General features: G+C 43.9%; 2 protein-coding genes across 4 annotated transcripts in view; one reads left to right on the top strand and one right to left on the bottom strand.

Annotated features, from left to right (window-relative positions):
• The window catches only part of LOC123377479, a 20,967-nt gene extending 9,226 nt beyond the window's left edge, over positions 1-11,741 (bottom strand). Inside the window, exons 1-4 of one of the 2 annotated variants that reach the window (XM_045030451.1) lie at positions 11,678-11,741; positions 10,420-10,497; positions 6,171-6,303; positions 4,343-4,750 (exon numbers count right to left, since the gene is read on the bottom strand). In XM_045030451.1, coding sequence (XP_044886386.1) covers positions 4,343-4,750; positions 6,171-6,213 — 451 coding nt within the window. In that variant the 5' untranslated portion in view covers positions 6,214-6,303; positions 10,420-10,497; positions 11,678-11,741. Of the gene's footprint in view, positions 1-4,342; positions 4,751-6,170; positions 6,304-10,419; positions 10,849-11,677 lie in introns of those variants that run through there. The other variant, XM_045030449.1, reaches the window with a different exon arrangement.
• Positions 11,742-26,714: 14,973 nt separating this feature from the next.
• On the top strand, positions 26,715-58,209 carry LOC123377478. Of its 2 annotated transcripts, XR_006582226.1 has the most exons (12): positions 26,715-27,214; positions 28,580-28,642; positions 36,895-36,981; positions 39,792-40,142; positions 42,154-42,486; positions 45,433-45,561; positions 46,831-46,932; positions 48,295-48,417; positions 49,525-49,620; positions 50,153-50,245; positions 51,457-52,243; positions 54,288-58,209. XR_006582226.1 is itself a non-coding variant. In XM_045030448.1 (11 exons), the coding sequence occupies exons 1-11, from the start codon at positions 33,376-33,378 to the stop codon at positions 54,455-54,457; spliced, it is 1,425 nt and encodes a 474-aa protein (XP_044886383.1). In that variant the 5' UTR covers positions 33,128-33,375; the 3' UTR covers positions 54,458-58,209. The 2 variants fall into 2 exon arrangements, 1 of the variants encoding a protein (XP_044886383.1); XM_045030448.1 differs by lacking the exons at positions 26,715-27,214; positions 28,580-28,642 and adding an exon at positions 33,128-33,388 and having other exon boundaries at positions 51,457-51,512; positions 54,416-58,209.
• Positions 58,210-72,089: the final 13,880 nt, after the last annotated feature.

Below are 72,089 nucleotides of genomic sequence, written 5' to 3'. Positions count from 1 at the left end.
TGCAAAATTCCATATGGCTCTGATGCGAAACCAAATGAAATGTGATGATTTTGAATTGATGTTTCATCTGAACACAAAATTCAAGGAAAAAAAATCAAGGGACGAGAGGCTGTCTTGGATATGTGCAATTTTCCCTGCAAAATATGAGGAGATCTCCTCACAGCAGAAGGTGCTCAGGGCTGTGGTAGGCACAAGGTAGTCTGGATTGACCATAGTAATTGTCTAGAACTGTTCTTTCAGCCAAAATTTGCCAGGTGCTATTGCTTTAGAGAAGAAAGGTCCCTGTTTCCTTCCCAATCACGGTCTAGGATCACATATTCCTTAAACCACAGTTGGTCAAATTCCATACGGATCTTCCATCACTGGTGATCAAGCCTCCTGTTCTCACATTTCATTGGTCACTGTTTATCAGTAAACCATGACACTCTGTGTAGGTAACAGAGAGGAAAGGGACATTTAGGGCTAATGTGTCAATGGATGTGGATAGAAAATAGTTTAGTGTTTGACCAGACCATTGACAGACTGGGCTCATAGGGTATGTCTACACAGCAAGAGAAGGTGTGACTGTAGCACAGGTAGGCGTACCCATGCTAGCTTTAATCTAGTAGCATGTGTAACAATAATGGCGAGGACGTGGTGGCACAAACCCACCCAAGAACCTAGGTACACACTAAAGTTGCTAGCCTGTGCCACCACATAATCACTGTTGTTATCCCTGCTGACTAGATTAAAGCCATCACAGGTATACCTGCCCATGCTACAATCACAACTTCACTTGCAGTGTAGACAGATCCACAGACAAACAGCTCTCCAACTGGAAGCAGTGGAAATCTTCCTGATCCATGACTTCTAAGAGTGGGGGTTTGTATGGTTGCTTCTTTCCCCTGATGGGACTGTGGTAAGATTTTGATCTCAGCCTGGAGGCAGTGATACTTGGAACATGATAAGAGTATGATTAGTCCCTTCCTGATGTTCACCTCTATGGTGATAAGACCTTGGGTGCGATTAACTTTGTGAGTAGATTCAGAAGCTACCTTGGTTAATCCTATGTTTAATGTATGAAATTCCATGCTACTTTGTTGGAGGAGAACATTCTAAAACAATAGGAAAAGACCTAGTAGTGTTTCTAGAAACACAGTGGGATGACCACGACCAAAAGGATACTGTAATAGATAGGTATATGCTATATAGGAAGATAGATTTGGTTGTAAAGGCAGGAGCAGTAGCCCTGTACCTAAAAGATTCCAGTTGAATCTAAAGAAATAGCATTTCTGAGTGGATAGAAGCATTCGGTAACACGTGCATGGCTACAAATCCCAAATGATTGGAATATAACAGGAATAATGGATTATACTACTGGCCTAAATAGCAATTGGAAGATCAACAAAGTAGATCAAGGAGGCCACAAAATCTATTGAAACAGTGACAATGGATAACTTCGGCAAACTGGGTATCATCTAGGCAAATGACACATTGAGACACAGTTTGCAGAAGCAATTTCTCAATGCCACAAAACATTACTTCTTGGAGCAACTAGTTCTACAGCACACAAGAGGAGAGGCTACTCTTGCTTGAGTCTCAATTGACACATCGGAGCTAGTTTCAAAAGTAGCGATAGTTGAGCAACTGTGTAATATAATAATACTCAAAATACAACTGAGTTCAACATCCATGTGGGAAGGAAAATATCGAAAACTAGCCCTGTCACACTAAGCTTTAGAAAGGTGGATTTAAAAAAAAAGAAGAAAAAAAAAGGATGCCAACTAGAAAGTTAAAGATAAATGTGAAGAGTTAAAAAATATCTAGAATCAGCCCAGAGGCTAATGAAACAGCATATCAAATAAGAGAGGCATTCATCCCAATAAATAAAACAAGGAAAATGGAAGTCAAGAAAAAATGGGCAAGTGTCAAGGAATCAGTGAATATTCAAGCAGGAATGGTGTACTTCAAAAGTCCAATCCATGCGAAACTAGTTGAAAGGACCAGGAGGTAAAGCTGATAAATTGTAAAGTAGAAATGAGGGGGAATTAAAAAGGAATACGATGAACAATTAGCCAAAGTCATAAAAAGAAACTGCACCAAATTATGTAAGTGTGTTTGGTGTATGAAGACTGAGAGAATCAGATGCTAGCCTAAGGATATTGTAGAAAAGCTCAGACCTGGATTTTCAAAGTATCCTCTGATTTTGGGCATTTCAGTTTTTGGGCTTCCTATTTGTGAGACTTAAACACTATTACCTCCCCAAGTATTCAAAAGTCATGACTCAGGTCAGAAAAAAATAACAAAATTGGCTTAACAATGATGAGATTAAAAAAAAACAGATTTGAAATCTTTATTTCCCTTCTGACTTTTGAGCCTTTAGGATTCATGTCTTCAAGTATTCTCCACAACAATGGGTGCTAGAAATTTCTTTTTTTTTAAGTAAAGCTGAGATTCTCACATGACTCCAGGACCTGAACCTTTCAGATAAGCACCAGATGTCATGATATTTGCAATAAAATCACAAGGGTTGGCAACACTGCTTAAGACCTAATTCTCAGAGGCACCTGAAATTGCAAATTGTGGGTACTCAGTACCCCTGATAATCAGTCCCTAAGAATCCTGAGTTTGGGTACCCAAAATGAAGGTATCCAAAATTAGTCAAAACACTCTTGAAACTTTTGGCCTAAATGACTACTTTCCATCAGTCTTCCGCACAGTGTACGTTGGGGAGATACCTATCCTGGCCCCACTGAAGTCAAGGGGACAGGATTTCACCTATACTTTTTTCAGGTTGTAGCATTCATCCAAGAGTTCTAAAAGATCTTAAGAATGAAGGGGCTGAGCTGCTAAGAATCATATGATTAAACCAGCTACTTGTATCATTAAATGAGCTATTGAGTTATGGAAAGCTAAATATTTATTAATGTACTTATTAATAAATGCTAAATATTATTACTACTACAGAGGTACCTATTTTAAAAGATACAATACAGATGATCCTGTAAATTACAGTTAAACGAGCCTTACTTCAGTTTCAGGTAAACTGATGGAACTAATAACTATAGAATGTTATAAGACACTTAGATGAATGTCATTGAGTGAGCTTGTCCTATAAAAGGGTTTCAAGGTCCAACTTTAGCCCTGTTCCATTTCTGGTTTTCAACTCCTGGTCCCTTGGTCCCTGTTCCTGATCCCAAGACGGAGGCATTCTGGGACTTCCAATCCAAAGGGACCATGAGAATAGTAGACTGCAGAGCAATGTATGCTGGGTAAAGGGGCAGGAATATAAAAGAACTTCTTTTTCTCCAATAAGAGAGAGACCAGAGAAGAGTCAGGCTCTGTTGTGATTGTCTCAACCTGAAGGAAATAAGACCTGTTATTGGTTTCTCCAAGCAAAAGGCCCAATTAGGGTTTAGGGAAAAACTTGGTGGGGAGGGGACTAGAGGGACTTGGTAAAGCAACATGAGAAAGTTTTGTTTTGGGCTAGAAAACTAGAGACTGGGGGAAACCAGAAGAGATCAATAGCTGTTTATGAATCTCCATCACAGGGTTCTGGAAGTAACTCAGTTTTGTTTGTTTGGACTCTTGCTTTTATCCCAGTTGGGAAGGATCTTTGGGGTTTGGCCAAAGGACTACACTACCCTAATGAGTAAGGGGGAACTGAGGCAACAGCTGCTCTATGATGAAATTACCTTTGATACAATTAACATGATCTGATAGAGACCAACCAGTTTGGAACATCTGGGTAGGAACATTTGCCTCTAGACTCTGCTAGAATTCTCTCAGGGTATCTGTAAAATAATATTTGGTATTATTTACTTGTACTTTCCAAAATCCTTTTTAAAGTCCTTCACAAGGCTATTATGGCAATTAAATAGTGAAGGGGTGAGAGGTAAAGTTCTGCCATATATTGGAAACTGGTTAAAAAATAAAGCAAACAAAGTGAAAGCACAACTCTTCAATATGTAGTATAGATGGGTTAATATTATTAATGGAAGTGTCCAATATATACTAGGCATGCTTCAAACATTCAAGACAGATGGCATCTGCTTTGGTAGTGCCTGAAGGATCCACACCAGGACCGATGTTTATGTATTAATGATCTGGAGAAGGCAGTCAACTGTGAAGTGAGTGGCCAAATTAGCAGACGATACAACATATTTACTTTAGTCATGATTAGAGAAGACTGAAGAACTGCAGAAAGATTTAGCTAAATCATATGATTGGGTAATGGTATAGTAGATGCAGTTTAATGTACATAAGCACAAAATTATGCACATTGTAGGGATCTGCTTTTCATTGTTACCAATGGAGGGACAGACTTCCTCAGTGCTGTGTGTAGTACAAGTTACATACATACCACCCTCCGCATTTCCATGGTTGAAATGAGGTTCAGATACAGTTAATGTGATGTGTCTGGTTTGCTGTGGTACTTTGAAGGTGACACTGTAGACTCCGCTATCGCTGAGCTGCAGGTTCTGAAGGAGCAGAGAAGCATTTTCAGGGAAAAATACAGTCCGGCCTTGGTATGCAGGATTTATAAAATTATGTCCAGAGCTGCAGGTGGGAATCCCCTCTGCACTGACAGAGCAGTTAGTCACTGTGTACGTGGTGAGTGGATTAGGGTAGTTACTGAAATTCCACTGAATGGACAGAGGAGAGGAAAATGGCCCCTGGAGTCTATAGGAGATGGACAGGAGGACAGAATGACCGACAGTTCCTTTGACTGACTCCTGAGGAATGTCAATGAGAAGAGCATGGGAGAAACCTGCAGAAAACACACAGAGATCAGCAAATCATCTGCACCTGGCACCAGAGAAAACTTACTCCTTAGAATAATTCACACTGTCTGTAGGAAAATAATAACCTAATGCTACTAGTGAAGACAGCTTCCCACAAAATATGCAGTGTTTCAAACTGCACCAAAACTGAGCATACTGAGGTAAACTCTAGTGGCATGTGTCACGTTTTATTATATTCCAATATAATCATGGTTGCATCATCAATATTGTAGTTCCAAGAACAGTGCTTTCTAGGGGTACACTGGGCTGCAAATTTGAACACAATGAAATCCACATGCGAGGAGAAGGCTGTAACCTTCGTTCATGCTGAACAACAAATGTCCAGTAATATGCTCATCCCCGGAGACATCCAGGGCTGCTCCAATTGAAGTTGGTGGAAATTGTCTATATGCATCTGAGGAGATGTATGGGCCCCACAAAAATCTCTCAGAAAAAAGCTGTTTGCAGGGTTTCAATAAATGCACCAACAATGGGCAGGTCATGACAGTAATAGCAAGAAATGTGGCTCCAACATTTTGTGAAATAGGATCTCTTAAAATAAGCCAAAGAGCTCTCAAGAATGTTTAGTTTTTACTCATTTAATAAAAAGAATAAGGGCTTATGGGGTCAGCACCTGCACTATGAGAAAGAGGGAGGGTGAAGTCCAGCTGAATCCTGCCTCTCAGAAGACCCTTGAAGGACTTGGACATATAATATCTTGTACCAAGCTGGCCCCAAAGACCTTGCTTGGTGGAGAGACCCCTTGGTACACCCTGGGGACCCCACATGGGAGATGGAGGAGGTTGCTTAGGATTAGGTTAGTGAGGGATGGGTTACTCCCTTTCAAAGACATCAAAAGGAAGAAAGGAGGGCTTGGGCCAGGAGGTGCCGGGGAGATTGAGAGGGGTCTTCCCCTTGCAAGTTAAAGTTAATCAAACTTCATCCTCTCAGTGAAGGTGCATGTGACAGACCTCTGCCTACTGCCATGAACCCAGTCCAGTGTGCGTGAGCTCCGAACCAACAGAAATCAGTGGGGTTCAAACAGCGTTCGTACTAATCTACAGGGAAATAAGGTAAGGTATGTTGTAATAGTTAACAGCAAATGAACCCATTCCAGAAAAGATGCCTGTACAATAAAACCTTATCATATGCTGCACCTTGCATACTCACTGTGCCCCCAAAGCTTAACTGATTAATGCCATCAAACCATTACAGGTTATTAAATTAAATCAAATACAAACAGAAAACCTTTTTTGGACAGTACCAGCCAGTTCCCTTTTCTTCACATGATGTGAAACTATGTAAGTGCTGATTATAATTTAGAAACAATGCAGAGCCTATTCATTAAGTTCAAGTTAGGACATTTCCAATGAGGCATTTTCAGCTCTCTCCTCTTCCCGTACTTACTGAGGAACAGTAGGATAGAACAGCAGCTCCTGCGTGACTTCATGTCTCTTCAGAATCAGTATATGTGGCTGCAGCAGAGATAGTGCAGGAGGAGAGCCCCTCGTTACTGACCTCATAGTCCAAGTGAACGTCTCTGAAAGCCAGGAAGGAAGTTACTGACGCTCTCAGGGTCTCCTCTACAATAGGCAGAGGGCTTTATTTATAAATGGAAAAGATTCAGCTTATTGCCCCCAACACTTGAAACAGATATGCAAAATTGTAGAAGTTTTAAAATAGAATCTAGCTGACCTCTTCCTAAAGTTAGTACTTACTAAAGTAAGGGCTGAACCTTCATTCTGGGCCAAATTCTGTTCTCAGATACACTGGTGTAAATCCACAGTAACTCCACTGAAATCAGTGGATTTATATTGGGGTAAGAGAGCAGAATATGCCCCTTTGCTCATAATTCCACACCCACTGGGCTCAAGTTCTGTATTGCATAGCTATCTCTGAGAGGAGATCAACCATAACACTTTTCAAACCTTCTCTGAAGAGGCAGTGTTCTCTAACAAAAAGACTCTTTCTTAAGCTGTGGCAGGGCATTTGCATTTAATAGATGCGACAGTAAAACAAAATTTTAAACAGTCTTGAATAAAAATCACTTTCCCTCTCAACCTGGTTACACTTCTTTGATACCCATGATGTCATAATTCTATTTTCAGTTTTCATAGATTCTTGGAGGAAAAACAAAGCAGGTAAGACCAGGCCGTCTAATATACAAAAACAACAGTAAGCATAAATAAATAAATAATTCAGACCTTCTATAAAAAGAAGCACAAAACCCCATAAACACCATTTTCTCTTAGCTCAGATATTTAAAAATTCCTCACACAGCAGCAACTACGATTAAAAATTTCTACCTTGCCTCACAATGCAAATTATTAAAAAATACCAGTAAGTTACATTTGAAGGCTCTGATTTAGGAAAACATCTTTAGTATCAGGAAAGTATTTAAGCACATGATTAACTGTACGCATGTGCCTAGTTTCAAAAGAAGTTAATGGGACTTAAGTACATGATTAAAGCTCCAATCCTGCAAAAGTTTGCTCATGTGATTAACTTTACCCACTGTAAATCATCCCAACACTTCAACAGACTTACTTACAGTGCTCAAAGTTAAGCAGCATGCGAACAAGTTTTTGCAAGACTGGGACATAAGTGCTTTCTGGAATCATGCCCTAAAATAGGTTTTAGCTAGGGTTCCATTATAGAATGTATCACTTCCTAGATTTCAAAATAATTAGAGAAAGTATTTTAAAGAAAAGCATAACTGGATCCTCCAACTACATAACTACAAAAGACTACATACGACCACTAATTAATCAGAAAACTTGGGGGAAAGTGGTGGGGGGGAGGGAGGAAGGAAGCGGAGAGAAAATACCTAACTAAGTCTTTAATTGAAGTATGCTTATACAGATTGGAAAATACTTTCATTTAGCTCTTAATTTTCTGGGCCTGGTACATAATTACAGATCTCTCATGGTTTAGCAGAGACAACTCCATGCTACTTTGAGCACAAGGATTGCCTAACCTAAAATTAATCCATGTTATACTAAACTAATCTAACATGTTGCGGTCCATGTCTCCAGCAGTTACTCAGCTTTACAAGCAGAATTAGCAGCCACCAAAAATTAAATACCCTGATCTCCATGTGTGTAGAAGGATAGAGCACAACAGTATTTAGACCTACATCTCAGGACACATCCTTAACAGTACCTATGTGTCCTTCTACATATCCATTATGAAAAAATCCCTTCAATTTTACTCTTAATTCCACACAAAAAGATTCTGATTATTGTTCAATTTTTTATTCTGATGGAAAATTCCCAACCAGCTCTACTGAAAATAAAAATATTTTCCATTTTAATTTTTCTAACCACCATTTTTTTCTGAGCAAAGCAGACATTTTTGGTGAAAAATTGAATTGTTCCAAAACCATCCAAAAAAATTTTAATAGAAAATTTTCAACTAACCTTATCATGACATTTTTGGTGAGGTGTTAACTTCAATGTCTCTCTGGGCCCAAATAAATATTCAGAAGTCACTATAAGAAACAATCAAACCCCAGGTTTCTAAGAATTTCTATCAGTCCTGCTTCCTATAAATATAGTAAGAATGTTTAAATATGAGAGTACATTTGGGAGAGGATAATGAATATTCTGTCCATCCATCCACTCATCTAACTACCAGTCAAGGCATAGCCTCATGCATATGGAGCTGAAACCCTATTTGTAATTTTCCTTGGCCATTGGTGTCTATAACTGGTAATGTCAGATGACATGAAACTGATAGGAAGGAGAAGGAGAAATTATTTATAAATAGAACTGACCAGGTTCAATTAGAGGAGCAAATTCTCCTATCAGTTAACGAGTGCTGCCCTATAGGCTTCAACAAGCTTGCAAGTTCTAATTGACAGTGGAATTTGGCCCAGTTACTTCAAGACTAAAGCAAAAACTCTTAGTTGCCTATGGTGAATGAAATGGTGCAACATCAACCCATGCACAGAGCCTTCTAATTGTCCCAAGAGGAACCTCCATATCACCAGAAAAGTCATAGGGAACACAACAATTTAAATATAATTCAGTGTACTGAATATTAAAGACAGTAAATATTTCCTGTGGAATTCTGTATATATGAGACAACCCTCTGTAGAGAACGTTTGCCCCCTCACTCAGACACGCAGCCCTTCAAGAGCTCATGCTAACCACAGTGATAACTCTGCTTTAGCTAAAGCGACTCCAGCTTCCTGCTTCACTGGTTTTGAGACCGAGAAAAGATGGGGCTTTCTCTCCTTGTGTTTTCACTGAGCTGTGACCACCAGGTGTTTGAAATAGAGAGAAAGCCCTCTTATCAGCTACCTCAATCTTTGTCACTACCATGACCAGTGGACATAGCTATGTGACAAGCCTGTTCTTTTACACAATGAATTTGTATTGCATCATGCTGGCGACCACAAGAGACCTATTCTATTATTTAACACACAAACCTACACTATTATTGCAGTAACAGATTGACTTCCATGGCATTCCTCCAGAGTACTGAGAGCAGAATATAACCTTAAACCTCCAAATATCCCACCAGGAACAGCGAAGTCAAAGTTTAGCCTTTGTTTAGTATTGGTGGAAGAATGGGGTTTATCCCCCCACTAGTTCACATCTAGCTTGTGTCTGCATTTGAGTTTTTGTCTTACCCATAATTATTCCCAACAGACGCAGACTGACTGGTGGCAATAGCAGAGGTGGGCAGTTTGGAGATGGCACATGCATTTTTTCCAATTATATTATCTAAACCTGCTCAGGGAAGGTAGTAAAAAATGTCTGCATATAGTGAATGCTGTAGAGTCCACTGTTGGTACCACTGATGGGATGCACTCACTGGACATTACAAGTAATGTACTGTAGACAAGGCTCTGATGAAGAGCCGTATGAAGGGAGGATAATGGATATTCTTTCCCTCTGAACATATTACATTTGTAATATTGCAATAAATAGCACTGAGGATAACAAAGGAATTAACTCCAAGCTATCATTGTTAAGAGTTTCAGAACTCATGTTCTGTCACATTTTCCTGTCTCATCCCATGCTGAAGCCAGCTAGTTGGATGTCAGCTAGGGCTGCGTGGAAAATGCACCCAACAATCTGTGAAACTTCATGAAAATAATCACAATTTCATTCTGGGCCATATTGCCTCATACTGCAGATTGCTACTTGGTTGAGCCTTCTTTCCCAGCAAGGGGCGAGGCCAGTGAAATAGGGCTGCTTTCAGTGAGCAAAGGGGACTTCCATTTCTCCCTCAATTCCTCTCATTCTGATCTAATCATTTTGAATAGAGTTAACATCCACCATCCGTCCCTGAAATTTGTACCTTGTGTCTTTAAAACCCACGTATATTTCTGTAGGTAATTACAGTTGTACAAAGCAGTAAATTCAGCTACACAGATACAAGTTCTGGGGCAGCAGCCTGAAGGTGACTAACACGCAGAGAGCAGTTCAAAGCAGCAGCAAATATGTTGTGGTAGTAAAAGATGCAACAAATTCAGCCCACACACAAGTAGCAGCTAGTAGACAGAGCAAATGTGGTAATGGGTCGGCTCTTCAGCATAGAATACAGGTATATGTGCATGTAATGAGGTCAAGTAGAGCATTAACTTTTTTGCTCTTACATTTTTATTCTCTCTTTTTAAAGTACAGAAACATATTTGTTGACTAACCTTAATATTTTCTGAAGCAAACATTCTCTCCAGTCTGAAGTGTCTGCTGAGTGCACTAGGTGCAAAGCTGGTCAAATCCTTAAATAGAAAGACATAAAAACCAAACACACTGATTAGCGAATTGCTTTGCCTAATTCAGTTCAGTGTGATTTGAGAGGTCCTGTTATCCACCACTTGCAAATATTTATTCGACTGCTGGGAATTTCTGACAATGCTTGCAAGTGCCAGGAGTTTCCCAAAATTTAGTCTCCATGATTATTCATCCAAAAACCTGTTACAGAAGTTAATTTTAAAACCTTTCAATCATCAAGTCAGAACTGCAACTGTCATAAACATACAGCTAAGGGTAGCATAAAATCCCTCCTTACCCTGTAAAGAGTTAATCGCTCCTTTACCTGTAAAGAGTTAAGAAGCTCAGATAACCTGGTTGGCACCTGACCAAAAGGACCAATAAGGGGAGAAGATACTTTCAAATCTGTGGGGAAAGGTTTTTGTTTTCGTATTCCTTTGTTCTCTCCAGGTCAATGAGGAGACAGGGCAGGGGAAATACATCTCCCTAAGCCATATGTGAACGAAGCATCTAATATTACAGAAATAGTAAGTAATAGCAAGGAAATACATTAGATTATCTTTTGTTTTAGCTTGTGAATTTTCCCTGTGCTAAGAGGGAGGTTTATCCCTATTTTGTAATTTTAAAGTTTTGCTTAGAGGGGGAATCCTCTGTGTTTGGAATCTTTTTGTTACTCTGTAAAGTTATCTTCCATCCTGATTTTACAGAGGTGATTCTTTTATTTTTTTTAAATAAACTTCTTTTAAGAACCTGATTGTTTTTCAGTGTCTTAAAGACCCAGGGGGTTTGATCTGTGCTCACTTTGTAACCAATTGGTTAGGATATTATTCTCAAGCCTCCCCAGGAAAGGGGGTGTAGGGGTTTGGGGGGATATTTTGTGGGAGGTAGGGCTCCACTTGGCCCTCCCTGAACGTTTGTTTAAATCACTTTGTGGTGGCAGGAATACCAAGGGCAAGGAAGGAATTTGTGCCTTGGGGAAGTTTTAACCTAAGCTGGTAGAAATAAGTTTAGGGGGTCTTTCATGCAGGTCCCCACATCTGTACTTTAGAGTGGGGACAGCAACAATACCATGCAACTTAGGCAACCACTCATACCACACCCATGCTGAATGCCAGATATACTAATTGAACAATTTGCAAGTAATCAATAGGATGAAAATTTCACAGAAACTATTTGGTGAATACTTACAAATAATGAATATGGAGAAATCAGGAACAGTTCACAAATGATTCGCTAACCAAAATGGAGATCATATTCTTAACTAATGTTCTTTGTAGCAAATAGATCAACCAGCTCTGCTCAGCACACTGGGATTTAATAGTTTAAGGTCTCTTGAAATGACCAGTACCCTTGCAGCATATTCAGCTATAATTATTAGACAGCTGAGGGTGGATAGCCATGGCAACTGAGCTAAATAGGAAGAAATAAAGCACTTTTGCTGCTTTTTTTTGGAGGGGGGGAAACTATTTTAGAAAGTAAATATAGTTCTCTCTGTTACCACACTGTTAGAAGCTTAGTTACTGTTTGAGAATTTAATGTAGATGTTCAGTGATTGTGACAGAAGTGTATTAGACTCATAGACTTTAAGATCAGAAGGGACCGTTATGATCACCTAGTCTGACCTCCTGTACAATGCAGGCCACACAATCTCACCCATCCATTTCTATAACAAACCCCTAACCTATGTCTAAGTTATTGAAGTCCTCAAATTGTGGTTTGAAGACCTCAAGCTGCAGAGAATCCTCCAGCAAGTGACCCGTGCCCCATGCTGCAGAGGAAGGTGAAAAACCTCCAGGGCCTCTGCCAATCTGCCCTGGAGGAAAATTCCTTCCCAACCCCAAATATGGCAATCAGTTAAACCCTGAGCATGTAGGCAAGACTCACCAGCCAGCACCCAGGAAAGAATTCTCTGTAGTAACTCAGATCCCACCCCATCTAACATCCCATCACAGACCACTGGGCATACTTACCTGCTGATAATCAAAGATCAATTGCCAAATTAATTGCCAAAATTAGGCTATCCATCATACCATCCCCTCCATAAACTTATCAAGCTTAGTCTTAAAGCCAGATATGTCTTTTGCCCCCACTACTCTTCTTGGAAGGCTGTTCCAGAACTTCACTCCTCTAATAGTTAGAAACCTTCCTCTAATTTCAAGTCTAAACTTCCTAGTGTCCAGTTTATATCCACTTGTTCTTGTGTCCACATTGGTACTAAGCTTAAATAATTCCTCTCCCTCCCTAATATTAATCCCTCTGATATATTTATAAAGAGCAATCATATCCCCCCTCAACCTTCTTCTGGTTAGGCTAAATAAGCCAAGCTCTTTGAGTCTCCTTTCATAAGACAGGTTTTCCATTCCTCGGATCATCCTAGTAGCCCTTCTCTGTACCTGTTCCAGTTTGAATTCATCCTTCTTAAACATGGGAGACCAGAACTGCACACAGTATTCCAGATGAGGTCTCACCAGTGCCTTGTATAACGGTACTAAGACCTCCTTATCTTTGCTGGAAATATCTCGCTTGATGCATCCTAAAACTGCATTAGCTTTTTTAACGGCCATATCATATTGGCGGCTCAAAGTCATCCTGTGATCAACCAATACTCCGAGGTCTTTCTCCTCCTCTGTTACTTCCAACTGATGTATCCCCAATTTATAACTAAAATTTTTGTTATTAATCCCTAAATGCATGACCTTGCACTTTTCACTATTAAATTTCATCCTATTACTATTACTCCAGTTTACAAGGTCATCCAGATTTTCCTGAATGATATCCAAGTCCTTCTCTGTGTTGCAATACCTCCCAGCTTTGTGTCATCCGCAAACTTTATTAGCACATTCCCACTTTTTGTGCCAAGGTCAGTAATAAAAAGGTTAAATAAGATTGGCCCCAAAACTGATCCCTGAGGAACTCTTTCCAGCCTGACAGTTCACCTTTCAGTACGACCCGTTGTAGTCTCCCCTTTAAGCAGTTCCTTATCCACCTTTCAATTTTCATATTGATCCCCATCTTTTCCAATTTAACTAAGAATTCCCCATGTGGAACCGTGTCAAATGCCTTACTGAAATCGATGTAAATTAGATCCACTGCATCTCCTTTGTCTAAAAAATCTGTTACCTTCTCAAAGAAGGAGATCAGGTTGGTTTGGCACGATCTACCTTTTGTAAAACCATTTTGTATTTTGTCCCAATTACCATTGACCTCAATGTCTTTAAATACTTTCTCCTTCAAAATTTTTTCCAAGACCTTACATACTACAGATGTCAAACTAACAGGCCTATAGTTACTTGGATCACCTTTTTTCCCTTTCTTAAAAATAGGAACTATGTTAGCAATTCTCCAGTCGTACAGTACAACCCCTGAGTTTACTGATTCATTAAAAATTCTTGCTAACGGGCTTGCAATTTCATGTGCCAGTTCCTTTAATATTCTTGGATGAAGATTATCTAGGCCCTCCGATTTAGTCCCATTAAGCTGTTCAAATTTGGCTTCTACCTCGGATGTGGTAATATCTACCTCCATATCCTCATTCTCATTTGTCATCCTACCATTATCCCTAAGCTCCTCATTAGCCTTATTAAAGACTGCGGCAAAGTATTTATTTAGATATTGGGCCAGGCCTAGATTATCCTTAACCTCCATCCCATCCTCAGTGTTTAGCAGTCCCACTTCTTCTTTCTTTGTTTTCTTTTTATTTATATGGCTATAGAACCTTTTGCTATTGGTTTTAATTCCCTTTGCAAGGTCCAACTCTACATGGCTCTTAGCCTTTCTCACTTCATCCCTACATGTTCTGACCTCAATAAGGTAGCTTTCCTTGCTAATCCCGCCCATCTTCCACTCCTAGTAGGCTTTCTGCCTTTTCTTAATCACCTCTCTGAGATGCTTGCTCATCCAGCTTGGTCTACAACTCCTGCCTATGATTTTTTCCCCCTTTCTTGGGATGCAGGCTTCTGCAGCTTTGACTTGAAGTAATTCCAGGCCTCCTCCGCCTTTAGATACACAAGTTCTTCAGTCCAATCCACTTCCCTAACTAATTTCCTTAATTCTTTAAAGTTAGCCCTTTTGAAATCAAAAACCCTTGTCCCAGATCTATTTTTGTTTATTCTTCCATCTAGTTTGAACTGAATTAGCTCATGATCACTCGAACCAAGGTTGTCCCCTACAACCATTTCTTCTATGAGGTCCTCACTACTCACCAAAACCAAATCTGAAATGGCATCCCCTCTTGCTGGTCTTCAACTATTTGGTGAAGAAATCCATCAGCTATCACAGCCAGAAAAATCTGAGCCCTATTATTGTTACTAGCACTTGTCCTCCAGTCTATATCTGGGAAGTTAAAGTCTTCCATGATGACACAATTCCCATTAGTGTTTACTTAATTAAAAACATTAAAGAGGTCTCTATCCATATCCAAATCAGATCCTGGTGGTCTGTAGCACACCCCAAGCACTATCTCAGGGGAGGCTCTAGTAGCTTTCTTTCCCAATGTGATTTTTGCCCAGACAGACTCTGTCTTATCCATTCCATCACTTCTTATTTCTTTACAGATAACCTCATCATTGATATAAAATGCTACTCCACCACCTTTGCCTTTATTTCTGTCTTTCCTAAACAGCACATAGCATTCAATACCTGTACTCCAGTCATGACTACTATTCCACCATGTTTCTGTCATCCCTATAATATCTGTAAAAGCAGCAAAGAATCCTGTGGCACCTTATAGACTAACAGACATTTTGGAGCATGAGCTTTCGTGAGTGAATACCCACTTCGTCGGATGCAAGTAGTGGAAATTTCCAGGGGCATGTATATATATGCAAGCAAGAAGCAAGCTAGAGATAACGAGGTTAGTTCAATCAGGGAGGATGAGGCCCTGTTCTAGCAGTTGAGGTGTGAAAACCAAGGGAGGAGAAACTGGTTTTGTAGTTGGCAAGCCATTCACAGTCTTTGTTTAAGATCCACAAACCCGGAAATCCTGGATGCCCCATCATCTCGGGCATTGGCACTCTCACTGAAGGACTGTCTGGATATGTGGACTCTGTACTCAGACCCTATGCCACCAGCACTCCCAGCTATCTCCGTGACACCACTGATTTCCTGAGGCTCAAGATCCACAAACCTGGAAATCCTGGACGCCCCATCATCTTGGGCATTGGCACTCTCACTGAAGGACTGTCTGGATATGTGGACTCTCTACTCAGACCCTATGCCACCAGCATTCCCAGCTATCTCCGTGACACCGCTGATTTCCTGAGGAAACTACAATGCATTGGTCACCTTCCAGAAAACACCATCCTAGCCACCATGGATGTAGAGGCTCTCTACACAAACATCCCACACGCAGATGGAATACAAGCTGTCAAGAACAGTATCCCTGATGATGCCACAGCACAACTGGTTGCTGAGCTCTGTGTCTTTATCCTCACACACAACTATTTCAAATTTGATGACAATATATATCTCCAGATCAGTGGCACCACTATGGGCACCCGCATGGCCCCACAATATGCCAATATTTTTATGGCCGACCTGGAACAATGCTTCCTCAGCTCTCGTCCACTCACGCCCCTTCTCTACCTACGCTACATTGATGACATCTTCATCATCTGGACCCATGGGAAGGAGACTGGAAAAATTCCACCACGATTTCAACAGCTTCCACCCCACCATCAACCTCAGCCTGGACCAATCTACACGGGAGGTCCACTTCCTAGACACCACGGTGCAAATACGTGATGGTCACATTACCACCACCCTATACCGAAAACCTACTGACCGCTATGCCTACCTTCATGCCTCCAGCTTCCATCCTGGGCACACCACATGATCCATTGTCTACAGCCAAGCACTGAGGTACAACCGCATCTGCTCCAACCCTTCAGACAGAGACCAACACCTACAAAATCTCCACCAAGCATTCTCAAAACTACAATACCCGCACGAGGAAATAAGGAAACAGATCAACAGAGCCAGACATGTACCCAGAAGCCTCCTACTGCAAGACAAACCCAAGAAAGAAACCAACAGGACTCCACTGGCCATCACATACAGTCCCCAGCTAAAACCCCTCCAACGCATCATCAGGGATCTTCAACCCATCCTGGACAATGATCCCACACTTTCACAGGCCTTGGGTGGCAGGCCAGTCCTCGCCCACAGACAACCTGAAGCATATTCTCACCAGTAACTGCACACCACACCATAGTAACTCTAGCTCAGGAACCAATCCATGCAACAAACCTGGATGCCAACTCTGCCCACATATCTACACCAGCGACACCATCACAGGACCTAACCAGATCAACCACACCATCACCGGTTCATTCACCTGCACGTCCACCAATGTAATATATGCCATCATATGCCAGCAATGCCCCTCTGCTATGTACATTGGCCAAACTGGACAGTCTCTACGGAAAAGGATAAATGGACACAAATCAGATATTAGGAATGGCAATATACAAAAACCTGTAGGAGAACACTTCAACCTCCCTGGCCACACAATAGCAGATCTTAAGGTGGCCATCCTGCAGCAAAAAAACTTCAGGACCAGACTTCAGAGAGAAACTGCTGAGCTTCAGTTCATCTGCAAATTTGACACCATCAGCTCAGGATTAAACAAAGACTGTGAATGGCTTGCCAACTACAAAACCAGTTTCTCCTCCCTTGGTTTTCACACCTCAACTGCTAGAACAGGGCCTCATCCTCCCTGATTGAACTAACCTTGTTATCTCTAGCTTGCTTCTTGCTTGCATATATATACGTGCCCCTGGAAATTTCCACTACTTGCATCCGACGAAGTGGGTATTCACCCATGAAAACTCATGCTCCAAAATGTCTGTTAGTCTATAAGGTGCCACAGGATTCTTTGCTGCTTTTACAGATCCAGACTAACACGGCTACCCCTCTGATACTTGACACCTATAATATCTGGTTTCACTTCCTGCACCAGTAGCTCTAGTTCCTCCATTTTGTTACCTAGGCTCCTCGCATTAGTGTACAGACATCTTAATTTTTGCCGTTTGGCTTCACTGACATTCTTTACCTGGTTAGGCACAGACATTCTACCACCAGTATCACCTATTAGACTGGTATCTACACTACCCTTCCTCCTTATGTCCATTCTTCTGCCCACAGCTGTATCCTCTCTTACTTTGTTTTCTTCCCTCTCAATGTTAAATTCCGGTGTGGAGATTACCCAACCATCTCCCCCAAATTCCTAGTTTAAAGCTCTCTTAATCAGTTGTGCCAGCCTCCATCCTAGAAGTCTATTTCCCTCCTTAGTCAGGTGAAGTCCATCCTGAGAGAACAGTCCTCTGTCCATGAATGCTTCTCAGTGGCCGTACATCCTAAAGCCCTCCTTATAGCACCACTGCCTGAGCCATCTGTTGATCGCCATTATCTTGTCACACCTTTGTCACTCTTCTCTAGGAACAGGCAAAATCCCACTGAAGATCACCTGAGCCTCAATTTCCTTAAGCATCTTCCCCAGTCTGGCATAGTCTCCCTTGATACGTTCCAGCGAGAATCTAGCCGTATCATTCGTTCCCACATGAAGGACAATCAACGGATTCTTTCCCGCTCCTGTTAGGATCCTTTTCAGCCTCAGGTCCACATCCGGTATCTTAGCACCCGGCAAACAGCACACCCTTCTCCGGATCAGCTCTAGTTACAGGCCTCTCTATTCTCAGTAAGGAGTCCCCAATCACGTAGACATGCCTTTTCCTGGTGACAGTGTGATTCTCCGGTCTATCCCCTGCTCCCACTGGCTGCAAGTCCTCTCGATTCCTATTCACCCTTGCAATCCTCTGCAACCCATCCTGTATCCTCCTGGGGCTCATATTTGGTGTTGTCTCCATTGACTCTTCCCCTCTTCCTGTAGGACTAGCTGCTCTTCTCTTCTTTCTTGCCCTCTCACCTTCAGCGAACACCTGCTGTGTCCCTTCTTCATTTTCCAACTCTGCAAACCTGTTCCTGAGCTCTATTTTTCCTTCACTGGCCCGTCTTTTCCTTTGCCTGGTTCTCTTAATCACATGTTTCCACCGTTCACTTTCCTCACCCAGCAGTCTCTCCTCAGAATTCGTTGGTCCTGCTTCCATCTGCAAGTCTGAGCTTATCCCTTCAGCCTCCTCATGTCTTTGCTCCATCATCTGCTCGAACCCCCTTCTAAACTCAACCAGAGTTTCCACCTGCATCTCCAGTCCTTGGATCTTTTCTTCCATCAGCTCTATCAGGCGGCACTTTATGCAGACAAAACTCTTTTCAGTTACCCCTTCCAGGATCATGTACATGCCGCAGCTTCCACATCCAGTCATCCTCATTGTGTCTTTCACTGCTGCCTCTCTATCGGTCATAGCCTTCCCACCTAAAACCTGTTAGTCCAGGAAACACAAACCAAAACAAACCCCCAACAGGCACCAGAACACCGGCAGACCACCACTGACTCCCTTCGCTAGCCTGTCAGTTCCTCTGCCTAGGTCTCTAAGTCTCCCCTACAAACTCCCCCTGTAAACTCCCACTGAAATTCCCCTGTTTACAGCTCTGTTTGCTGGCTGCTGTGCCACTGCAGCTGTCTATGCCGCTGCCTGACTGGCTGGCTGGCTACCTTTATAGGACCCCTAAGCAGAGAAGCCCTGCCCCCTAATCAGGGCTCAGCTTCTCTCCCAGCACACTGCCCCTACCAGCCTCCACACATACAAACTACAAAATACAATACACAAAATACAAAAACCTGCTCCTCCAACAGAACTCCCACTGAAACTCCCCTGTTTACAGCTGTCTATGAACTATGTATTGAACTAGATCACTGAAAAGTTGTGTTGTGCAATGGTAATAGAGTTGCCAGGTGTCCGGATTTCGATCGGAATGCCCAGTAAAAAAGGGACCCTGGCGGCTCCGGTCAGCACCACTGACCAGGCAATTAGGAGTCCGGTCAGCAGCACAGCAGAGCTAAGGCAGGCTCCCTGCCTGCCATGGCTCTGCGCAGCTCCCAGAAGCAGTGACATGTCCCCGCTCTGGCTCCTACACATTGGAGCAGCCAGGAGGCTCCACGCACTGCTCCTGTCCTAAGCACTGGCTCTGCGGTTCCTAGCCAATGGCAGCTGCAGGGGCAGCACCTGCAGACAGGGCAGTGCACAGAGGCCCCTGGCTGCACCTCCTCATAAGAGCCAGAGGGAGGACATGTCACTGCTTCCAGGAGTTGCTTGAGGTAAGCGCCACCCGGAGCCTGCACCCCTGAACCCCCTCCCGTGCCCCAACCCCCTGCCCCAGCTCTGATCCCCCTCCTGCCCTCTGAACCCCTCGATCCCAGTCCAGAGCAGCCTCCTACACCCCAAACCCCTCATCCTCAGCCCCATACCAGAGCCCGCACCTCCAGCCAGCACTCTCACCCCCCTTCCTGCACCCTAACCCTGTACCCCAGCTCGGAGCCCCCTTCTGCACCCAGAACCCCTCATATATAGCCCCACCCCAGAACCCGTACCCCCATCCCAGAGCCTGTACCCCCTCACACATCTCAACCCCTTGCCTCAGCCCAGAGCCCCCTCCCATACTCTGAACCCTGGTGCCACCTCCCAGCCTGGAGTCCCCTCCTGCAGCCCAAACCCCTCATCCCTAACCCCACCCCAGAGTCTGCATCCCCAGCTGGAGCCCTCACCCCCTCTTGCATTCCAACCCACTGCCTCAGGCTGGAGCCTTCTCCTACAGCCTGAACTCCTCATTTCTGGCCCCATCCCAGACTCTGCAACCCTCACCCCTTCCCACAACCCAACTTCCTCAGCCAGTCCCGTAAAAATGAGCAAGTGAATGAGGGTGGGAAGAGCAATTGACAGAGGGAGGGGAGATGGAGTGAGCAGAGGCGGAGCCTCAGAAAAGGGGCAGGGCAGGGGAGAGGCCTTGGTGGAGGAACAGAGCAGGGCAGGGCAGCGGTGTTTGGTTCTGTGCAAGTAGAAAGTTGGCAACCCTAAATGGTAGTAATTCATGTTGTTGCAGCACATGAGATGGGAATTGTATGTATGTGTTAAGGCTCTGTTCTAAGCAGTTGCATTGTATTTGATTAGTGTGCAACTGAAATGTAAGTTGACCAATGGTCACTTTAGACTTCTGTTTGCTAAGAATGGTGTAAGCAGAGTCAGGATGAGCCCTACCCTGACATCTGGTGGTGAATTGTGGCTAGTGTGGAAAGGAACTTGAGGGGCTGATCTTGTTTGCATAGGCACACCCACCCTGCCTAGCATGAGCCCACAGCAGCCCAAAATGGTCACTTTGGCACAGGGGCGGCTCTAGGTATTTTGCTGCCCCAAGCACGGCAGGCAGGCTGCCTTCAGCGGCTTGCCTGCAGGAGGTCCCCTGTCCCACGGATTCGGCGGCATGCCTGCGGGAGGTCTGCCGAAGCCGCGGGACCAGCGGACCCGCCGCAGGCAAGCCACCGAAGGCAACCTGCCGCACTCGCGGCAACTGGCAGAACGCCCCCCCGTGGCTTGCCGCCCCAGGCACGCACTTGGCGTGCTGGTACCTGGAGCCGCCCCTGACCACACTAAAGTTATCTGTAGCTGTGAAATAAAATACCTGGGGCAAGATTCAATTTGTAACTTGGTTAAGAGCTCCCTCTGTGGGACAATGAATGCTGTTGCAAGGCATGAGAGAATCTTTTTCATCAGTTTCTTTTCCTATAGCCATCTTGTTTTATTCAGGGAGGTAGGATAAAAGTTGACAAGTCCCATAGCACATATATTTTTGCAAAGAAAAATTGCTTTTTGTGTACAGCAGAAATGGGGTCAAGCCACAAAATAGAAATCTGGATTTTGAAACCCACAAGGTTCAGTGGTTTGAGGTTGCCTCTCTCTCTCTCTTGTCCCACACCCCCTGACCCATCTCAACTTCAAACTTGGCTAACGACCAAGTTTATTTTTTCTCAGAATTTTTTAGATTCACATAATATGAATGCAGACCAGCCACTCTCCTATGGTCCAAAAATACTGTTATGGTAGCCCTTTCAGAGTTTCATAGAATCATAGAATCTCAGGGTTGGAAGAGACCTCAGGAGGTCATCTAGTCCAACCCCCTGCTCAAAGCAGGACCAAACCCAACTAAATCATCCCAGCCAGGGCTTTGTCAAGCCTGACCTTAAAAACCTCTAAGGAAGGAGATTCCACTACCTCCCTAGGTAACCCATTCCAGTTCTTCACCACCCTACTAGTGAAAAAGTTTTTCCTAATATCCAGACTAAACCTCCCCCTCTGCAACTTGAGACCATTACTTCTTGTTCTGTCATCGTCTACCACTGAGAAGAGTCTAGATCCTTCCTCTTTGGAACCCCCTTTCAGGTAGTTGAAAGCAGCTATCAAATCCCCCCTCATTCTTCTCTTCTGCAGACTAAACAATCCCAGTTCCCTCAGCCTCTCCTCATAAGTCATGTGCTCCAGCCCCCTAATCATTTTTGTTGCCCTCCGCTGGACTCTCTCCAATTTATCCACATCCTTCTTGTAGTGTGGGGCCCAAAACTGGACACAGTACTCCATATGAGGCCTCACCAGTGCTGAGTAGAGGGGAATGATCACATCCCTTGATCTGCTGGAAATGCCCCTACTTATACAACCCAAAATGCCATTAGCCTTCTTGGCAACAAGGGCACACTGTTGACTCATATTCAGCTTTTCGTCCACCGTAACCCCTAGGTCCTTTTCTGCAGAACTGCTGCCCAGCCATTCGGTCCCTAGTCTGTAGCAGTGCATGGGATTCTTCCGTCCTAAGTGCAGGACTCTGCACTTGTCCTTGTTGAACCTCATCATATTTCTTTTGGCCCAATCCTCTAATTTGTCTAGGTCCCTCTGTATCCTAGCCCTACCCTCCAGCGTAACAACCACTCCTCCCAGTTTAGTGTCATCTGCAAACTTGCTAAGGGTGCAGTCCACACCATCCTCCAGATCGTTAATGAAGATATTGAATAAAACCAGCCCCAGCACCAACCCTTGGGGCACTCCACTTGATACCGGCTGCCAACTAGACATGGAACCATTGATCACTACCCGTTGAGCCCGACCATCTAGCCAGTTTTCTATCCACCTTACCGTCCATTCATCCAGCCCAGACTTCTTTAACTTGCTGGCAAGAATACTGTGGGAGACTGTATCAAAAGCTTTGCTAAAGTCCAGAAATAGTACATCCACTGCTTTCCCCTCATCCACAGAGCCGGTTATCTCGTCATAGAAGGCAATTAGGTTAGTCAGGCATGACTTGCCCTTGGTGAATCCATGCTGACTGTTCCTGATCACTTTCCCCTCCTTTAAGTGGTTCAGGATTGATTCCTTGAGGACCTGTTCCATGATTTTTCCAGGGACTGAGGTGAGACTGACTGGCCTGTAGTTCCCTGGATCTTCCTTCTTCCCTTTTTTAAAGATGGGCACTACATTAGCTTTTTTCCAGCCATCCGGGACCTCCCCCGATCGCCATGATTTTTCAAAGATAATGGCCAATGGCTCTGCAATTTCATCGGCCAACTCCTTTAGCACCCTCGGATGCAGCGCATCCGGCCCCATGGACTTGTGCTCGTCCAGCTTTCCTAAATAGCCCCGAACTACTTCCTTCTCCACAGAGAGCTGGTCACCTCCTCCCCATACCGTGCTGCAGAGTGCAGCTGTCTGGGAGCTGACCTTGTCTGTGAAGACAGAGGCAAAAAAAGCATTGAGTACACTAGCTTTCTCCACATCCTCTGTCACTAGGTTCCCTCCCTCATTCAGCAAGGGGCCCACACTTTCCTTGACTTTCTTCCTGTTGCTAACATACCTAAAGAAACCCTTCATGTTACTCCTAACATCTCCGGCTAGCAGAATTTAATGCAGCAATGTTAAATTCACTAGAAAGAGGGCTGGATTCCATGTTTAATTTTGGTTCATGGGCCAGGATATAAATTCAGGACTTTATATTACACCCTGACATAAGAGGGAGGCTTGCAATGCGATCAAGGGGTAAACTCCTCTGAGTCATTGTTTCAGACTGTCTGCAGACCCCGGCAGACATGCCATCACTATATGCTCAGGTCACATTTGGAAGGTTCTGTGTGCAGCCAGGAGGGCTAGACACTTACTTTTATTTTTAAATGAAAACTTAGGTTCTTCATGATCTAAATATGTCATATAAGTCACCTAAATACAGCACAATGCCCTGATCTGGCCTGGGGGTCATATGTTTGGCACCCCAGGTCTAGTGGAATGGCTTTTGTCATGGAAGATCAAATATGAATCTTTTGCTGATTTATTTAACTATTGAACCTTTACAAAATCCAGTGTTACCTAACAGCTCTGTGTTCTTGGGGAATCAGGGCGCAGTACCCACCTTGTATGACTCACAAAATACCTCCCCCACCCCAGCCCTCTGCAGCCTCTGCTTGAACCAAAACCGATCAGAAGAAAGACTTACAAAAAGCAATGAAAAGACAATGGGAGACACACCTAAACCCCTGGGATAAGGATGACAGGATTAAGGAAACTCCCCTAGCCTTATTTGCATCGAAGATGGGACAAGGAGGCATCATCATTAGAATACAGAATGGAGAACAAAGATTCCAAGGCAAGAACCGCATGGAACTCTGGGACCAGAAAAGCAGGGAAGCACTGCATCATGGGGGATCGCTGCTCCAGATGTTAATGAACCCGCGCCTGCACGCACCCAGCTCAGTAGTTATCAGGCCAATTATAGTAATCAATCCTTTATTGGTATCCAAAATAATGAAGCTCCCTAATTGCATTGTGACCTCCCTGGAAGGAACACCACCCATAGCCAGGAATGACCAGCTCCCATTGTCTAGCCTGAACAAAACAACTTTGGTATACTCCCTTGAGCCATCAGTTTACACATTAACAAATCTAGTGTTCTCCCTTGAACCAGTGTTGTTTCTCTACAAAAACCACTACCCACACTCAAGTAAGTGTTCTGATCATCAGTTCCATTGGGACTTCATCTTCTCCTGATTGATCGTGCTGGGGGCTCTGCCTGTCTCCAGCACTGTGGACCCTCAGCTACCACCACCACCTGGGACCTCTGATTGATTCAAGCTTCACGGAGTGGTGAGAACCCAGCTCTCTCCCTCTCTAGGTACAGCCTTCTGACCCTGATTTGTGTGGTCAGTTATAGTTTTTTAAACCTGACTTCTATAATCACATTTAGGTTAGATTTAATATTATAACTGTTTTGTTTCTTTGGATCTCCTTGTATGGTTATTACCTGGCAAGAAATAACTTTAATGATTAAGCTGGTTTCTTCTCTCTCTCTCACCCTATACCGAAAACCTACCAACCTCTATGCCTACCTTCATGCCTCCAGCTTCCAACCCAAGCACACCACACGATCCATTGTCTACAGCCAAGCACTGAGGTACAACCACATCTGCTCCAACCCCTCAGACAGAGACCGACACCTACAAAATCTTCACCAAGCATTCCCAAAACTACAATACCCGCACGAGGAAATAAGGAAACAGATCAACAGAGCCAGATGTGTACCCAGAAGCCTCCTACTGCAAGACAAACCCAAGAAAGAAACCAACAGAACTCCACTGGCCATCACATACAGTCCCCAGCTAAAACCCCTCCAACGCATCATCAGGGATCTACAACCCATCCTGGACAATGATCCCACACTTTCACAGGCGTTGGGTGGCAGGCCAGTCCTTGCCCACAGACAACCTGCCAACCTGAAGCATATTCTTGCCAGTAACTGCACACTGCACCATAGTAACTCTAACTCAGGAACCAATCCATGCAACAAACCTCGATGCCAACTCTGCCCACATATCTACACCAGCGACACCATCACAGGACCTAACCAGATCAGCCACATCATCACCGGTTCATTCACCTGCACGTCCATCAATGTAATATACGCCCCATATGCCAGCAATGCCCCTCTGCTATGTACATCGGCCAAACTGGACAGTCCCTATAGAAAAGGATAAATGGACACAATTCAGATATTAGGAATGGCAATATACAAAAACCTGTAGGAGAACACTTCAATCTCCCTGGACACAGAATCGCAGATTTAAAGGTAGCCATCCTGCAGCAAAAAAACTTCAGGACCAGACTTCAAAGAGAAACTGCTGAGCTTCAGTTCATCTGCAAATTTGACACCATCAGCTCAGGATTAAACAAAGACTGTGAATGGCTAGCCAACTACAAAAGCAGTTTCTTCTCCCTTGGTTTTCACACCTCAACTCCTAGAAGAGGGCCTCATCCTCCCTGATTGAACTAAGCTCGTTATCTCTAGCCTGCTTCTTGCTTGCATATATATACCTGCCCCTGGAATTTCCACTACTTGCATCCGTCAAAGTGAGTATTCACCCACAAAAACTCATGTTCCAATACATCTGTTAGTCTATAAGATGCCACAGGACTCTTTGCTGCTAGTACATTGATGGAATTACAGAAATGCCACCCCTCCCACCCAGAAGAGTAACCCTAATAAATTAGCATACCCCAAAGTAACAGGCAAAGCTGGTAACACCAGCCAGTGAGAGAGTGGGTTTCCAGGATGTGAAGATACAGTTCTGCCAGCTCGTGGTCCTGCTAGTGAAGGCAGGGGGCTGGACTTGATGACTTTTTTTTGTGGGGTGGTGGGATAGCTCAGTGGTTTGAGCATTGGCCTGCTAAACCCAGTATTGTGAGTTCAGTCCTAGAGGGGGCCATTTGGGGATTGGTCTTCCTTTGAGCAGGGCATTGGACTAGATGACCTCTTGAGGTCCCTTCCAACCCTAATAATCTATGATTTACCCTTGTTTGACTAGAAGTTTCTCTGTAAAACAGAGGGTAGGACAACAGTGCTAGGAAGAGAAGAGTGAAAAAATGGGATTGTAACAGAACTATTTTGAAATTTGAACTATACAAACACTACCATTCATGCTGTAGTAGTTTTACTGGAGAACTTCATCCTAATCCTTCTCGTTGTCAATGTTGGTGAAAGAGAAGGAGCTAAAACATGCTTCATTTTGCTTCCCATGTCATAGATGAGTGAACGTATTTGCCTGTCTCCTACCTGTTTGCTCAGCTGTGTAGATGCCTCTGATGATGCCCCACACTGGCCCATAAGGGGTTAATAGAGCCCTAGGGAGGCTGCGCAGGAGGCAGCCAATCACAGAAGGGCTTATAGGAGCAGCCAATCAGGGCTGGGCAGGCCCATATAAGAAGAGCTGCAGTACAGAGCAGCTTCAGTCACTGCCTGGAGCTTGAAGAGGGAGCAGGACTGGCTGCCTTGCAGGTAGAGGGCAGTAAGCACCTGGGACTTAACAGTGCTGCAGGCAGAGACCCAGGGAGCTAAAGGCAGTTCCTGGTGGGCTGCAGGGATCTGCAGGCTGAGGCCCTAAAGCAAGAGCAAGGGGGGGTGCTGGGGCTGCGGGGAAGTAGCCCAGGGAGGTTTTTCAGAGGAGATGCAGCAGGTGGTGGCCATCTAGAGGGGCTGAGACCCAGAGGAGTGGGCAGGGCCCAGGTCTCCCCCCCACACTTCTATTTGACTCTGAGGAAGTGGCTGCAGTGAAGAATGGCAGTATTGTCCCCTAGAAGGGGGGAACACAGAGTGTGGCACAGCTGGTGTGCTGTGTAATGAAGAGGATGCTGCGGTCCTGGGAGTAACGTGGGTCTCTGGAGCAGAAACGACAGTGGCAAGACCAGAGGAGATCGTACTGGCATACAGAGTTAATCCCCAGGACAGCCAGAAGGAGGTGCCACAGTGGTGAGTCAAGCCCTCTCACAATGCTTAAGAAAATCTTTGCTTCCATTCTAGCCATTCCACAAGGTTGGCAAGACTGGAAGGTTTTAGGGCCAGTCCTCTCTCTAGAGGATGAAGTTCTTGGTGCATAGGTTGCAGACCCTACTTCAGCTCCTCCAGAACCTCTTATTGAAGTTCTAGCTGCACTCCTCCTCCCACACTCTTTTCCTTTTGTTCACTCCACAATGTCCCATGCAATCTGTGTAAATCTCTTCCTGGCCTTGGCCAAACTGTCTGTGTAAGAGGCTAGGAAGAGGAAACTCATTCATTGCAAGGCTTCCTCTGCCTGTATTCCTTGCATTGGTTGTTCCTGCATCCAGACAGAATTTCCCTGTGGAGCATGGGACTTGGAGCAGTGGGCATCATGCACAGGTCTCTGCTTGGTGTCCTTGCACAGGCAATCTCTATTACCTGCTTGACCTATCGCCTAGACCCAGAGGCAATGTGTAACTGTTGGTAGTTGTGGGGGGGCACAATTTAAAGGTGTGGGGGGGACATGATGACCCCAGGCATTGCCTCTGAATCTAGAACAGAGGTTTTCAAACTGGGGGGTGTGCCCTCTAGAGGAGCACAGAAGCATGTTTGGAGGTGGGGGAGAAGCAATGCCACGGGGCTTGGGGAGAGAGTGCCACCTCCACCCCCTGACTCAACCAAAAACTGTAACTCCAACGGGGGGCGGGGGCTCAGCTCAGAAAGTTTCTCCCAACCCAGACAGGCTGGGTAGCCCACTGACATGAGTTGGGGGTGGAGGTGGTGCTCCCTCCCCGAGCCCTACCATGTGGAACTGACCTGAGCTGCGTGGCATCACTGCTCTTCCCCCACCCCCACCAAAAGCCCCCCAACATTCCTCCAAGCTCCTTGAGGGAGGTGCACCCCATCTTGAAAACCTCTGAAGCTGTTGCTAAATGGAAGGCATAAAACTGGGAGAAGGGTACATGACCCTCACACACCTTGCCTCCACCCAGAACTACACTTTTGTTTCCATTGTCCCAGTCCATTAACCTCCATTTCTATCCATAAAACATTTTAAAATGAAGTATAGGGTAATTTGCACATTTGCTAATACGCAAATTAATATATTGGATACTTTGCTTAAAATGTCACACAATGTCTGGCAGTTAATGCAGAAAGGAGTGTTGAGTCAGTTTCCTTGAACTGAATGCTCACATATTTTGCTTTCCTGTTACAAACACTGACTGTGGGGATCAGGAATCTGCTTGTTGTGGCTTGTATTTATTCAAGTTGTTCAAAATAACCAATCAGGCAAACATGACTGTTAGAGAGAGGAGTGACAGGGGGAAAAAGTCACATGGTCAGTCTCCTTTGCAGTTTTCAGATGCTGTTAGTTCCCGATATAAAGAGATCTGGGTGAGCTCCCACTGGCAACTGCTGGTAAGTGGAACTATCTCTGCTTTTCCTTTGTAACTTAAAATTCTTACTAGCATTACTGTTCTTCTACTTTGTGCTGTTGCAAAGCTGTATTGTATAGTTTCTGTAAAATTTATTTTCAGCCTTCCTAGATTATTTTTGCTTTCTAAATAATGCAAAATAAATGCTTTAACAATAACACTCTGACTGCACTTTTGAAGACATTATCAAAGCATGTGCATTACACGCAGCTCTATTGCTCCTCAATAGCTGGGAAAAATTTAGATTGTAGTCCCAGTACATAATAGATCATCTTGATTTAAGCATAAGCAGAGAAGGAGTCTGCACCACTCAGATGTAAGCCTGGGAGCATTTCACAAATTTTAGGCTGTGTTTGAAGTGTGAATACTGAGCAGACTCAGGGCTGCGCAGTCTAGGAGAGAAATGTATTATAATGGCACTAAAGTTCAATAGTAGAGCTGGTGGGGGGAGGCAATTCTTTTCAGTGAATATTTTCAAAGGAAACAAAACTGGTTTTACTTTGTTAAAAAACTCTCTCAAAATGTTTCAATTTTTCTATCAAAAGGCTTATTTAAAAATGTGATGCAAACTGAAATGAAACATGTTTGGAATTTGCACCCCCTTCCCCCTGGTATCTTTCCTTTTCTCCCCCAGAGATGGATTAGGTTTTTTTAAACAACTAACGATCATCCAAAGCACAGGACTTGGTGGTGATAGTGGACTTCAGCTACCCAAACATCTGTTGGAAGATAGTACAGTAGGGCACAGATTATCCAACAAGTTCTTGGAATGCATAGGAGATTCATTTATTTCAGAAGGCGGAGAAAGCAACTAGGGGAGAGGCGGTTCTAGATTTGATTTTTGACAAATAGGAAGGAACTAGTTGAGGATTTGAGCTTGGGTGAATGTGATTATGAAATGATAAGAGTTCCTTATTCCAAGGAATAGTAAGAGAAAACAGCAGAATAAAGATAATGGATTTCAAGAAGGTAGATTTTAGCAAATTCAGGGAGTTGGTAGGTAAGATCCCATGGGAAGCAAGTCTAAGGTGAAAAACAGCTTGAGAGAGGCGGCAGTTTTTCCGATATCCATTATTAGGGGCCCAAGAGCAAACAATCCTACTGCACAGGAAAAATAGGAAGTATGGCAAGAGACCGCTCTATCTTAATCAGGAGATCTTCATGATCTGAAAATCAAAAAGGAGTCCTACAAAAAATGGAAACTAGATCAAATTACCAAAAATGAATATAAACCCCTCCACACAAGCATGTAGGGACACATTTAGAAAGGCCAAAGCACAAAACGAGATTAAATAAACTAGAGACATAAAGGTAACAGAAAAACATTCTACAAATACATTTGAAGCAAGAGGAATACCAAGGATAGGGTAGCCCATTACTCAGTGAGTGGGGAAAGACAATAAGAGAAAATGTGGAAATGGCAGAAGAGCTAAATACCTACTTTGATTCAGTTTTCACCAGAAAGGTTAGCGATCGGACATCTAACATAGTGAACATGGAAAATTGTAGAAATTCCAGAGGACTGGAAGATGGCAAATATAGTGCCAATCTATAGAAAAAGGAATAAGGACAACCCAAGGAATTACAGACTAGTCAGCTGAACTTCAGTAGCCAGAAAGATAATGCCGCAAATAATCAAGCAATCAATTTGTAAACACCTAGAAGATAATTAGGTGATAAGTAACAGTCAGCATGGAATTGTCAACAACAAATTATGTCAAAGGAACCTGCTAGCTTTCTTTGCCAGGGTAACAAGCCTTGTGGAAGTGGTAGACGTGATATATCTTGACTTTAGTTATGCTTTTGATCAGTGTGGGCAACCTGACAGTTTGTTTACATTTGCAGGGCTGCCCGCAGCCCTCAGTGGCCACGGTTCGCCATTCATGGCCAATGGGAGCTGCGGGAAACAGTGGCCAGTACGTCCCTGTGACCCACGCCGCTTCCCACAGCTCCCATTGGCCAGGAACCACAAACTGCAGCCACTGGGAGCTGCAGGCGGCCATGCAAATGAAAACAAACTGTCTGGCGGCCCACCAATGGATTATCCTGATAGGCTGTGTGCAAGCCACAGGTTGCCCACCAGTGCTTTTCATACTATCTTGCATGACTTACTCATAAACAAACTAGGGAAATATAGCCTAGTTGGAGCTACTATAAGGTGAGTAAATAACTGGTTGGAGAACTGTTCCCAGAGAGTAGTTATCAGTGGTTCACAGTCAAGCTGGACGGGCGTATTGAGTGGGATCCAGCAAGGATCAGTCCTGGGTCCAGTTCTGTTCAATATCTTCATCAGTGATTTAGATAATGGCATAGAGCGAGGGTGGGCAAAATTTTTGGCCTGAGGGCTACATCTAGGTATGCAAATTCTATGGCAGACCATGTATGCTCATGACATTGGGGTGGGGGTGAGGGTTCTGGCTGGGGGTGTGGCCAGAAATGAGAAGTTCAGGGTGCAGGAGGGGGCTCTGGGCTGGGGCAGGAGGTTGAGTAAGGGAGGGGGGGTGAGGGCTCCAGCTGGAGGTGCGGGCTCTGGGGTGGGGCTGGGGATGAGGGTGCAGGAGGGTGCTCTGAGCTGGGATCAAGGGGTTCAGAGGGTGGGAGGGAGATCAGGGCTGGGGCAGGGGGTTGGGGTGCAAGAGGGGCCCAGGGGTGTAGGCCCTGGGCGCCATTTACTTTAAGCAGCTCCTGTAAACAGTATCATGTCTGCCCTCCGGCTCCTACGCAGAGACATGGCCCAGCGGCTCTGTATACTGCCCTGTCCACAGACACTGCCCCTGCAGCTCCCATTGGCTGCAGTTCCCAACCAATGGGAGCTCCAAGGGTGGTTCTTGGGGTGGGGGCAGTGTTAAGATCCCCCTGGCTGCTCCTACATGTAGGAGCAGGAAGGGAGACATGCTGCTGCTGCTTCCGGGGGCCATGGCGCACACGTGCAGAGCGGCCCCTGTCCCCACTCCCCGGCTGGAGTGCAGGAGCAGGGAAAGCTCCAGACCCCGCTCCCCAGTGGGAGCTCGAGGGCTAGATTAAATTGGCTGGCAGGCCGGATGTGGTCCACTAGCCATAATTTGCCCACCCCGGCATAGAGAGTACATTTACAAAGTTTGTGGATGATACCAAGCTGGGAGGGGTTGCAAATGCTTTGGAGGATACGATTAAAATTCAAAATGATCCGGACAACTGAAGAAATGATCTGAAATAAGCAGAATGAAATCAATGATAAATGTAAAGTACCCCACTTAGGAAGGAACAGTCAGTTGCGCACACACACAAAATGGGAAATAACTGCCTAGGATGGAGTACTGCGGAAAGGGATCTGGGGTTCATAGTGGATCGCAAGCTAAATACAAGCCAGTGTCAGACTGTTACAAACAAACAAAAAAAATCCTTCTGGGAGGTATTAGCAGGAGTGTTGTAAGCAAGACTTGAGAAGTAATTCTTCCACTCCACGCTGATAAAGCCTCAACTTGAGTTTTGTGTCCAGTTCTAGGCTACACATTTCAGGAAAGATGTGGACAAAGTCCAGAGAAGAGCAACAAAAATGATTAAAGGACTAGAAAACATGACCTATGAGGGAAGATTGAAACAATTATGTTTGTTTAGTTTGGAGAAGAGAAGACTGAGGGGGGACATAAGTTTTTGAATAAATCAAAGGTTGTTACGAGGAGGGTAAACAATTGTTTTCTTTAACCTTTGAGAATAGGACAAGAAGCAATGGGCTTAAATTGCAGCAAGGGTGGTTTAGGTTGAATATTAGGAAAAAACTTCCTAACCGTCAGGGTTTTTAAACACTGGAAAAAAGTGCCTAGGGAGTTTGTGGAATCTGTCACTGGAGGTTTTTAAGATCAGGTTAGGCAACTGTCAGGAATGGGTTAGCTATTAGTCCTTCCTTGAGGGCAGGGGACTGGACTAGATGATCTCTCGAGGTCCCCTCCAGTCCTACACTTCTATGATTTTCTTCAGTGGACAAGAGGGGGGAGGGAAGGGGTAAGAAAGAGGGAAGGGAGAAGAAAAATGAAAAAAAAATGTTTTGAGTCCCACTCAGTCAAAATGATTTTTTTTAAATTTCACTGAGAAATCAGAAAAAAATGAAAGGATTCAATTTTTTAAAAGGATATTTTTCATCAGAAAAAACTTTTTACACAAACATTTGACCCTCTCAGATATCAACCTGTGTCATTTCCGACAACAGGTGCATGATAAGGAGATGTTGCATTCCTGTTTTATGAAGGAGTTGGGGTCCCACTTGCCTCTGTCCCGTGTGTGGGTGGTTACACAAGCAGTCAGTGAGAGTCATGCTAATGCAGTCTCTAACCTGCAGTATTCCAGGTGAAAGCGCCCCAGCAATTTATAATGTCATTTAATATATAATGACATATATATATAATGGCATTTTTAGTATTGTTTTATCATGTTCTTTATATAACCTAATATTTCTTTTGCTTTTTTGTCCACTTGCAGGAGCAAGATAAAACCCTATTGTGATAGGCTCTGTACAAACAGAGTTAAAAGGACAGCCCCTGTCCCAAAGAGTTTAACATTTAATTTAAGACAAGATACATTAGTGAGTGTAAATCGGAAGGGAAATGGAAATAGATGGTCAACTCTTCCCAATGCCAGAGAATCTAAGAGTGAAATTTGGGCACTGGAGGGCAAAGACCAGTTAGACCAAAGCTGGCTGCTAGGAAGTGGTTGGGCAACAAAAGGAGGGTGCTGGAAAAAATGAGGAAACCAGGTATATCTGGTTGGAGAACTTTCCAGAAGGTTTGCGGATGGATAAGGGGGCTTAGTGGAGCTGGGTCACTTGCAGGAAGGGTAAATCAGGCATTAGCAGTTGAGGATTGTGGAATTGAGGGGATATGATTTAGTTAGTACAATTCTCCTCAGTGCTTGGAGAGTTAAATGGAAAATGTCCAAGAAAAAGCTTCCAAGCTGTTAAATCATAAACGGCTATCACATCCTGTAAACAGTAACGACATTAGAGAGGGGAACATCTGCTACTCTCACGAGCTCTTTCGAAGCAAACACACTGTGTGTGGAGGGGAGATAGGAGGGCGGAATGGAGAAGGTCAAAAGGAGGCAGCTAATAGTATAACAGGAAATAGATATTGGGAGCTGGAGCAGATAACATCCAAGGGCCTTTCCTGCATCAACAGTGATGATATTCAGCCATTCACTGTGAGGTTTGTTTTTTAAATTTAAGTTAGAAGTAAATGTTATGTGCCTGATTCATCAATGCCACGTAGCTAAGTCACGGTATGTTTACAAAGCCCACAGCAGTGAGGCTCGGAGCCTGGGTCGACAGACTTGAGCAACAAATGGCAGCTTGGACTGGAGCCCACCTTCCTCCATAGGCTTGAGAGTCAGAGCTTCTGCCTAAGCCACAATGTCTGGGCAGCTATTTTCTGTCAACCCAGGCTCTGAGGCTTGCTGCTGCTTGCTGGGTAGACGTACCTCAGTGGCCACTATAAAGGGACCGTTCTAGGGTCATGCCTATTTCTTCATCCATTACTATTTTCTGCTCCACACATGCCCACACTAATCAGTACCCCCCGCCCCAACCTTCTTAAAATAGCCTCTCTAGGGGCATGTTTTACACCCCTTTGACGTCAATGACAGAAAATATCATATAGCCGTTATATAAATCCATGTTACACCCACATCTTGAATACTCCATGCAGATGTGGTCAAAAAAGATATATTGGATTTGGAAAAGGTTCAGAAAAGGGCAGCAAAAATGATTAGGTGTATGGAACAGCTTCCGTATGAGGGGAGATTAATAAGACTGGGACTTTTCATCTTGTAAAAGACAACTAAGGGGGGGGATATGATTAGAAGTCTATAATCATGACTGGTGTGGAGAAAGTAAATAAGGGAGTGTTATTTACTCCTTCTCATAACACAAGAACTAGGGATCATCAAATGAAATTAATAGACAGCAGGCATAAAACAAAAGGAAGTATCTATTCACACAACACATAGTCAGTCTGTGGAACTCCTTGCCAGAGGATGTTGTAAAGGCCAAGACTACAACACGGTTTAAAAAATAACTAGATAAGTTCATGGAGGATAGGTCCATCAATGGCTCTTAACCAGGATGGTCAGGGATGGGGTCATTAGCCTCAGTTTGCCAGAAGCTGGGAATGAGTGACGGGATGGATCACTTGATGATTACCTGTTCTGTTCATTTCCTATGGGGCACCTGGCATTGGCCACTGTCAGAAGACAGGACACTGGGCTAGATGGTCCTTTGATCTGACCGAGTATGGCCATTATGTTCAATGGGACTCTCTCCATTGACTTCAGTGGGCTTTGAATGAGGCCCAAAGTTAGGAGGTTTTGTGTGTAACATGGTAAGTTACTAGTATCAGTGAATAGACATTTCTGCCTTGTCATTTACTGTAACATAGAAGATCATTTAATTCCCAGTAGATTCTGGCAATTCCTTCTCTTTTGTGCAGGGCCTGCCTTTCTTCACTATAGTGAAGGAAAAACTTTCACCAGCAGGTGTATTCCTGGAAAACCTACTGGATGGGTTGTGATTGCTGGTAATAGAGGGAGGGGCAAAATGAGGAGGGGGTCAATAGGATAAAAGGATGGGGGAAATCTGAAAACAGCCTTCTAGATTAGAGACCTTCAGTGGCACGATAAGATTGCCAGTGATTGACGAAACTGACTATCCAACCAGACCAGCTTAAAGACCTCACTGGAGATCAATCCAAGTGTCACTCAGTCTGTAAGGGGGCCATGTCATCCTGGGATTTGCCATGATGATGAGGATGAATTAACAAAAAATAAATCCCTGAGGAGAAATTCTAGCAGCAAGTGGTTTATATTGTTTCAGATAATCACAGATTACTAAAGAAGTTAAAACCTGAAGTTCAAGGTCACAGGGGATTAAAAAAAGCAGGTGCCAGGCATATATGAAAGGGTATTTCCAGGTTAGACTCCACCTGCCAGACACATGTGTATCTCTCTGCGTAAGACTATCTATTGCAGTACTAAAGTTTTGTTGAACAGATCAATACAATTTCTAAATGCAGCTGTTGCAGCCTTAAATCCAGTTTCAAGCTGAATTTCTCCTTCAGGTAATGAGGGAAACAGTCATCTATTTACTAAGGGCCTGATTCAAAGCTCATGAATGGGAATTGTTCCCTTGACTGTAGTGGGCCTTAAATACAACATTTAAAAATGGAATTTCAGTAGTGGGCAGGAGGTCTGAAGTTCTCATGTTGGGTCAGGTACGTGGATATAAATTTCTAATAATTCTTAAAAGCAGCAAAGAATCCTGTGGCACCTTATAGACTAACAGACATTTTGCAACATGAGCTTTCATGGGTGAATACCCACTTCATCCACTGCTTTTACAGATCCAGACTAACACGGCTACCTCTCTGATACTTAGAGTCTGGGACTATTACAGTGCCACATCTGGAGGGGAAGATGTGGAGTTATACTGCTTTGGGACACAAATGTTCTCATACATACACTCTGCCCCCACCCCATAGCACCCTGTTCATCCATCCTGCCTCACAGATAGGTGCACTGGGGAATAAGGCCATGGACACACTTCTCCCCATCCTTTTTGGTGTCATTTCTGCTTTTTTGGGTGGTAGGAGAAGAGAGCAATTCTTGTGTTTCTCCAACACAGGAATCCCTGTGGAGGGGGACTGGGGTGGGTCCGGGAATGGCACGAAGGATGTGGGAGGTTTTACCAACACTACTGATTCATACAACAGTTCTGAGTTAGGTAGGGAAATTATCCCTCGATTTCGTCTCTGTCTCAGTGACTTAACTTGGGGGAGGGGGGTCAGTTTTAGTTGGAATTAGATCCCAGGGGTTCCTGGCCTCTAATCCAGTGCTCAGACCACTGGTAACCTTTGGGGACAATTACTAATTATTGCTGCTGCAAAACATTTCCCCAGGAGGTTGTCAGATCCCCAGGAGCTCCACAATTCCTCTCCTCCCCTTCCTTCAACATCCTTCACTGCTCCGAATGTCCTATGTTGCATTAAGACACTGTTCGACAGAGGGGAGCTACTTGCAGCTCCTACCACAGCCTCTCCTTGGGTCAGCCCTAGAACAAGTACGACCTTAACTCTGGCCGTGCCTGATGCTAACTGTGCAGCCTTCACATTCTCCTATGGGAGGGATTTGTCTGGAACTGCAGGTCACTTGCAGTGATTGCACTGATCCCTCATTACCGTGTGTGTTGCTGATTTTTACTGTATGTTTCCACAGGGTCCTGCTGGTATGGTACCAAAACGTTACCTGCTAGTGCAGGCCTCCTCAGCAGGATGAGTTACAGAATGATGAGCCGGTGCCTGAGTATGTATAAATTCCTTCCAGTACCAAAACATATCTAAGCATAATATTAGTTGGGCACTGAAATATGTGTCAATCTCTGTTTTAAGCCCTTTTTGCATACTATATTCTGGAGCAGCCGGTACCTGACACCTTATGTAATCTAGATTAGCCTCAGGGCTGCTCCAATTTATGCTCTACTTCCCATGGCCCACAAGGCCATAGCAAGCCAAAAATAGCAGCAGTGCAGGGCAGTTTGCCCATGGTGCTTTTCAGTCCCAACAGTAGTAGCATTGATGTGGTGGCACAGTCTTCAGCATGTACTAGCAACCTGAATATATACCTCAGCTTGTACTCGCGGGCACAGACTAGCTGCCTATGTCTTCACTGCCATTGTTACCCATGTTCACTAGATTAAAGCTAGCACTGGTATTTGTAGATTGCATGGCCAGCAGGGACCATTGTGATCATCTAGTCTGACCTATATAACACAGGCCAGAGAACTGCCCAAAATAATTCCTAGAGCAGAGCTTTTGGAAAACATCAATCCAGTTTTTGATTTAAAAATTGCCACTGATGGAGAATTCACCACAACCATTGGTTGGTACATTGTTCCAACAGTTAAATTACCTCACGTTTAAAAAATTATACTGTATTTCCAATCTGAATTTGTCTAGCTTCAACTTCCAGTCATTGGATAGTGTTAGACCTTTCTCTGCTCGATTGAAGAGCCCATTAGCAAATATTTTTCCCCAAGTAGCTGTTTATAGATATGATCAAGGCCCCCACCCCGCCAGCCTCCTCTATAAGCAAATTATATTGAGCAACTTGAGCCTATCACTGAGGCATGATTTCTATTGCCTATCTGTGCTACAATCACACCTCATATTGCAATGCACACATACCCAGAGCCCTTACTCCAGCTCTACATTGGCTGTGGAGATCCTCTGCATGAAGAGTATCCTCAGGGACTCATTTCTACCCCATTTAAGGCCCCCTTATGCTGCCAGAACAGCACAAAGGGACTCTCATGAGAGTGGGAATCAGGATCTGCTGGTGCAGCCTCTGTAAGCATTTCATTCTCTGCACTAGCTCAAGCCCAGCCTTAGGCACACCACTCCGTTTTACTGAGCAGTAACATTCACCAGACTTACCTGGGTATGAAAAACACAAGAACAGCCACACTGGGTCAGACCAATGATCCATCTAGCCCAGTATCCTGTCTTCTGACAGTGGCTAATGCACCACTGGAACTGTAGGTGAATAATTACCACCACTTGCTTTGGGACACTACATTTTGGCTCTCTTGGGGTATGTTTTGATCCAAGGCCAGCCCCGAGTGCCTGCAAAAAGTGCTGGGTGGAGAGTACTTGAGAGAGTCCTCAGTTTGTTCAGTGAGGGTCTTATTCACTAGTGCTATCTGGCCTGAAAACTAGCCACAAAGCAGCTGACCAGCTGAGTCTTCTCCCTGCTATCCATTCTGGTAAGGGGACTCCCTGCCAGGTGCAGAGGCAGCTTTATTAACTCTCCATTGACCTTGGTGGAGCTCCTGGAAGAATGAGTGAGAGGAGGTGTGGCTGCAGCATCCCTATGCCTTGCCAAGTCCCAGCTTGTAGTCAGGCTTATGGCAGTTAGGGTATCCCTCAGAGCTGCTCTAAGTTACCCGGAGAGTTAAACTGATCCCTCAAAACGAAGCCTCCGATAAGCATAGGATGAGGAACAGCAGCAATGAAAACTTTCTACGTTAGCCCTTGCCAACATGCCCTAACCCTGTCAGGATGCACCACTTCTGTGCCTGTTCCATTCTTGGCCACCGTTCTGAGGTTGCCAGCCTCTGAGATGAGCATGTGGCTGAGCGGTAAGGGCAATGGACTGCTAATCCCGTGTTCTCTGTATGTAAGGGCCTGAATCTTCCACTTTACCACTGAAACAACTTACCAAGGGCTGTGGGAGATTCACCAGGACTGATAATTTTTTTCTAAAAATAGATGCTCTAGTTCAACCAGGAATTATTTCAGAGAAGTCCTAGGCCCTTTGCCATATCCCAGGTCAGCCGAGATGATCAGTGATCCCTTCTGGCCTAACAATCTATGAAACAAAAGTGCCAGTTGCAGTTCAGATACAGGTTCAGATTTCAACTCCCTCCCCTGCCCACATCACCAGAATCCAGGGATGTCTGAATTTGGGATTCCGGCTCACACCTCTCTAAGGAGATGTCTATACGTACGGCTGTGTGTAAAGTACATTCACTGCACACACCTCTAGTACAGCTATAAATAACCGTGTAGATGGTTAGGCACTGCTTAGGCAAACAGAGAAGAGACCTGGTGGGTAGGTATCCTACATGTTTCTGCATACCCAAGCTGTGCCTCCCCCATCTGTGCTGCAGTGTCCCTGTGTGCTCACTGCCAGAGCCTTTCACCCACTGCAGAGAGCTGCCAGAACCTTTCCCTGGTGCTTCCTCTCTGCCAGAGCCTTTCACTGCCACATGTAGCTATACACCACAGCGTAAATGCAGCCTGCTTTTCACTGTGGCATGTAGCTACACATACCCTACACGCCACCAACATATGAGGCCTAACTGTGATCCAGCCACCACTCCAGTAGGAAATGGACAGAGAGCACCAACTGCTTAAACATAAGCCACCCAACCACCATCAGAAAGGTTAATGTTTCATCACAGCCTTTCTGGTCCAGATTCACATTAACATCCCTGAGGAACAGGTCCCCATTACCATTCCCCTGTCCTAGATCCCCAAATGAACATTGTTTCATAGATCTATACAGCATAAGACTAATTAGCCTGGCTCTTCCTGTCTTCTCTTTCTCTCTAGTGCTGCTGCTGGTTTTCCACTGGGCTTCAAAAACAGCAGAAGCCCAAGAACATAGAACTGTTGGTACAGGCTCTTCAGTGCTGTTGACGGCATTGCCCACCAATGACCAAACAGTCATAAACCATATACAGTGGGAATACATAAGTAGTGGCTCAGCTCTCGGTGTTGTGGATTACTATGGAACTGGAACAGAACCAATTATCTTTAAATCCTATAAAGACAGAGTCATTTTCTATTCATCCAATGGCTCCCTCTTGTTGAAAAACGTACAAGAGACAGACAGCGGGACCTACAGCGCTACCGTCAATTTGAACAAAATTAAAGCCAGGCAAACTACACTACTAGTCTTAGGTAAGTGAAAGAGCAGAAGTATTTATAAAACAGCTGGCAGCACAGAAAATTTTTTACTGAATAGATCACACTAATGGGAACTGAGGCTGTGCGGGTGCATGTTTCAAGGAAGCAGCTGCACAACCTGTTCACCACATAAAAAAAGCCTTGCAATCATTTATAAAACATTTACCCCTGTAAGATTGGACAAGAATCCATTACGCTTGACAAGGGGATGACACTTATGAAAAATAAGCTGGACATCAGAGGGAAAAAGTTTTAGTCAATTCTGACTTTGCAGGAAAAATGCCAAGTCTCATATCACTACCATTATTTTCTGGGCAGTCTCACATCAAAGCCATCCTAACTTGACCCTGATTAACTTATGAAGTGGCTGGAGAACTGAGAGACTCTGGTTCTAGCCACACTACACTTGTACATTTTGACCCAAGCAAGAAATACTAATTTTGATTTCACTGAGTTGCACATTAAGGTTCGGCAGCATATAGTCATAACGTCCTTTAACCTTGTATATGACACTGAGAAATAGTCTTCCCAAAGTGGTGGAGACGCCATCTCTGTTAAACTGTATAACAAGACTGGAGAACATAGTGAAATATATTGTAGGGAATAGCCCTACACAGGTCCCTAAGAATGGGAGGGGGGAGTGATAGGTCAGTGGTTTGAGCATTGGCCTGCTAAACCCAGGGTTATGAATTTAATCCTTGAGGGGGCCATTTAGGGAACTGGCATAAAAATCTATCTAGGGATTAGTCCTGCAGGTGGTTGGACTACATGACTTCCTGAGGTTCCTTCCAACCCCAATATTTTATGATTCTATCAGGACCATATCATTTGAGAACAAGAAATTTCTAAATGGGTTAGAGCAAAGGAGTAAGGAGACAAACAAAAACTGATAAGGTGAAAGACAATGGTGTTAAAAAAACCTCCCTGAAGACTCAGTATCTCAGAACTCTTGTACTGAGGATTACCTAGGCTATGAAGATTTAGACATGAGCTGATAAAAATTGGCTTTTGATGTCTACTGAGCTATTAATCAGGCCTACATCACTGGATGTTAGATGTTGTCAAGGTTCTTTCCCCACTCTGAACTTCAGGGTACAGATGTGGGGGCCTGCATGAGAACCCCTAAGCTTAATTACCAGCTTAGATCTGGTTGCTGCCACCACCCAAATTGTTAATGAGTCATTTGGGAAACTCTGTCTATCTCCCTGCAAGAGGAGGTATCTCCCTCCTAAATACTATAACCCTTCCCTGGGTAGCCATGAGAGACTCCTCCACCAATTCCCTGGTGAACACCTATCCAAACCCTTGGATCTTAAAACAAGGAGAAATTAACCATTCCCCCTCCTATCCCCCAACCAGTTCCTGGTGAGTCCAGATCCAACCCCCATGGATCTTAAAACAAGGAAAAATCAATCAGGTTCTTAAAAAGGCTTTTAGTTAAAGAAAGAGAGGTAAAAATCATCTCTGTAAAATCAGGATGGAAAATAACTTTACCGGATAATCAGATTCAAAGAGCCCAGAGGAACCCCCTCTAGCCTTAAGTTCAAAGATACAGCAAACAGAGGTAAACCCTTTAGCAAAAGGCACATTTACAAGTTGAGAAAACAAAGATAAACCTAACACACCTTGCCTGGCTGTTACTTACAAGTTTGAAATATGAGAGACTTGTTCAGAAAGATTTGGATAGCCTGGATTGATGTCTGTTGCCCCAAGAGCGAACAACCCCCAAAACAAAGAGCACACAAACAAAAGCCTTTCCCCTACCAAGATTTGAAAGTATCTTGTCCCCTTATTAGTCCTTTGGGTCAGGTGTCAGCCAGGTTACCTGAGCTTCTTAACCCTTTACAGGTAAAAGGATTTTGGTGTCTCTGGCCAGGAGGGATTTTATAGTATTGTACACAGGAGGGCTGTTACCTTTCCCTCTATAGTTATGACAGATGTAATCCTAAAACTTGTGAAATCATCATCTATCATATAGATAAGCAGATTTAATTGTTTGTTTTAGATGCCCAGCTTGGACTTTTAAATGTGTATATAATCTCACTCTTCCCACCACCGCCCCCCCCAGAGCCTATGTCCAAAGCTCAGATACAGATAAACTCTACTGTGGCCGGTTCATCCATTGAATTATCCTGCAAGGTGCTGGTTGGCAAAGTGCAAGCTATTGACTGGAAGAAAGATGGGAAGCCCCTACCCAGGAACAGATGTTACCAGGTCTCTGAAAACTTCAGTCTTTTGTACATACCAGAAGCACAGAAATCAGATTGTGGATCCTTTTCCTGCAATGCCAGCAATGATATAAGCTGGCAGGAAACCTCAGTGAATTTGACCATTGAAGGTAAGTGTTATATTAGCATCTAAGACTGCAAACACCTGTCCTGGCTAATGCCAAACCTGATGCTTAGCAGTGTCACATGTTACCCTCTTCGGGTTGCAGATTAGATTAAGGATAAAATGAAAATGCTAATCTCTCATTCTCCCCCTTTCACAGTTCCTAGTCTTAATTCTATTAAGCATCCATGGAAATAACACAACCTTAGAAAGTAAAATTGCATAGAGTGATGTTAGAAGATCCTCTTCGGATAACGTTACAAGTCTTTTGCTATGTGGTAGCAACACTGCATACAGAAGGCCTGATTCACTGCTGCAGGATGCCAGTTTTGAAACAGCATGTAACTCCTCTGAAATCAATGAGTTACCCCAACACAAAACTGAAGCAATGCAATGGTGAATCAGGCCTAGCAAAACGTACATGTTGATGCTTCCTGATTTATGCCAGGGCTCATACAGACAGTCCCAGGAAGGATGAAAGTCTGAGCCATGTAATTGATTTCATCTTCACACCTATTGTGGAGCCCTGTACTTAGCATCTTTAAAAGCTTCAACATTTGCATGAGACATCCGACTCCATTTTCTACAATACCTTGTACTGTTTTCCAAAATGTTACATACATTTAAAACTTAAGCTTGTAAATTTCAACCATGGGTATCCAAAGTGAGACATCTAGGCTTAGATTCACAAAGGGACGAGGTATTGTAACACTCAGCGCCACAAAGCATAACTTTTAGACCCCTAGTGAAATCATAGGAACAAAACACCAAGACACACACAGCCTGCATTAGGCACCTCATCTCCCTATACAATGGATGGGGAGAGAGATGCACTCAAGAATCCAGTTCACAAAAGCCAGCATGGTAGGTGGGGAGCCACCAAAGCTAGCCACTGGAATATGCCAACAAGAGGAGGCTCCTCTAAGTCAGGGGTTCTCAAACTTGGGCTGTGATTTGCTCATGGTAAGCCCCTGGTGGGTCGGGTCAGTTTGTTTACCTCCCGCGTCCGAAAGTTCGGCCGATCGTGGCTCCCACTGGCCGTGGTTCACCACTCCAAACCAGTGGGGGTTATGGGAAGGGTGGCCAGCAAGTCCCATGGCCTATGACGCTTCCCGCAGCTCCTATTGGCCTGGAGCGGTGAACTGCAGCCAGTTGGAGCCACGATTGGCCAAACCTGCAGACATGGCAGGTAAACAAACTGGCCCGGCCCACCAGGGGCTTACCCTGAACAAGCAGCTTCCCAAGTTTGAGAACCCCTGCTCTCTCTTCCATCTCACAGACATAAGCACCTAAGTCCAGGCTACAGGGAGGCACCACACCCTGCTTGTGATTCCCAGCTGGTAACTCCTCTCCTGGACTTACTGGAGCCAGGGGAGTGGATCCTGATCTGCCACCAATAACCACCAGGCTCCAGAGTTAGTCATTCTCATAGGTCCAGTGACTAAGTGTCTAATCACAGTGGAACAGTTTCAACAGGAGAGAATGACAAAGCCCCACATCAGAACATCCCGTAGCTCAATGGTTTGAGCACTCAGAGGTAGGAGACCCCTGTCCAAATCCTCTCTCTGCCTGAGGGGGGGAAATTGAACCAAGGTCTCCCACATCCCAGGTGAGTGCTCTAACCACTGGGCTAAAAGTTACAAGGTGGGTAGCACCACCTCTTCCTCCAGCCAGATTTTGAACAGAACCCAGTCTGTTAGGCAGCCTCAGAGCACGCCTACATGATTGGGCTGACAGTTAGGCTGACAAACACCTAACTTCCTGGCTCGTGAATCCCACTGGAGTTGCAGGGGAAGACAGTCACCTGGACGAGTAGGAGGCAGCACCCATGTGTGTTCCCAGAGGCAGAAACTTAGGCATCTACTTTGACCCTGAAAATGTAGGTGCCAAGTGAATTTAAGTGTCTACAGGGTTCGGTGGGAGTTTTATGGGCAGTAAGGGAGCCTTAAACTAGGACTTAGGCCCCTAAATGTGGGATTTAGTAAACTAATATCTTGTTGAATCTAGGCCCTAAATCCGTATCTAAACACCTAAATCAAGTGATTGATTGTCAGCATGGGCTCCAGGTTTGTATAATTTTTAGTGGTGCCCAGAATGGGTCCAGGCAGAGCCATCTCATCTATAGGACAGATACTTCAGGCGGATGTGGGGGTCCAGGGCAGCCTGAGGGGTTAGTGGGGGCCTGGTGCCGGCAGCAGCTTGTTGCTTGTTGGCGCCAGGTGCCCCACCAACCTCCCAGGCCACCCTGGACTCATGGGATCCCCCAAAGCACAGTAAGCTCAATCATTGGTGGAGCCAGGCTCATGTTCCTAAATACTGGCAGAGCATGGGCACCGCAGGCCCATATAACTCGCCACCTATGATTGTCAGTGGGTCTGAGAATCTACTGCTCCCTTGGCTGTCAAGGGAGCAGCGGATGCTCACTGAACTGAACTGCAGACAAAAATAAAATTGTACTTATGTAACCCACACACCTTCGGAGGGGAGGTTTTGTTCCATCTAGTGGCACTGAGACCACTTACAGAAAGAGTTAAGACTGTAGAGCAGGCTCATTAATAACAGCCATGTGGGTTTTGGCTCATGCACTAAGCTCCCAGATATCCCAAGTTCAATCCCACCTGCAGACAACTAGGGTCTGTTAGACTAACAGAAGTATTGGACCATGAGCTTTCGTGGGTGAATACCCACTTCATCGGATGCATGTATTCACCCACGAAAGCTCATGCTCCAATACTTCTGTTAGTCTATAAGGTGCCACAGGACTCTTTGCTGCTTTTACAGATCCATACTAACACGGCTACCCCTCTGATACTAGGGTCTGTTAGTGTTACACTTACACTATCCTTCAAGCAGAAAGGAAGAGCAGGGAAAACAGAGCAGCTTTCAGTCCTCCTGAGCCCCTTCTGTTCTCAGCTTTCCAGTGATGGTTTGGATTTGTGTGTCCATATTGTAGGGATCAGGCCTTCACTAAAGCATGCACTGAAAATTTCTACTGTTGCTCTTGCTATTGCAACAACATTGGCTGCTGGATCTGGATTGGGCTTCATTATCTTGTGCTGTCAGTCAGAGAAGAGAAAACTTAGTAAGTATTTCAGCTCATTTCCCTTCAATCTTTGACAGCATGTAAATTGCAAATAAACCTAAAAGTGCTTAATTTCTTCCATGTATGAAAACATAGGTGACGGGGTAGCGTTGATGGCAAAAAGGTATGTGGTCTTCTGGCAGTATCTGATGGCATTGTATATATGCCTGTAGCAGGATACTTCAGTTATCTTCACTATACATCAGTTTTCATGTTCACATCTAATTAGATTTCTCTGAGAAATTCCAAAGCTCCTGGGTATCTTCATTATTCCAAGGCCAATATTTCCTGACCTGGGTTCCTAATGCTAGAGTCTGAAATCCATGTGGAGACACCTAAATGAGTGACCCGATTTTCTTTCATAATTCTTCAGTATTTAAGGTAAGTTAAAACAATGGGGTCTGGTGGATGGGGCACTGGCATGGGAGTCATAATAATAAAGGCCTCATCAGGACTCCCATGCCAGTGCCCCATCCACTAGACCCCATTGTTTTAACTTCCCTTAAATACTGATTAGCCGTTCCTTTCTCTCCCTTCCTCTCTTTCCCCGCTCATTTTAGTATCAACGCCTGTGGGTTTCTCTTTAGCGAGTGGGCTACACCACCTCATGCTGGTATGAGGCAACTTTTACCTCAGGCCTCTTAACAAAATACAGAGCTTATTACTAGTATGGCATGGAGGTCCCCTAAACCTGCCCCACTTCCAGATTTCTCTTTAATTACACACATATGAGGCTATAACTATGTCCTCACTTCTTTACAAAGTGAGAGGCATGGGCACAGCAATACTTTAAGGTCCTTTCCCCATTAATTCTCCTATAAGTGATTAATAGATTAGGAGATATATTAACACAGCCCTAATTAGTTATAGAAGTTCTTTTTAATATTAACTAGCACCACTCTCCTCTTGCGTGTGTGTATAGTGAATTATCTCCATTCATCCCATTTATAAAGGGGATCTCTTCTGAGCTGCAAGATTTTGCCTTAGTGTAGAATCTGGTCCAACCTTTTCAGTGCTTTTGGCCAGATGCTAGTTTTGGGGCATGTCCACAGGCCACATATGTGCTCTACAAAATGGCATCTCCCATACAGCATGACCTTGCATGTACAGTGTTTGCACTGTCATGCTGTGTGTAGGACACCATTTTGCTCTACAATGTGGTGTCCACTATGGATCATGATCTTGGATGGAGGACGCCATGTTGTAGAGCAAGTCCATTGGCGATGAGGGTGGTGATGTCACTCACTAATATATCTGTCGCTTTTGTAGCAGGAGAGCAGTGGAGATGGCTTGTTGTATTCATCCATGGGCTGGTGTGTGTCTCGGCCATCCTGATGTTCACGGCTGCTGTCCTCTGGATGTGGGAAGAAGGTAGGCCCACTCTGGTTCTCGTACTAAAGTGTGTACGTGCAGTGAATGAAGCAGACAGAACAGATTGCAGAAGGAAGGTGAAACATACTTTGAGTCAAAGGAGCAGGTTCAGCACTAGACACAAAGCAAAAGCACCTTATTAATCTCATATCAGGAAGATTCAGAGGCAGGGTGTCACCCTCTGGCTGTAGCATGGGTTATATGGACTATACAATCATAAAATCAGCAAAAGGGGAGAAAAGAGCAGAAAAGGCAGGACGCCACTGTACATATCCAAGATGGGAGATTTGAAATTAAAGCTCAATACAAATCAAAGCTCTAACCAGCACTTACTCCCAAAAGATGGCAACCACTTCTTCATCCCTGGGCTCCTCCTTCATCTTACTGCAGCCAATGAGCCAAACTTTTCCAAGCTGTTTCTCTAACACAGATGGGGCTACATGAGGGTATAAATCACAGCACTCATAGGCCCCTTCCCATGTCATAAAATGGAGTCAAAGAGCCACTAGTAAGTAAACCTGGCTTCCCCCCTGGGGTGGAGAGAGATGCCCCTAAGATAAGTGCCCAGATCTCCAATTTTATTCTAAAAACCAGAAGGAAGAGAGAGAAAAAAATCAGTTCCAGCCCTTCCCATATTGCTGTCCTGGCCCCAAAGCAGGCAGTACCAATATTCTGGACAGCACTTAAACACATAACTTCAAACATGTGCTTAAATCCCACTGATATGATTAGGACTTAGGCACATATTTAACTTTAAATACAAGTTTAAGTCCCTTTGTAAACTGGGGCATCTCTTACCCTTTCCATGCCACCTCACCCCCTTGGCACCCCCATTCCCGCAACCTGCACCGTGGTCATGCCACACAATTAATAACAAGGAACTTTGGTTCTGGTGGTTCCTTATTAGCTTAAACAGATTTTTAAAGATAGATTAATGTTTTTTTTCATAACTTTTTCCCTTGTGACATCCCTGCAGGGTGAAATTAAGGTTGTTTGGGTGCCTTAACTGTATGGTTCCACACTCTGCCATGTTTGGATGTTCTACATCTAGCCTTAAGTAGGAATATCTTGGGTCTATAATGCTTTTGAGGATGGGATGTTTATTACTAATACATATTCTCATCCTTAACTCCAGCTTAACATGTTTTGGCTGGCAGTTATTAAACCACAATGAAACAGAATTAACCCAAACAGCCCTTCTGTCATCGTAACTAAGACCCAATCCTGCTACTTACTCCATCTTGGCAGACCTCCAAGGGGACTCCTTGTGGTTGCAGGGGTCTGCCCAGGCAGAGTGATTTGCAGGAGCAGAGCCTAATTATAGGTACAGCAATTCTAGTTTCATTCCCCATTTCTCCACAGGTTTCTTCACAGCTCTTGTATTGTATATGATCGTCCTCATGTGGGTGATCATGGTAACGCTTCTCATAAGTGCGATCTTGGCAATTTGTCCCCAACACCTTGGGATGTTTAAAAAGAAAACAAGTAAGTAATAGGTTATTTGTGCATTTACGAAAAGGTTAGACAAACATCTGTCAGGGATGGCCTTCGTATAATTACTCCTGCCTCTGTGCAGGCAGATGGACAAGAGGATCTCAAGGCCTCTTCCAGCCCTACACGTCTATGATTCTCAGAGTGAGTGGTGTAGCTGTAATGTATTGTAGCGATTATCATTGGTTACACGATACATTTCTTGAAATGCTGAGCTTTGTTGGCACAGTTGGTCTGAAGCGTGACAACCAGTTAGTGGCCTTAGGCCTGGTTTTTCCAGTTCCAATTGTCCTCATATGAGCTTAACACTGTGCCCTAGTTGTGGAAGGTAATAGACTTCTACGTGCCCGTCAGAGAGGCTAGGTACGTACTCAGGCCAACTCGCCTCTCCCACGGCTGCACTGCTACTTTTAGCACAGTAGCGCGATGAGAGCTAGTGCAGGTCTATCTCCTCACGCTGGGAATCTCATCCCCCCAGTTCAGAGTGTAAATGTATCCTATGTTGAGGGCAAAGTTCTGGCTGTCCGTGAGCATGGCTAGAGGGAGAAGAAGGTACAAGGACATTTTTCTCCTCCCCTCACCTAGCACATCTTACAAGGAGCCAGACACAATACTGACCCAGTAATAAGTGGTGCAGCTGGCTAGCGTGCCTGCAGAATTTCATAGCCAGCAGGACTGTGATGCGGGCAAGGCCCCCACGCCTCCTGAGCAGCTGCTAGTATTTGGCAGCACATGAAGTGCACTTTGTACCTTTCCCCCTTCCTGGCTGCTGTTTAGTAACGTTTTCCCATTTCTGCGTTGCCTTTAAATGTTAAACAAAGAAAGCATGTGTACAGAGAGCTTAACATCGCATAACATGTTACAAAACCCAAATCACTGCAGACCTGCTGACTCCTGTTGCTACTTGCTTCACTGAAGTCTCATGAGTGAGCTGAGACTCACCTTGGGTCACCTCAAGAATCAGGTTTCAAAAGCTTTTGCAATTGTACAGGAAGCAGGAATGATGCTGCATACAAAGAGAAGAAAAAAGCAATCTCCATTACATTCAATTGTGGTCCTTCAAATATGGCAACATTTTATTATTTCTTTTCTCTTTCCAAGTGCACCGCGTCATTCTGGATACTGCAGCTCCTGGGGGAGTGATTCTAGTTATGATGTTTGCCATCTTCCTTACACAAAACATCCAGCATCTCCAAAGTAAGCCCCCATCCTGCATGGATTAAAATTTATACCGTGTGGTTTCCTGCAAAGATGAGTTGGTTTTTTAAAAGGGAATTTATGTATATTTGGTGCAAAATGGAGATTTCAAGTCACCCCCAAAGCCCACAGCAGCTGAGAATCTCCATAGCACTCATTACTACAGGGATCTTTGGGCCCAGCGCGTCCTCCCCATCTCTAGCCCTGTCCCCAGCCAGCCTTCTACACCAGGGTTTGCAAAAAGGGTGTGGTGTTCTGTCTCCATAGTGTCACCAATATCACTTAGAGAGAGTGTTAAAGACAGTTGGCTTTTAGCTCATGCAGTAGACGCTCGAGCACTGAGCTCCAGAGGTTCCCTGGTTTGATCCTGACAGCTGGGATCTGTGGGTGTTAAATATGTAGTGCCGCATCAGGCGAATTCTTCCCTGCCAGCTGTAGGGCTTGTGAAACCCAGAATCCCAGCTGCGAAACTTCCCCTAAGCAAAGAAACGAATGACATAGTATTTCATTCCTTTCTTCTTTTGACCTCCAGGAAAAGGCTGCTCACCATTTTTTGACAGCACAGCTGTCATCCTTATCGCTGCTGCAATTTCTCTCCTTATTCTTCTGGTGCTCTTTGTGTGGTGTAAGTATCAACCCTGCTCATTTTATGCATATTTTAAAGCCTTTTAAAAGAACTATCACCGTTACAGCATATTGCACCATCAATTTTAAATATTCCTTATTTCCCCAGCAGTTATAAAGAAAAAGGATAACCTTATAAAGGCAATTAGAAGGCAAGGGCAAGTAGATGAAATATACAGCCCATCTACCATCATTTAGTGTGAGCTGGGATGGCAAATATCTCTTTAACTTGGAATCTTCTTTGGGGTTAAAAATACAAATATATTTTTATACATCTCTCAGGCCTCCCTTAAAGTGAGATTCACCCCATGCAGAGAGCTAGCATCAGGGTCTGTGTCACTGATGTCCCACTTACGCCCTTTAGCTCTAACTCCCAAGTATTCCCAGAGCTGGGCAGTCCAGGCTTTTTCCTTCTCCTTCCCTCCTCACGGCTCCTTCTGTGTACACCCTCACTCCCCCATGCCTCAATGCAGCACAGCAGGCAGGGATAGGAGGCCAGTACAGCTGCTTCCCAGTCCTAAGGCAGCACATTTCACCCCCAGGAAGAGGCCATGGTGTGAGGGAGATTGAGTCAGTAATTAAAAGCAATTCTGGGAGGAAAAAGAACTGAGGGGAACACTGGGTCACTGTGGGAAGAGCCAGCTGATGGGCAAAGAGAGGCAATAGCAAAGGGGAAAAAGGAGTTTGGTGACAATTACATGGTGCGCCGGTGCTGCTGATTATGATTTCCTTTTGGAGGGACTAGGAGAGATTGACGATGATCCTGTTGTGATGGGAGGGGTCGGATCCCTTACAGCACAAAATGATTTTATTGCCAGAGCTGCTGCTACATGTGTGCATGATGATGTAAATCCGCTAGCTTCAAAGCACATAGATTTCATTTTATTGGAACAGAGAAATAATAAAGGAGACGCAGGCAGGTATGACTTTGATTACACCAAAATGCCCAAAACTAATCACTTCAGCCATACCTCTTCTTTACAAAAATGTTTTTCAGATCTTCCTGTTTTCTCTAGTATTGCAGCAAGACAATAGTCTCCTGGAATTTGGATCATAGAACCACTCTTAGATCCCATTTTTATGAAGGCTTCTAGTTTCACTCTCACACCACAGAGGCTCCAGTGGCTTTCTCGGTGTAACATCTTTTCCTTCCACTGGGTTTGATGTTTACATAAAGCAGTAAACAGGGACTAATCTGTCTATGCTTTCCAGATCACAGGAAGAAAAAAAACGAAGAAAAGGATCAGCAAGAAAGAGAAGCTGCAGGAGTAAGGATGCAGTGCCCCAGAAAACCTTTTCATTGGACTTTGAAAAATTTTTCATTGGTTCTCCATAGTACAACAAAAATGGAGAGATCTGTTAATTCAGCCAGGACTTTTCTGAGCTTCCAGTACTTCAAAAAACTTTACAACTGCTTGTGTAAATATACAGAGTTTTACACACACACACACACACACACACACAGGACTATTGTTTAACATTTCCCAGTAAAACATTACGTCTTTTTAGGCCAGGAAGGGAAGAATTTCACATGCAATTGAAAAGCTGAGAATTTCTGGAAGCAAAATGTAATGAAAGAAGATGGACTGTAGCCAGGATGGAGGGATCATCTCTGCTGCTTTTCTAGTGGCACTCGTTACATTTTTCATGACCTGGCAGAGAGGAGTTCTGAATTTTGCCTCTGCTCTGCGTGACAATGCATCTAGGATCACAATGCCTCCAACGCCATCCCTGGCCATCAGTGCAATTCTGATGTCAAGCTAGATTGTAGAAGGTGGCAATACTCTATTTCTTGCCCAGCCTCCTGCAACTCAACAACAGCCTCTTCCTCTTGGAAGGAATTGCATGCCATACAGAAACACCAATGCTAGTTCTGGCAGCACTTGTTTACTTCCTGGAGCTGGTCTCATCAAGAGCTCTCGTTCCCTCTGCTGTCCAAGGAAGTGTCATGCATAGGCTCCTGGAAGATGTCCCTTTGTTGTCCAGGCCTGGAGATAAGGTGAGAAGAAATCAAAGGTGCAGCACAGGAGAGCAATCAGCACACCAAAAATCATATTGCATAATCAGAAAGAGATGAATTTGATTTGCCACCAAACTATGCTGTCACCTTCCTGTGATATTGTTAGTGACAAAATTAAGCTAAAGGATTTTAAAACCATGAATTAATGGGTATCAGTATTTTTTAAAAAATATGAACTCTGTTTAAAAGATAACTGCTTCTAAAACATCAATATAAATATAATCCAAAGCAAAGAATGAACAAGTTATTGAATTAAGAAATAATGCTCATGGTGTCAGCATTTGCAATTGATTAAATGTCAAAGGATAGCTGAGATATCGGATAAATTGCAAGTTCCATTTACCTAGAAGTTTATAGCTTGAGATTGCTTCCTGTTGGAGAGGTATAACTGAATCCTGGCTTGGGCTTAGTACATTTCAAACTATTATCAAGTCAACAGGTAGCAATCTCAAATTATTACAATGTATTATACTGTGGTATACTCTCCTCTCAGACTAGAGCTCAGCATGGCTATTGTGAATCCTTCTGCTCTGAACTCTCTGCTCATGAACTCCTACAACCATGGGACACCCCCTAATCCCAAACTTCCTGATATGTTACCCAACTCTTTCCAATCAGAATGCAGAGAACTGCATGACTGAGAGATGAATACAGTTGTGACTCAGTCCTACAGCTCCTTAAATTGCAGGAATAATTCTAGCTCATCATAAAGACTCGTATTCAAACTCCATCAGCAGTCTTACATAAATGAGAAAGATGCATTGAAAACTATACATATTGTATTAGCAAATAACACTGAAGTGTTAGAATCATTCAGAAAGAAGTTGGTCCATACATCTGTTCTGTGAGTTCTGTAAATGCTCAGAATAACTGAGGGGAATAGGCCAGGAAAATTGGATCTAATCCCCCTTTCAACTCTCCTGATTCTATAGGATGTTGGGGGATGTTTTAGTCCCTGGCATAATTTAGACTAACATAAGGATGGCTTTAAATTACACCTGTAAAAATTGAACCCCTACAAGTGCAGGTTAAGATACAGGCACAAAAGATACATGCCTAGGGGCCTAGTTCCTGAAAACACCTGCCAACATCAGAATCTTAGCAGTTTTTTTAAAAACAGGTGTTTATCCCTCATGGTTGTGAAGAACTTGAAACATGAGCCTAGTGTAACTGATACAGTGATGCCTCCCTGAGTTTGCAGAGAGCCTATAACAATAGCCCTGTGGACTTGTCTAGATGAGTAATCAGTTAGTGGCAAGTTAGGGCATGAATCTATCCCACACTAGCCTGCTGGCCACCAAGTGTCTGTGCGGACTGTGCTACTGCACACTTAAATTTCCCTGGTGCTCATTGACCTACTCATGTTCCAAAGCAGGGTACACCAAAGTGCTCCAGGGAACTGTTAGTGAGCAGCCGCATGGTCCACAGGGACAGTTAGTTTTTGGCCAGCTAGCACAAAGTAGGTTCACACCCCAGCTTGCCGTACACTAATTGTTTGTCTAGATAAGTCCTGGCAGTCATGAACTGCCCCGTTCATCTCAGTGGAGTGTTAACTGTGAAATTCACTGTTCTCCTGCTGACACCACCTGAGGGTTCTGATGTGCAGGGGCCTCTTGCTGCTGCCACCTAGCATGGTTCTGGGGGCGATGGCAAGGCCCTTCATACACAGGGTATATGCTTGAGTGGGCGGGCAGGGACTGAGGAGGCCACTTTGCTAGCCAGGGATCACTGGAGCACAAGGTGCTCCAGCCTCATCCCCTCCTGCGATTTTCATCTCCTTAGGTTGATCAGGTGGCATAAAACTGGCCATCCCATCTTTTAAAATACCTGAGGATTCTTCTACATCAGAGGAAGCCCCACCTGCCACTTCAGGACAGTTTTCTGATGCAGGATGTTGCATGAACACCACAAACTGGTGGAATGGGAGCTATTTATGGTGTCTTTGGTGCATGGTATTTCTTTGTGTTCATGTAAAGGCTGTAATGTGTATCGTGATGACAAATTTTATTTATTCTTATTCTAGCTATAACAGTCCTTGGATGGCCAGAGCTGCAGAACTGACCAGCCAGCAAACATGGTTGAAGGGATGCTTGAGGTGATAGCTAACACAGCAAAACAAATTTCAAACATTTTCATTGCTTTCCTATGTAGATACAGTTAAATGAGAGTCCAGAAGCGGAAAGCCAGGAATGAAAGGTATGTATCCTCCAGGTAAGTGGTTCTCAGGTGTGATTACGAGACAGTATTAAGTGTATCAGAATTTAGAATGCAACATGGTTTCTGCTTAAAACTGAATTAGTCCTCCTTCCAAAGATACAATGATCTGCTTCAAATTTGGAATGCCAATTCAAGACCGAGGGTAGAGTTTGTAATACAAATTTGGAGTCTTGTAGCCATGTGTTTGTGACAGAGCCACCCTCAAAACAGGACCCATGAAAATAAGGTCATTTCTTGTGTGTGAAGAGATAAGGATTGATCAGGAGACAAGAGATACTTGGAGGGAAGATGATCTCTTCTCCCCCTGCTTCCTCCCGCCCCTCCCCCAAACAGTGTGTTCTAGAAGAAAGTCACTTACAGAACAATGGGGACTGCGGGAAGCGGCGTGGGCCGAGGGATGTGCTGGCCACTGCTTCCCGCAGCCCCTATTGGCCTGGAACGGTGACCCAAGGCCAGTGGGAGCTGCGATTGGCCGAACCTGCAGATGCTGCAGGTAAACAAATCATCCCAGCTCGCCAGCGGATTTCCCTGGTGGGCTGCGTGCCAAAGGTTGCCAATTTCTGAAGTAGACTATATAAAAGTGGCACCTTATTCAGCAGTTCTGCCTTTTTTTCCTGTAAACTGAGCACATTCGATAGGGAATCACTGAGGTTATGTTTACATTGCAATTATAAAAACAAAAACCCTGTACCAAGTTGCAGCACCCAGCTACATTGACTTGAGCTTTCAGGGCTACAAATAGTAGTGTAGACATTGGGGGTCTGGGCTCTGAGACCCACCCCTCTCATGAGCCCAAGTCAGCTGAGCTGGCCCAGCTGCAGACATGCTGTGGGTCTTTTATTGCATTGTAGATGTACCCTGAGAGTCAGTCACTTTTCAGAGTAGAATCATGCTCTGCTCACCATGCTTAATGTACCCATGGGCTGGTAATAGATCGCTAGAAGGTACAAGATTTCATGGTTTGAGAATTTGGAAGATGAGATGGGGGAAAATCCTCCAAACTACCTGTCAGCTTCACTGTGAGTTTGGAAGACTTACACAGAAGTTTCTTCAGACTTCTTTCCAAAGATTTTCTTCGGAATAATTCATCTTCATTCATTCTCTACTGAGGTAAATGAAGAACTCATTCCCCATGTTCATTCATTCCTGATCTTTCTCACATTATTCCTTCAACTGATCTCGATCAGGGTTAGAAATAGACCAGTTTTCCCCAAAAATCTCATTTTGAGCTTGAAATGGACCCGCAGCTTTGCTGCTCAAGTTTATGGTAAGTATGAGTGAGAGTGGGAAAATGTGTGTGTTGTGTTGGGACAGTTGTTAGTTTGTGCAGGTAATAAATGAGGAGTGTATGCTGTGGTGAGGGTCTGTGTGTGTTTGCTGTGTTTTGTATGTAGAAAGAGTTGGGCTGGGAGATTTGTATTGTGAGCACGTGACAGTTGGGCTCAAAGATTGGGTAGTTGGTCCACCTTCTGTGCAGTCTCCCTCATACAATCAATGAAATTGCTGCATGCAGAGTAGCTGTAGAATAAGGGTGGTGATTTGTTGTATTACCCTGACATCACAATGGTCTAGGACTCTTGGCATGGCACAGACATTCCATACTGTAGCTGTACACTGCACAAGTGTAATTTGGAAAGTCAAAATGGCAGAGAACTTAAAAATGGGATATTAACAGATTGCAAATCTCAGTGGTTATTACTCCAGGTGATATTCTGAATAAAGTGCTCTCAGCCACGATTGCAGCTGTTTCCATTGCTTCACACTGACTCAGAGTAGGCTCCAGCATGACAATCCTATTATATAGACTTTCAAAATTTGATTGTCGTAAGGTTTCTCTCACTTATCTTGTCACTGAGTGCAAGAAACTAAATAATATCTGAGGAGAGCTGGGGTGTGTGTGTGTGTGTGTGCCTTTTAGCCCCCTCCCCTTCCTTTTGCAAATCTGTAGCTTTTCAAAACTTAAACTTTTACTAAAAGTTATGGCATGGCAGAAGAAAAAGTGAAACGTTACAAAGTGGTGTAGTTTCATTGTTCTTGTTGCCACTTTTCTGAATTTCAGCTTTGATTCTGCAGCCATCTTTCACATGCTTAACTTTGCTAGTGGGAGTGATGCAATGATTTCAATGGAACTACTCAGAGTAATAATGTTAAGTACATTCATAGGTGTTTGTAGGATTGGAGCCGTAGAGTATTCGGAAAAGTTGTATCAAAAGGGAAAAAGTGAAAAACCACAGCCCCTCAAAACAAAATCTTAGCATTAATTCTGTTTCACTCAGTGGCAAAGGAACAAGAAAGTGGGTGGGAGACTGCAGTCTCAAATTTTAAAAAAGCCCACTTTTGAGGAAAAAGAGAAGAGGAAGATATGGAGTGGTTTTTGTATTTAATTGTTTTTCTCACCTCTTCCAGTGAGGAAGGAGGAAAAGTGTTTGGTTTTTAAGTGATAAAAACAGGAAGGAAAGTCTGAAAACAAGTGTATTATTTCAGTGGCCGAAAAGTAAAACAAAATGAAAAGTGCAATTTAAAAGTAAACTAAATTAAACTTTTCCATCTCATTTCAAAGGGGAGGACAGAGGTGAACAGCTAGAATGAGGTGTGTCTTGAAAAGGGGTGTGTGAGTGCAAGGATTAGGGAGGAGATAGTGGTGAGGCTTACTCCAGTGTTTGCTGGGCAGAAAGGTGGAAAAATCCTATACAGATGGCCTTTTGTGGGTGGATTGTGTGATATGTATTCATAGATTCCAAGGCCAGAAGGGACCATTGTGGTCGTCTAGTCTGACTGCCTGTATGACACAGGCCCTAGAACTTTCCCAAAATAATTCCTAGAGCACATCTTTTAGAACAACATCTAAAACATGTTGGTGTGTTGTGAGCATGCTGGTGTGCTGATGGTGCAAAGGTGTGTTAGAGGAGTGTGCATTTTGGTGTGTGATTGTGTATGTGTGTGGGAAGGGGTGTTTGGTACAATGCTCTGTGATATTTTTACAAAAGGAATGAAAACTCCTTAATGGCATAATAGAAGATAGGCTGGAGAGCCTGAAAGCTGGAGCCAACGAATTCTGATAGAGGTTTTTATATTTTTTTATTTGAATATATATTCCATATAAAATCTTCTTGATATCTTATACTTAGCTTTTTATCTTTTGAAAATGTACTGGGTTTATTGGGTTGGTGTGGATTTTATTTTCAAAGCTAAGCAGTGTGCATGTTCCCCTTAGCCTGCTTTCCATTGCCATATCACTGTGGCTTGCCATAAATAGAAACAGTGGTTGCTAATTTCTATTTTGGTAAAAATGGCTGATCATTGCTTTGTCACCAGCTGATCTTTGGTAACCCAAGCCCAGATTCTCAAAGGCATTTAGATCATGGGGGTTAGGCACCTTTGAGAATCTGGACCCCAGTTTATGTATTACCAGGACATTTAAAAAAAATCGTTCTGCTCTCTCTTTTGCTTATAACATATATTTGTATTTTTCATGTAATACTTTAGTTTTTTGTTTTGGTCTCCTGGGCATTTTTCCGATCGCTGCCTAGAGGGTCAGAAAGGAATTTCCCAGAGTTTTTTCCCTCTTTAAAAAGAGGGGTTTTCCCTCTGGGTTTTTGCCTTTCTCAGGAGAACTACTGAGGACTAAAAATATATTTTGTGTTTGACTCAGTTAATTTATTGATAATTTGACTCAATAAATTCACTGCCAGTTGGGCTCAATAAAAAACTTTCATTTTTATAACTGATCCTATGCTCGGTGACTTTTATTTCATTTGTATCATTAACCTCTGGATGGCTGTCTGACCACAAACATGTCTGAGAAAAAGATTTAACATAAGATCCAATTGAATACATGAAACATTGCAGGAAAAAACTGGCTCCACCCAGCCAAAATGGAGCAGAGGAGCCTTTCCCAAGATGCAAACTACACCTGTTACCATTAATCCCTGCGGTGTGTAAAGTCTTATGCTTGACCTTGAGGCATCAAACCAAAGTCTTACTCCATGTACATGTAACGTACACTACCCATGTTCCATACATGGTACTCACAGAACATCTGGGTGAATGCTCCACTCCCATCACAACCAGTATTTTCTTCTTAGTTTTTGTTCTAATGTGACATCCAAGTTGCTCTGGAGGCTACCTGGGAAGTTACTTACTGTTCCTGCAGGTAGGTCAGTGCAATTGAGCTTCTTTTCCCCTCCTCCACCCGGCTGGCATGTGGTGAAAGAGTGTCTTGGCTCCCTGACACTTGATGCATCATGGTCGGGCATCAGAAAAGAGTGAGGGAACATGGAACCACAGGAATCCACCTAAACCAACAGTCTCCCCTCCCCCCCATAGTTTGACTCACAACCAGAGGAAAGTTGAGGAGGTGCTAAGTGGTTCTGGAAGCACAACTGGCTGCTAGGCCAAAGAAGGCATCCCTTTCTTCCAAGTAAGTAAAATAATTCATGAACAACCCTCTAGAAAGAAATGGCATGTAACGCAGCACAAACATTTCCTACCTTCCAGGCAAGCCTCTATGAACATTACAGCTGCTTGGAAAAACAGGTCTTTTTCTCCTGTGGTTTTGTCAAATCCATTTTTCATTTTCATCCAACCTTTCACTGGAAAAGGTTGACTTTTTCACAAAAATAATGAAACAAAATATTTTGGTCAAAAACTAGAATGTTGATTCACATTGGCACTGTCCCATACCATGGAGGTTGGTCTTACACTCCCATTCTTTTCTCTGGGCCAGACTCTCAGGCCAAATCACATCTCAATCATAATGCACCACTTTTTCCCCCTCTTGGTGAGCGGTGTGGGTGCATCATAGGAGTCATGGCCCATGGTGCCACGTGAGTATGTAGTCCAGATAGAGACCCCAAAGAAGAGAATGGGAGCAGAAGGCACCCAAATTACAACTTGTACAAGGCACGGAGCCATCATTTTGACTAAAATACTTCAGGTTTTGGCCCAAACATGTCAATTTCCAGGCAATCCTTTTTAATGACAAAGTAAGTTTTTTCAGAAAGATTCTTTTAGCAAAATTTTTTGATAAGTTGAAAACCCAAGTTTTGTCAGAAAAATTTCAACCAGCCTTAGTGTACACTGACCAGCACTACAACATGCACTTGCCTACAGCAGCAAACAGAAGGAACAGGGGCAAGTAATACAAAATAAAGAGAGAAACCTCGTGCACTATATCAGGTCACCTCATGCAGAGAGATCTGAAAAAGGAAACCACCATCTAGCTCTTCCCCGCTGGATAGGAATACCCGGTGGAGGAATAGTCTCCCTGCAGGACAACAGAGGGGAACCTACCAAGTGGACAGACACCAGTGGTAAGAACAAGGGCAGGTTGGCCAGTGAGCTGATATCCATGGCACTTGAGCCTTGCATGCAACTCCCCCTCTCAAACCTCCCATAATGGGTAAGATATTAGGCAGGTCTCCAGGTAGTATCATTCTGGGGGCCTTAGACTGGTCCAGGAGACTTCACAGAGCTACTAAACTCTTTACAGTAATCCTTTTGACTTCCTTTTTAGTCATTATTTGACTTAGTTTACACCTGTACAGAGCAGCTGCTAAAATCGTCTTATGAGGACAGGGTTAGCTACCTTTGTAAGACTTCTGTTAGCAACGAGAAATTACATTTTTCCATTATATTTGCTATTTCATCATCCAATTGGGCACACAGTAAACCCCAATACAGAAAACTGTCTTTTTAACTGAAGAAAGCATTACCTTCTCCCCATCCCCATGTGTGGAGAGACGGAGGCACTCTGAACCACAACACGCACCTTTTGGGTTATTGGTGTAGCTGTTGGATAGAAAACAAACAAACAATCTAGAGAATTCCAGAGTCTAAGTAGCTTGGCATGCAGATAGTGTCTACAACTTTTTTGCAGCTCACAAGTAAGGGAAAGAGCAAATCAATAACAGCGAGGGGTTTTTATTTAACTATCACTTTTCAACAATATTGCAGGTACATATAAACACTAAAGCAAGACAGATGCATATTATAGAATATCATAAAATTCACTGTGCCTCTACTTCACCTTCTCCAAGGGTAAGGGTAAACTCACCCTTAGTGCTTTTATCACTTAGAGAAACCCCACTCAGCGGAAAGGTGGTGTGAACTTGCACGTATGAGATCTAGGCTCCTGTGGGTGGGATTCGCTCTGCTTCTGTACAGCTGGAGTAGTTGGAGTCTGTGCAGGTGGAGGTGAAATTCACTGCTGCAGCTCAGGCCCAGTGCCCTCCTGCAGCCCCTCCTTCACCTCGCTGCAGCTGCTACTTCAGACTTTGGGATAGAACAGCAGTTACAGCTCTTCCATACTGGTCCTACAGTACAGTGTTGCCCCCACACCAACCAGCCATCCTCAGCCCTCTCATAAATTGACTTTGGGCTGGCTTAGAATCCAGTTCTGCTGTTCACAGCGGGTGCCCAGTCACTCCTGGGCAACCGTCATCTGGTCAACCCCTAGCACAGTGGGGCTAACATGGTCCAGAGAGTCTTGCACCAGCCTCTTTCCTCAAAGGCTACTTTCAACCAGAGGCGAGCAAAACCCACCGCATAACCTTTGCAATAATTTCATGCCTCATGTCCTTACCCTACTCGCTGATACTTGTTAGTAACCTCGTAAACACTTCCATGTGCTCTTGATTATATGGCACTAAGATACCACCTGCACACTGAGACCCTCTTCTGGAGGGTGGGCCACAGAATGAGGAGCCAGTTTATGCCTTTCAGAAGGCAAGACAAATATTTAGGAATTGGTTGGTGAAAATGGTTAAATGGTATCACATCCCAGAGTATTGTATTGACAAAGTAATGTACAGCTCCTCACCCCGACCCTACAAACAAAAGACAACCAAACTATGACTTTCTACCCACCCAGTGGCTCCTTCTTGTTGAAAAATGTAAAGAGGCAGACACGGGGGTCTACACTTTTTCCAGTGATTTCAAAGTCGCAAGACAATTTGGGATGGAAGTTACAGGTAAGTGAAAGCAGCGGGATGAGATAGTACTCTGAGTGTCTCAGAGTGTGTTTCTGCTCTGAGAAGAGACTGTCAACATGGCATGATGGGATTTCAGGTGTATTGGAGCTCACCTACCCTGGTGTACTTCCTGATATAAATGAGATTAGGCCCTTGTCTCAGTGATTCCAAATCACATTTGCTCACGTTACGATATATTCTTAACTGCCAACCCTGCAAACCTGAAGAGTTTGAGAATTTGAGTCAGTCAAGTTGGTTCTTTTCTGGGCAGTACATCATCACCAGAAATAAAGACTGTGTGGGTCACACACTAACCTCAGTTTCACCTAAACCACCCTATTATCTTCAAATTCTGCCCTTGGTTTGGGCTAGGCAACTCTACTGAGCTCCTTTCCTACAGGCATGCTGGCTCTGTAGGACAAAGGAGGGAAGAGGGCAAAGCAGATTTAAAGCTGGCCTAGGCCTGGCTCCTGCAAGGGGACATTCTCAGGTGGTGTCGATCGCTCTATACCACGTTTTCCCTCAGCCTCCCGCAGTGTAGGAGGATGTGATGGGATCATGTCAAGGAGCTGAAGGGATATGGATAGAGTGCACTGTGCTGTGGCAATCCCAGTTGGTGTAGTGCCACTCAGTGGCAGATCCAGTTTGTAACAGCCTCAGAAGTTACCCTATACTGAACACGGGGCAGGGAGCAGGAAGGCAATGAAACCTCTCACATCTGCCTGCCCTGGGCCAGAAGGGTGGAAAGGCTGTGGTATATCACCTTTGCCCCTGCTCCCCTGTCACCTGTGCCAAATACTGCTGGCCACACCCAACTGTTTGGCCCAATGTTTCCACATTCTTTTTCCTAATCCCTTATGGAAAAGTTCTGTAGAATTTAGTAGAAAACAAACAGAATCATAGGGCTGGAAGTGACCTCAAGAGGTCTTCTAGTCCAGTCCCCTATACTCAAGGCAGGACTAAGTATTATCTACACCATCACTGACTGGTGTTTGTCTAACCTACTCTTTAAAAATCTCCAATGGCAGAGTTTCCACAGTGTCCCTAGGCAATTTAATCCAGTGCATAACCACCCTGACAGGAGTTTTTTGCTGATGTCCAACCTAAACCTCCCTGTGATGGTACCTCCCATAAGGCTTTATGGAAATATGCTTGAGGATGTTCAAGGAAGCATGTAAAAATGGATGCTACCTGTAAAAACTGAGAGTCATGCATGGACATGGGACTTGCCCAGGTGACGCCAAAACTCCATCTTGGAGCTGGACTTTGCATAGGAGAGAGGAGCGGGGTCTCCACCCACAAAAAGAAAGTCTATTTAAGCCCTTGGGAGACCTCTCCATTTTGTCTTCATCTGGCTAAAGAGAGGAGCCATCATGAAGAATCTCCTAGGTGCCACCTGAGCTGAAACAAGAGCTGTACCAGGGGAAAGAATTGTGCCCAGGCCTGGAAGGTGTCCAGTCTGAGAAAAAAAAACTTACTTAAGCATCTATGAGGGTAAGATTATCTGTATTCAGTTTGATTAGACATAGATTTGTGTATTTTGCTTGGTGACTTACTTTGTTCTGTCTGTTACTACTTAGAACCACTTAAACCCTATTTTCTGTATTTAATAAAATCACTTTTTACTTATTATTTGACCCAAATTATGTATTAATACCTGGGGGAGCTGTGCATCTCTCTCTATCAGTGTTATAGAGGGCGAACAATTTGAGTTTACCCTGCAAAGCTTTATACAGGGTAACAGATTTATTTGGGTTTAGACCCCGTTGGGAGTTGGGCATCTGGGACTTGAAGACAAGCACACTTCTGTGAGCTGCTTTCAGGTAAATCCGCAGCTTTGGGGCAAGTAATTCAGATCCGGGGTCTTTGTTGGAGCAGACAGGTGTATTTGGTTCAGCAAGACAGGGTGCTGGAGTCCTGAGCTGGCAGGGGGAGCAGGGGCAGAAATAGTCTGGGCACATCAGGTGGCAACTCGCAGGGGGTTTCTGTGATCCAACCCGTCACACTCCCTTGTTGCAATTTAAGCCCATTGCTTCTTGTCCTATCCTCTGAGGTTAACAAGAACAATTTTTCTCCCTCCTCCTTGTAGCAGGCCTTAGATCTTGATTTTTTTAAAACGTTAGAGGCACAGCTGTGCAAAATGCATGTACAGCTGCCACCACTGCAGGGTCACCCTTAAAAGACAATAGGCCTGCATTGACTTTATTATATATAAATATATTTAACTAGCTGTAATAGTAATTCGGTATGTAGGATGTCTTGGTATTGGGCCCAGCTTCTTTCTCTGGGCAGTCTTTCCTGGCAGCTAGGGAGTGGCAAAGTATCCCATGGACAATTGAGTCCTTTACTTGCAGCACATGCTGAGAGTGAAACTGATTATGATTGTGATTGCAGAGTATTTGATTCGTAAAAGGTGCTCTGGGTAGTGCATTTCATTATAGGAGCATCAAGCTACTTTCTACAGCTGCTGGTTATAATTTAAGAAAGAAAAAGACACAGATAGAGACAAAAAAGTTAGGAAGACAGAAGAGGAGAAAGGAGACCAAAAAATGAAGGGTAGAAAGACAACAGAGCTGGTCTAGGTCCACAAGCTTTTCCCCCTCATACTTGTGTCCCGTGTAACTTCTACAATCATAGAATATCAGGGTTGGAAGGGACTTCAAGAAGTCATCTAGTCCAGCCCTCTGCAGGACTGATTCCCAGACAGATTTTTACCCCAGTCCCCTAAATGGCCCCCACAAGGATTGAGCTCACAACCCTGAGTTTAGCAGGCCAATGCTCAAACCACTGAGCTATCCCTCCCCTACAATGAAAATAGGGGGCTACAAAAATTTAAAGGCATGCTACCAAAACATGGCTTTTGGCATTTACTGCAGTACGAAGCTACAGAAGAATTATTCATAGTTCAATGTGTAATGCCTTACTACAAGAGTTGATTAGATACCAAGGTGATGGTCACCTTGTAAATACCACAGATTTGATAGTTTTTAAAAAAATGCATACATTCTCTGTATAGTTGGGGCAGAATTTATTCTGTCTACAATTAAGCATCTTAAAATGCTGAATATTTGTTTACAGAACCTGTGTCCAAACCTCAGCAACAAAGCAATTTGAGTCTGATACCAGCAGGTTCAGACACTGAGTTATTTTATCTGGTATCAGAGGGCAAAGTGGATCAGATTGTTTGGAAGAGGGATGGAAAACCTCTTACCCAGGAGAAAAGTTACCACCTTTTTGAAAACCTCAATGTTTTGTCTCTAAGGAAAATAGATAATGGATCTTTCTCCTGCAATGTCAGCAAGTAGGTCAGTTGGCCAGAAATCTCACTGAATTGACCCTCTCAGATAAGTGTTGCTTTCATCCCTTGGGCTGAGATTTGTCAAAGTTTACTAGGGATTTAGACCCACAGCTCCCAATAAAAATTGAACTGGGCTTCAAGTCATCTTCGGTAATGTTGACAGATAGCTTGCCCTACAGGTCTGGATTTGGGGTGGATCTCTTTCTAATTTGTCTGAATTAGCTCAGGGTATAGTGAAGCTTTGTAATTTGATTAATACGTATTCAATTTTCTTGATGAAAGAATGGAAAGGATTATCCATGAGCCTATTGTTACCACAAGCTCTGAGCTTTATTGGAATGTTAATCTAAAAACAGTGCAGGTAATTTCTTTGTCTTTATGATAATCCATGGTTTCTAGAGAATTTTTAAAGCTCTTATTTTGATTTACAGGAGAGAAATGGTACCAAAAACCAAGTAGATCAGGGATTGGCAACCTTTGTCATGCAGCCCGCCAGGGTAAGCCCCATGGCAGGCCAGGCTGGTTTGTTTACCTGCCGCGTCCGCAGGCTCAGCCGATCGCAGCTCCCACTGGCTGCGATTTGCTGCTCCAGGCCAATGGGGGCGGCAGGAAGCAGCATGGGCCGAGGGATGTGCTGGCTGCCGCTTCCCGCAGCCCCCATTGGCATGGAGCAACAAACTGCAGCAGGTGGGAGCTGCGATCAGCCAAATCTGCGGCCACGGCAGGTAAAAAAACCGGCCAGGCCCGCCAGGGGGCTTACCCTGGCAGGCCGCGTGCCAAAGGTTGCCGATCCCTGAAGTAGATATTTTGGATTAGGGAGTTCTGACATTTTCCGCATTCTGCAAGATACAGTTTCAGGGAATTGTTATAAAAATGCATCATGACTATTTAACTGCTGAAATTGGAAGGGATTTATCGATGGCTGCATTAAATATGTTGGGGGGGGGAATGTGATAAATTCCATTAAGCTCATTTGTTAGTCAGTAGGCTTGTATGAATGCACATGAGAGCAGAATCAAGCGCATTATCCTTATTAATTAATCAAAAAGTGGTAATGAAGTGACAGCATTTTCTGCATATGGGTTCAGAGAATCATTTAGGAAATGAAATGGAGATTTAGAGTTGGATTATATCCTGGCAGATTGGACCATTTGCGTGCACAGGTATAAACTGTGTCCATATAGAACAGTGGTACTGTGGTTTTTATTTTCTTCACTGTGAGATTTAAGATGATGACGGGACAGGGAAGGTGCATCCTGGGTCATTGAGTCTAGTGCTCTGTTACTGCAGGCAGCCTAATCATACACTCCCATTCATAAACTCAAAGCTCCATCCCAAAACCAGTTAGGTTTCTTTCCCCCACTGCTCACACTGGAAATCTGCTCAGCTCCTCACTGGTGCTTAGAAAAAAAATAATAATTTACTGATCTCCAAATGAGTTACATAAAATGTTACCATTTAAACCAGAGTTCTGTAATAAGCATGAAGGAATGGTACATTTTCTACACAAATATGGCTGCAAGGATGCAGGAGAGTGCAAAAGGTTGTGGGTAAGAGGGGAGTACCTACAGGACCCAAGAAGTATGCCGGGAGCTTTCATGCCTCTCCTCTGTAATTCAGCTCAGTGTCTCATTGTTAGGAATTCTTGTTGCACTTTTAAAAAGCTGTCCCTCGTTCCGCATGGCATGATGTGAAGCAAAGTGATAACTGAGAACCCTAGGCAGCCAGAGATTTGTTATAATAGAGATGGAAAGAACAAAATAGGTCATTTGGTCCATCTTCCTGCCAGAACCAAGTGTCAGAACACAGTCATACAGACCAACAATACTATTCCCACCAGTTTAAATAAGGATTAACATGGATTACCAATACTACAGTTATGCCAAGGGGCGAAGCTCCACAAACAAGTAAAACAATCTCTGCCAGAGATTACAATCTGCACTGATGACAAGATGCAGCTGGTGGAGGCAGGAGCTGGAAGGACGCAGTTAATAGTAAAATGAGTACAGGTTGCATGCAAGGCAGTGATTTTGCTTTTGCTACTTAGCAGAGTTTATACCCTCCAAAATAATTTAAAATACAGTTCAGTGCTGTGTATCCTGGTATCACGCCAGACATTCCCATTTCATGACAGTACCCAACAATGGGTTAGTTATAGTGGCTCTACTTTGGGGGCAGCACCGTGAGCCACCTCTTGCATTAGTGCACTGAGCACAGAATGGCTAAAGTGTTGTATGACATGTTTAAAGAACAACAAACAAAAACAAGCCACCCAGATAGTTATACTTCTATCTCAGCCAAATAATGTTAGCAGAGAACTTCCTGAGGAAGGCCTCTCTTTCAAGAGAAGAAATGAACTACAGTCCTTTTCCTAAAAACATTTACATACAATAAGTGCAGTAAATTACTTTATTCTTGTACATAGTCTCATTGAGCTCACAGGGACTACACGAGTCAAGCTATTCAGCAGCATGTTTGCAAGATCAGCAACAAAGATTGCCCGTTTACAGTAAAAGTTACTAAGCCAGCCTTTCTGGGGCAGCGGCCAAGGTTTGTTTAATAGTAAGGAGTGAAAAGACATGACTCTTCAAGAGATCTTCAATGTCTGTATAAGAATTGAAGACAGAACTGGTTCAAGTTCATATAGGAAATAAGAGGAAAATGAACGTCTCCAACTCTACAGCAGTTCAACTCCAGAAGACAGTTCAGTCTGAGGCTAATACTGCTGATGTGGGCAGGAAGACAAGAGCCATGAGACACAGGAATAGCTTCCCATGGAGAGGGAAAAGAAAATAAAGAAACGCTTCAAGATAAAAATGAAGGCCAAGAATAGATGTCCCAAATTCCCAGCCAAAAAAAGTTTCTAATTAAAACAGACACCATCTGCAAAGCAAACAGATACTGGAGGAAGGGGGATGGGAATTTGTTAACCACACACACATGTACGTTTTAAATTTGGTTTGATCTGCCACATAACATTTAGCCTTTTATTGAAAGCCCCTCTCTCAAAACATGAAATAAGCTTCCTTACGAAGGAAGCTAGGAGTTTCCAACCATATCTTTCATGCACAGGAGTGAATGATACACAATGCCCTGCCTTTCACAGGGACTGCTCCAAAGCAACCTTCCTGAGAGTATCTAAAGTCATGGATTTTAATGAACGAAGGGACCATTTTGATCATCTAGCAAGACCTTCTGCCTTCAAGGTACCACCACCATAGCTCCTAGCCACCTGGCCCCATTTTGCTAGGTGATATAGAGACAGGACAGGCAATGATTCCTGCCCCAGAGTACTTACTATTTAAGTATAAGACAAGACACCAGGTGGGGCAGTGTTGCGTCGCAGTGCCTCTCAGGCGGGCATGGACAGAGCCCAAAAATCAATGTGATTGGTAGCAAAGTCATTTATTTCTCTCCAGCATGCTCTTATATACAATTATGGCAAGCAATCAAGCAGTTGCTAATTGGTTAATAAAATACACACAGGCACAGCTATAACTTCATAAGGTAATTATCATCCTGTACAACTTTGATTTATTATCCTGTTTACTGCCTAGTGGCAGATGAGAACCAGCCCAAGGCCAGCACTTCACCACACAGTTCACAGCCTAATTAGCCCGTCCCTGAAGCCTAAACAACTCAGCTTCTCACATTCCATTCCCACATCTCCCCCCTCTATTCAAAATCAAAAGGAGGAGAAAAAAAAAGTAAAGGCATTAGCAAAACATTCCCAACTCATAACAGCAATACTACAATCTACACAAGCTAAAGCTAAAAGGCAAATAAAAACACCAACTGCCTAACTAAACCGTAACAATATCTTCCGCAGTGCCCTGCTCTCATCTATTACATCCCTCCTCCAGGTAACATAAGTGCCCCAAAGGGCCAGGAGGGTCCCGCCAAGGTGCATGCCACACAACAGCAATGGCGGCCACACAAATAGCAAAAATACAAAAGGCAAGCAGCAAAAATACACAGCATTTCCCACATCTCCCCCCTTTACTCAAAATCAAAATATTTCCTTATTCTATAGGGCGCACCTATAACCATGCAATTCTTAACACATAACACCAACAACATCAAACAAAACAAACATAAAATAACAAGGGTAAAACAAATAAATGGTGTAAATTCTGCAGGGTTCCCCCCTACTCTATTGCACACCAAACTGTGACAAATTTCTGTTACCAATTCATCCCTCATATGTCAGGTGATCAGACTGACACTGAGGGGGGGGGGGTCCTAGAGAAAACACACCATAAACCACATAAAAATCTTCCCTAAAACAACAACACAACAACAATTCTGGCCAGAAAACAAACACCACAAAACAAAACATAAAACACAAAACATAAATTTCAACTCTATCGGTAAATGCATGGTATATTAAATGCTATGCAGCTAGCAACAATTTTCTATAATATCTAAAAAACAAAAGCAAATCTACCCCTACTGGGCAATCAATCGTTACATAAAATATACAAATGCCCTTATTAATATCAGGCAAAACAGGGGAATTACATCATCAATTAAATCAATCACATTAATACAATTGCTTCCTGGCTGGCTTCTGGATTCAAAGCTATTCACAGCTTAAAGTTTCTCACTTTAACTTCTGCTATTAAACACTAAAAAAAAAAAACAAAAAAAACCCCACCACTTATATGCCCATAAGCCTAATACAATATCAATTACATAGCACTATATACATTCTTCAGCTAATGCAACAAAATTATTCATAGCCAAACAATTACAAACTAATTTCTTTGCCTAAATTTATTTACAAACACTTTAAAAACACCAAAAAACTTTACTCTTTGCATCTTTACAAAATTCAACTGCTGTCCCCTCTAGCAACCACAGAATTAACTTTTTACTGTGCCTTAAATTACTCGCTTGTTCTCCAACAACTACCTTTCTCAACTTAAATCACCATTCCAAGTATCCTCCTAAATATTTGAGATTCCCAAGCTTGTGCTTAATTACTTATTACGCCCGCTACACCCTCAAAAGTTATCAACCTGATTTCCAATCTCTTTGTCTATTGCCTGCCGGCCTGGGCCCGATCCTTTTTTCCTCTCCAAATTCTTTGTCTCTTGCCTGCCGCCTGGGCCCGATCCTTTTTTCCTCATCAAGTTCTCCGTCTATGGCCTGGCCTCTCGGGCCCGATCCTTTTTTCCTCTTGCTAAACCATTCCTTTCAAGGATACCAACTTATTTTACTACTAATTTAGCTAGGAGGGTGTACCTTTTAACTAGCCCCCACCCTTCTGATATTCTTCTGTGAACAATTATCTGTACTTTCCCACCGTGGGGGCTACATTCTCATGCATATAACTTTAATTACAACATCTACTTTCAGCCTAGCTATTTCAATATAGGTTACATCTAGTATCAAGCAGTCTTACAACTGCCAATAATCAGCACATAACACAAAATTTACAAAAATCTAGCAAGGCTAACAAAAGCACTTTACATAAAGGTACTTAGGGTCACATAAATTCAAAGCCATTCTTCCAAATTACCTAAATTTATGCCTAGTAACCTACAACTCCCCCCTTTGAGAATACTCAACAAACCTTTTGGCTGAGTTTTCTCAAACTTTAAAAACAAAAACAATTAAACTCTAGGAAGCTGGGGTAATCAATAAGGGGGTAATTAGTTCCACATACATCCTCCCCATGAACCCGGCAGGATTCGGTAAGTGAGAGCCCTCACCCCCCAACCCAACCGGTCCACAAGCTGGGGAGAAGCACTGCAAATATTTACACTTCCACCCAGACAGTGTCCAGGTATGTCTCTACAGCCCCAAATCAGATGGTACTCCTAATATATCTGTAAGGGCAGTGGGCCATCCCGGTGCTCAAAATTACTCCGAATGGCCATCAGCTGGTTATACAGGATATTAAACGTACTAATTTCCACAGCAATGCTTTCCCAGCCTCAGTAATAGCCCATACCATCTCTGCCAGTAGCTTCTAAATCCTAAAACCAATGGCAGAAATGACATGTAACTCACCAACTCCAGTCTGTACTTGGGTAAGCGGAGCTCCAACAATAAAAAACTAATTAAGGGCAATATCATTTACAATCCAATTAGGGAGGGCGATACATGCTAAAATTTTTATCCAAAACACAGGGCGCAGCCTGTAGAATAAATCCCAAAATCCAATTAATATCACACTTCTCAGCAGGAGTCCCAAATTTCTTCCTGCCAGTATACAATCCTTTGTTCTTCACCAGGGTCAGTTCTCAATGTCCTTTTAGTCAGGAATTTCTGGACTTTGGCAATGTCAATAATGTGAGTATTTTTTCTTCTTTTCCACCACCGTCGTGGTTCAGCTTCTACGGGGGAAATTACCAGGACATTATTCTGTAGTGGTTTTGCTTCTTTCAAAAAAAAATCCAATAACACAATGGGGGCTGCAGCGGACAAGGGAGAGGTTTGCCAGCATGTCACCTTGTCCTTTTTTCCTGCCATTAAAAAGCACAATGAAGCTAATAAAAAAAAAAATATATATATAGGCCAATCCTCAGTAGGAAAATTCTCTTAATATGAAGTGGTCTTTTGGCAATAAGAATCATGGGTCCAGGCAGTCAGTCTCCTGGTTCCAAGGAATGGGCGGGGGGGGGCTGCTAGGATCTTTGGGCAGCTCTTCCATACCTGTGAGAAGAGACAGCTAACACATTCCGTTAGTGCCTGGCAGGGTTTTTCAGCTCTCATTAGCTTTTTTGGGCGGTTTTTCAGCTCTCATTAGTCTTAGCTGTGAGCAATGTGTCCTTGACCGGGGCCAGAAAAGAATGAGCTTTCTTCGATTAACCCATTCTGTTCTTTTTCCTTCCCTGCTTGGCTTCTTTTAATCTGTAAATCCTGTGTCAGGACACCCAGCTGTTACAGCTCATACCGGAGAAGCATAACGGTTTTCTCGGCATTGTCCCAGGCTTAGACCAGCCAGCGTAGGACGCCTTCTCCAGGCTCCTGCCAAAACAACTTACTTGCCTGCAGGTCCGAACGACCTCCGGGGCCACGGCACGAGCCTCTGCCTGCGCCGTGCACTCCAAAGTCTTCCTGTCCAGGGCTCGCTTCCAGCGGAGCACCTCCTCGTCGTATGCCCGAAGGGCGGTCAGGAGCCTCTCCAGCTCCCCCTCTTTCCACGATGATCCAGCTGGAAGACCTTGCATTTGATTTAACTTATTATAAATGGCCTGCAGCTGTTGACCCCGGCGCTCCATTTTCTTATAAAAGGCATTAAACTGGGTACACTGAATAAGCATAGTCGAATTGGGATATACCTGTGATGACACGTGTTTCACCCGAGCCTCCTTTGTTTCCCCGCATT

Source organism: Mauremys mutica, chromosome 9 (assembly GCF_020497125.1).
Source record: "Mauremys mutica isolate MM-2020 ecotype Southern chromosome 9, ASM2049712v1, whole genome shotgun sequence".
In the NCBI taxonomy this organism is placed as follows: Eukaryota; Metazoa; Chordata; order Testudines; family Geoemydidae; genus Mauremys; species Mauremys mutica.
Note: the sequence above shows the minus strand (reverse complement) of the source record. Positions and strands in the feature narration are given on the sequence as shown.

What these genes read in the sequence shown, in the direction of transcription:
- LOC123377478 (XM_045030448.1), top strand. An exon ending in AACTACACTACTAGTCTTAG is followed by an intron (nt 40,143 to 42,153) that starts GTAAGTGAAAGA and finishes TGTTTGTTTTAG; the next exon opens with ATGCCCAGCTTGGACTTTTA. An exon ending in GATGTTTAAAAAGAAAACAA is followed by an intron (nt 48,418 to 49,524) that starts GTAAGTAATAGG and finishes TCTCTTTCCAAG; the next exon opens with TGCACCGCGTCATTCTGGAT.